At 32.4% G+C, this 59,164-nt stretch overlaps 2 protein-coding genes and 2 non-coding genes across 4 annotated transcripts; 2 read left to right on the plus strand and 2 right to left on the minus strand.

Moving 5' to 3' along the window:
- Positions 1-14,568: 14,568 nt before the first annotated feature.
- TRNAF-GAA (transfer RNA phenylalanine (anticodon GAA)) lies at positions 14,569-14,641 on the minus strand. The gene has a single exon. It is a non-coding gene; the product is annotated as a tRNA-Phe (tRNA).
- A 6,615-nt stretch (positions 14,642-21,256) lies between these two features.
- Positions 21,257-25,467, plus strand: LOC110636351 (linoleate 13S-lipoxygenase 3-1, chloroplastic). Its single transcript, XM_058130278.1, has 10 exons — positions 21,257-21,722; positions 21,852-22,117; positions 22,227-22,464; positions 22,565-22,894; positions 23,183-23,268; positions 23,411-23,518; positions 23,599-23,607; positions 23,831-24,123; positions 24,195-24,461; positions 24,576-25,467. The coding sequence occupies exons 1-10, from the start codon at positions 21,353-21,355 to the stop codon at positions 25,321-25,323; spliced, it is 2,715 nt and encodes a 904-aa protein (XP_057986261.1). The 5' UTR covers positions 21,257-21,352; the 3' UTR covers positions 25,324-25,467.
- An 11,642-nt stretch (positions 25,468-37,109) lies between these two features.
- On the plus strand, positions 37,110-40,733 carry LOC131170340 (spindle assembly checkpoint component MAD1-like). Its single transcript, XM_058129393.1, has 5 exons — positions 37,110-37,566; positions 37,610-38,679; positions 38,883-39,113; positions 40,026-40,332; positions 40,546-40,733. Exons 1-5 carry the CDS (start codon positions 37,110-37,112, stop codon positions 40,731-40,733), a joined length of 2,253 nt encoding a protein of 750 aa, XP_057985376.1.
- A 13,483-nt stretch (positions 40,734-54,216) lies between these two features.
- TRNAF-GAA (transfer RNA phenylalanine (anticodon GAA)) lies at positions 54,217-54,289 on the minus strand. The gene has a single exon. It is a non-coding gene; the product is annotated as a tRNA-Phe (tRNA).
- Positions 54,290-59,164: the final 4,875 nt, after the last annotated feature.

The following is a 59,164-nucleotide window of genomic DNA, read 5'->3' on the forward strand; positions in this document are numbered from 1 at the left end:
ATAACGGTGAAATGTAAAGGCTGTATAGTGGCCAAGGTCCTCATCGATAACGGATCGGCCCTCAATGTATTGCCCAGTGCGACCTTAGCCAGGCTACCGGTTGACCAATTGAATATACGTCAAAGTGCAATGGTGGTAAGAGCCTTTGACGGAACAAGGAGAGAGGTGCTGGGGGACATTGACTTGCCAATCCAGGTCGGTGCATGTACTTTCAATATCACGTTTCAAGTAATGAACATTGAGCCGGCTTACACTATGTTGTTGGGGAGGCCGTGGATCCATTCTGCGAATCTTTGTTCCTTCGACTTTGCACGGAAGATCAAATACATTAAGGGCGGCAAAATCATCACGGTGAGGCGAAGAGGCCATCTGGTCACTAAGCCGCAATCACTCCCTTATGTGGAAGCAATGAGAGTCATTGGAAAGTTCTTTCCAGGCCCTTGAATTGCAAGATACTGGGAAGGAGGGGGCCATGGCTATGGTGGCCAAAGTAATGTCAAGAAGCGGGTATGAAGAGGGTAAAGGCCTAGGCGCCACATTACAAGGGATTGTCGAGCCTATACCGGCCATTCAGAAGATAGGCCGTTGTGGTTTGGGGTATGAGGAGGATGCCCTCGTGGATGGGCGATTCTGGATGAGAAAAATGCTTCGGGATCAGAGATTTGACCAGAAGATGGGAAAGGTGAAAGTAGTCCCGAGAATCACGGAAATCTTCACTAAACCGGTCATTCAACATCCGGCAAGTACAGAAGAATCACCTGATGATCCATCCATAGATGTCATCCAACTGGATTCCTTGTATGAGGCCCTAGTTTCGCCAATGGCTGAAGAGCAGGAGCTTGACAACTGGACAACGGAGGATATCCCTGTACTCAATCTCGAGTAAAGTACCTCTGGTTATCTACACTTGATCACTTTGTCCATGGTGACAAGTGTAATACTGTAAATGGACCTTTTCTTATGGCATTAATATTAATGAATTAATAGCGCATTTTTAATCCAATACTCTTTTTCTTTCCTTTTAATTCCATCCTTATAACATGTTCTATTCTTTATTCCTTCAGGACAATTCATCAATTAACACCTAATAATCCAATAGACTCAGGAATCCCTCTGGTTAATTTTGAAATCCCCATAACTGCCATTACTTCAAGTGATTCTGAGGAAGACCTTACAGAGGAAAGCAATGAAAAAGATGAACCCTCCCTCGTGCCTTGTGAAAATGAAACGCGCACAATAAACTTAGGCACGGAAGAAGTAAAGGGAACTTAAGGTAGTGGAGAGTGAGGAATTGGGAGATATGATCGGTCTGCAAGGAATTTCTCGGCGTGTTCTCTTGGAGCTATGATGACATGGTCGGTTTGGACCCTCGGATAATGCGCACAAAATTCCCTTGATCCGGGGACAATCCCGGTAAAACAAAAGTTAAGGAGAATGAATCCCGACACACTGCTTAAGGTTCGGGATGAAGTCAAGAAACAGTATGACGACGGGTTCTTAGAAGTGGTCAAATACACCCAATGGGTGGCTAACGTCGTCCGTGAATGAAGAAAGACGGAGAGTCGGGGTGTGCGTTGACTACGGGATCTTAATAAAGCTAGTTTGAAAGACGATTTCCCTCTCCCCCACATTGATGTGCTAGTTGACAATGCCGCGGGTTTGGGCAGATGTTCGTGTATTGATGGGGCATCAGGGTACAATCAGATTCCGATGGACAAGGAAGACAAGGATAAAACTGCTTTTATCACCCAATGGGGGGTATTCTGCTATCGGGTCATGCCATTCGGGTTGAAGAATGCCGGGGCTACTTACCCGCGCGCAATGGTCACATTATTCCACGATATGATGCATAAAGAAGTGGAGGTGTATGTGGATGATATGATCATCAAATCCCGGGGAGAGGAGAGCCACGTTCAGGTGATAAGGAGGGTGTTTGAAAGGCTCAGGAAATATCAGTTGAAGCTGAACCCTGCTAAGTGCATATTTGGAGCTAGATCGGGAAAATTGTTGGGATTCATAGTAAGCGAAAAAGGGATAGAAGTGGACCCAGACAAAGTTCGAGCTATTCAAGAAATGCCGTCCCCAAAAACAGAAAGGGAGGTGCGCGATTTTAGGAAAGTTGAACTACATTTGAGGTTTATTTCTAATCTCAGTGCCATAGCTGTGCCTATTTTGAGATTACTCCGGAAGAACTACCCTTCCCAATGGGATTCGGATTGTCAAAAGGCTTTCGAATCAATCTATCAGTATTTGTCAAATCCACGAAGATTGGTCCCACGTGGCAGGAAGGCCTTTAATCCTGTACCTGGCAGTCCAACAGAATTCTATGGGGTGTGTTTTGGGGCAGCATGATAATTCCGGCCGAAAAGAGAGGGCCATTTATTACCTGAGCAAGAAGTTCAATGATTGTGAGTCAAGGTACTCCTTCTTAGAAAAGACTTGCTGTAGCGTTAGCATGAATGACAAATCGCCTCAAGCACTATATGTTGAATCACAAGACATGGCTTATCTCCGGGATGGATCCTATCGATACGTATTTGAAAGCCCATTCGTGCGGGAAGGATAGCCAAGTGGCGGTTATATTCTTCCAATACGACATAGTCTACATGACCCAGCGGTGAAAGGTAGCGTGATTCGACCTCCTAGCGAGAAAACCCTATCCAGATTATGAAGCTCAATTTGAGTTCACGATGAACATATTAATGAGGTAGACGCAAAGAAGACGAGCCAACCGATGTATGGGAAATGTATTTTGATGGAGCGATCAATTTATCGAGAAATGGAATCGAGCTGTACTAGTATCCGGACGGAAAACATTTCCGATAGTGCTAAATTGGGGTTTGTGTACCAACAATGTCGCAGTATGAAGCTTGTGTAATGGGTCTACATGCCGCTATAGAGATGAAAATCAGAAAGTTGGAGGTGTACGGAGACTCGGCTCTGATAATCTATCAAGTCAAGGGAGAATGGCAAACTAAGGATCCCAAGTTGATCCCATATCAGAAGTACTTACTGGAGTTGATCAAGAAATTGAAGAAATCTCTTTCACTCATCCGAGTAGAGACAAGAATCAATTTGCTGATGCCTTAGCTACTCTAGTATTATGGATCAACTCGAAGAAGGGCAGACGTTTCAGACGTTGAAGATTAAGGTAAGGGATGAGCCAGCCTATTGCTTCATGATTGAAGAAGAGCCCGACGGAAAGCCTTGGTATCATGACATCCTAGTCTACTGTAGAACCAGAGAATTCCCGTCAGGGCAAGCAAAATGAAAAGAAGATGATTGAGGTTAGCATTAGGGTACTTTCGGTGGAGAAACCCTATACAAAAGAAGCTCCAAGTGCGAGATGCGTAGATGCAAAAGAAGCAAAGAGAATCCTCTTTGAAACTCATGAGGGAAATTGTGCCACTCACGCCAATGGTCACATGATGTGAAGCAAATCATGCGACGTGGGTATTTTGGACCACAATGGAAAAGGATTGCATCGAGTATTTCCGGAAGTGCCACAAGTGTCGATTCTGTGAGATCCGATAAATGTGCCACCTCACAAGCTGTTCAATCTTGTCTCACCGTGGCCTTTTGCAATGTGGGGCATAGATGTGATTGGTCCCATCAATCCCAAGGCATCCAATGGGCACAGATTCATCCTTGTAGCCATCGACTATTTCTCCAAGTGGGTCGAGGCGACATCCTATGCTCACATCACGCAGAACACGTTTCTCAAATTCTTCAGAAGCAATATCATCTGCCGGCATGGTCTACCGAATGAAATTGTCACTGATAATGCCAAGAACTTGAATGGTCCGAAGATTCAGGAATTATGTGACCAATACAAAATCCGACACCTCAATTCCTCCCCATACCGTCCCCAGATGAATGGAGCGGTGGAAGCTGCAAACAAAAACCTCAAGAGAATAATCCGGAAAATGACGGTCACATATAGGGATTGGCATGATATGCTTCCCTACGCTCTTCACGCATACCGGACTTCCGTAAGAACCTCGACCGGGGCAACTCCATACTCACTGGTCTACGGGATGGAAGCTGTATTGCCTATTGAGGTTGAAATCCCGTCCCTAAGGATTTTGAAGGAATCAGGGATCGATGAGTCAGAATGGATCCAGTCAAGGTTGGATCAGTTGAATTTGCTGGATGAGAAAAGGTTAACAGCAGCATGTCACGGACAATTATACCAGAGAAGAATGGCCAGGGCATTTGATAAAAATGTACGCACACGTGAATTCCAACCCGGGGACCTAGTACTGAAGAAAGTCTTCTTTGAACCAAAGCGACCCGGGGCAAGTGGACACCAACCTATTAGGGACCCTATGTGGTTAAAAAGACATTTTCCGGAGGAGCCTTGATCTTGACCCACATAGACGGTGAAGAATTCCCGAGACCAGTCAATGCCGACACTGTCAAGAGATACTATGCATAAAAAGGGGAAAGGGTGAAAACCCGAAAGGGCATCCAAAAAAAAAAAAAAAAAAAAAAAAAAAACCTTCTCGGGGTGAAAACCCAAAAGGGCGTCCCAAGAACCAAAGTGGAGAAATAAGGAAGAGGGTATGAAACCGCGAATAGAGAAGAGACCGTTAAGGCATGAGACTCCGGAGAACTCGAAATAATGGCAGTTAAAAGACTTCAAAACTAACCATAAGGAATATGTGAGATCTATCTTTGTACCTTTTCCTCTCCTTTGAAAGTCTATTCTTTCTAATAAAGTTATACTTCATTCCTTCTGTTGTTATTTTCCCCATGCTATCCTTTCTCTTTGTTTAATGCGCTATTAATTATTTAAAATTTTTGCCATAATATTTTAATTTTAAAATTTATAACCTCACGTAATTTATTATGATATTTGCATGAAATAGCCTTAAAAAAAAAAAAAAAAAAAAAAAAAAAACTTCTAGAGGTGAAAACCCGAAAGGGCGCACAGTCGAATGGAAGAGAAAGTGAAAACCTGCAAGGGCGCTCTCCGTAGAGTAAGAAGAAAGTCGGGAATGAAAAAGGGGCATCCGAAAGAATGAGATCATAGGTCAGGTCTTGCAACTCCTCCTCCATTAATCATCCGCCTTCGTTATCTTGTTAAGTACACTTCTTCAGGGAAAGAACTTCATGTGTCAGGGTTAGACTCGCCTTGTAAGTTGATTTTAATTTCCTGCAATTCCACCATCAACCTCTGGTTCCTTGATCCAAGTTGATTTTAATTTCCTGCAATTTAAATTTCTGCTATCAACCTCTGGTTCCTTGATCCAAGTTGATTTTAATTTCCTGCAATTCCACCATCAACCTCTGGTTCCTTGATCCAAGTTGATTTTAATTTCTGCAATTTAAATTTACGCTATCAACCTCTGGATCCTTGATCCAAGTTGATTTTAATTTCCTGCAATTCCACCATCAACCTCTGGTTCCTTGATCCAAGTTGATTTTAATTTCCTGCAATTTAAATTTCTGCTATCAACCTCTGGTTCCTTGATCCAAGTTGATTTTAATTTCCTGCAATTCCACCATCAACCTCTGGATCCTTGATCCAAGTTGATTTTAATTTCATGCAATTCCACCATCAACCTCTGGTTCCTTGATCCAAGTTGATTTTAATTTCATGCAATTTACATTTCTGTTATCAACCTCTGGTTCCTTGATCTAAGTTGATTTTAATTTCGCCATTTAAAATTCTATTATCAACCTCTGGTTCCTTGATCCAAGTTGATTTTAATTTCATGCAATTTACATTTCTGTTATCAACCTCTGGTTCCTTGATCTAAGTTGATTTTAATGTCATGCAATTTACATTCCTGTTATCAACCTCTGGTTTCTAGATCCAAGTTGATTTTAATTTTCTAGGTCATTAACTTAGGTGTGCTTTAGTTCACTAATTTCAAATACATAATCGTCCAAAATATGAGTCGGATTCTTTACATAATTCCTATACGTAAATCTTTCCTTTAATAGAAATTATGTAAAGAGGAGCAGCTGTCGACACCATATTTTGGTCGATCCCTAGAATCAATAAAAATTCTTCTTTGAACGACTAATCACGTTTAGGTCCCTCCTTGATAGGAGGTCAAATTTCAGATATATCCTCACAAAGACTTGAATCAATGATAAGTCATAGCATCCCTTAAAACTAAGACGATCTCTCAAATCATTTACCGATCCCTCAAACCCGTTGCCGAATTTCCGGACTCGTCGGGCATATTCCTGATCTCTGTTGATGAATAAAATGAACGGGCACTAGATCTTTTCCTACCAGTTTTATTGCCGACCTCCTTTCCGAAAGTTTAAGAGCTAAAGTTTTGGTTCGATTCCTATCTTAAGAGTTCGAGTAAAATTTTCAGTCAAGTTACATTGACATTTCTTCCCTACCGATCTCATGTTCAAAGTGCTTTCCGATCTCTCATACTTAGATTAATAATCACATTTAGTTTTTGTTTCTTTGTGCTCATACAATCAAATACTCAGACAAACAATGGTTTAAAATTTTCCGATCACAATCATTCATTGAACAAAAGGCATTTCATTTCATGTCATAATTTGTACAAGTTATTCGGCTGGGGGATCACCCCCAGCCTGATCTACATTTGGATCACTCCCTCTCTCCCTCTCACCCTCGGCTTCATCCTCACTGTCTTCATCATTGTCCTCAGGAGCCACATCGGCCATCCAAGAAAAGTCTTCTTCTGGGTAACGCTCTTGGAGTGCGGCCAAGAGATCCTTGTGAGCCTTCACATAGGCCTCGGCTATTCCAGTCACCATCTCCTCATCCCTCTCCTTAAGCTCCTTGTCTTTCTCCTTAAGCTCCTTATCCTTCGCCTCAAGTTCCTCTATAAGTTGAGCGACCTGAGCCAACCGTTGGCGTGAAGCACTGGACTTCCTTAAGAGCACGGTCCCTCTCATCCAAAGCACGATCTGTTCGCCAACCGGTCTTCATGGAGCTTTGCCGTCCCTCGACTTGAGATATATAATCCGGCGGATGAGAGTTGGGATCGGAGGGAATCCACCTCTGATTCTTCTTCCCGATCTCCTTACCCGGTGAATCCTTTCGGATCATGGTCCGGTTCACGGACACTCCACGTTTAAGCTCATGGTCCGAGTCAATATGTCGTCGAGACCATTCAGGATAGCTTTGTCCGATCCTCCGGAAAGAAGATGGTAGACCCGGGACTTTGGCGAAATCGAGTTCTCCTTGATCAGATTATTCCTCAAGCGATCAATCGATACTTGAGCGCCAGAAGAGGTCCTCCCGAAGCTTGAGTAGGCCCCCTTCCTGCTTGGAACAACTGCAAGAGTCGGAGGCTGCTCCTCCGATCTAGGAGGAGATCGGGTAGCTTGGTGGTCGGACCGAAGGTTGGGGAGGATCACTTTGTATCTCCCGGGTTCGTGACCAGGGCGTTTGGAGTCGTTCAACGCTTTATCTCCTTTATCTTAGGAGATCTCTCTCTCCTTCTTCCGTTTCCTTGAACCCTCACCACCCGCCATACTGCACAAAGAAAAGGTTAGTGAGATCACTAAGGTCGTGAGAATTGAGATATAGAAAATACCGATGCCGAGGTTAGAGAGCGGAAGTTCGCGGTCTTGGCCAAGTGAGCAATGATCCAATGGTGCGGCTCGGCCACCGCATCCAAACAAGAATACTTTTAGTGGCAGCCTCACTCTTCAAATCCATCACTATTAGGCTTTCATCTTGGCTCGGGGTGATGTGATTCGAAGCAAAGGTCCCCGTACCACCAGTGCGGGAAGTCCTCAAAATGGCTCGGATCTTTGCTCCTCACAATGAAGAAACGATTCTTCCAATTCTTAAGAGACGAGGGCGATCGGAAAAGAGCCGCAACGAGGCTTCGCTGGAAGAACCGGTGGTCATCGTCCTTTGGCGAGATAGCCGGTGCAACTCGGCGAACACCTTAGCCGTAGGTCCGATTCCCTTAGCTAGGCATAGGCCTCGGAAGGCTACTAAAATCCGCCATGAGTTAGGGTGGATCCGAGCGATGCTCGCCGGTGAAGTTTTAGGACCTCCTTATAGAAGTCATCCAGGGGGAATCGAAGACCGGCCTTTAACTGTTCCTCATACACCATGACTATGTCGTTCTCTTCAAAGGAGTGATCGACACGAACATCGCCATGGCACTTGATCAGTTCATATGAATCAGGACAAATGTTGTATTCTTGAACAAACGATTGCAGATCGGATTCCCGAAGAACCGATGGAAGCTCGTCTATAGGAAGGGTCTCTATCCATCAAGGAGGTGCAAGCCTTGATGGAATGAACCGACCCCGACCTGGAGCAGAGACCCTAGGGGGTTCAGGTTGCGTGCTTGGCCCGACCGCCTCTTCTTCATCAGACGATGACCATGAGAACTGAATGGAAGGAGGGCTCGCCGCTCTCTGACCTTCGGCACCGCTCATTTTCAAGGAAAAAACAAAGAACTTAAACTAAAAGAGGATTAAAGCCCTTACCGGAGTCTGATCGTCGTCGGAGAAACTGGAGAAAATGAGAGAACTTCGAAGTTGTGAGCAGGGGATTGAAAATGGAATGAGAGAACAACTGGCTAACCCTCCCCTATTTATACTAGTCCGAGCATTTAATGCTCGCGAGGTTCTAGGCGGCGCATCGATTGGTGAGACTCGACAGCTGTTCTGACACTTCTCTCAAATTACCGAATGTTCAGAGATCGGTTAATTGGAGATTGGCATAATGAGTTAAACATTTTAAAATAAGGAATCAGTTAAGTGTCATTCAGGTAAAGAATCAGATCGGACAAATATATCAGAGATCGGAAAATAATCAATGCAAAAATAAGATGATAACCGACAAAATAAAGTCTTTATTCTCAAAAGATCGGATTACATCATTTGGGCGATCTCTAGGGATCGGATTACAATAAAGGTCTAGCTACATCATGTGGCCGATCTCTAGAGATCTGATTACATTGGAAAATTACATCATTTGGACGATCTCTAGAGACCGGTGAAAAATCCTATCTGAAGAGGCTGATCTAAGGATCAGTTTATAACTTATCCCAAGGATACTCCCAGGTGATCTAAGGATCAGTTTATAACTAATCCCAAGGATACTCCCAGGTGTTCTAAGGATCAGTTTATAACTGATCCCAAGGATATTGCCGACCGGATGCTTCATCCGCTGTCGGAACACCCAATGTGGATCAGAATCGCTGTCGGAACACTCAATGTGATGAGAAGCCGAATGAACTCAGTTGAGCGACTCGAGATCGGTACAACCGAGGTCCGCAATACAGATTGATCAAATCCAGTTCTCTCACCATCGTCAATTAGGACCATCCAATCACCGGGATCGTAAATTTTCAGTCGAGGAATAGGGAATTCCATCGGAAGAGGATCAAAACCACAGTTGTAGCCGGAACTTTCCGAAGCTAGAACCAAGAAACAAGGAGAAAGAGAAAAATCGAATGAAGGAAATGCCACTATCAACAGGGGTATATATAGGGGAAAATGGGCATTTAATGCTGAGCGGAAAACGAAGCGGACGCTTCGAAAATCGAGATGTAATTAATGCTTGGACCGAATCCAGACTGATCAAGGGATAAAAGAGATCGGGAGATAGGAGATCAGCATGAGAGATCGGAATAGGAGCTAGGGGAGGGATCGGAAGACAAAAAGAATAAGACAAATTCCAATAACCGTCGTCAGAATCAGAGCCGAGGTAGTTAAAGCGTGGCGACGAGATCTCCACCGCACGCCTAAGAATCGCCCGCACGTCGACAGTGCCGGTATGTCATGACATCCTGTACATCCCAATCTCCACCGTTGATCTCACTTGTAAGGATGAATCCGAACCCTTGGATCAAAAGAGAAGATGACAATACCAGCGTTTTCACTCTCCCTCGGATCGTTCGACAAGAGGATTCAAGACCGTCGGATTAAAAGAGGAAAAGGACAAATACTTTGAGAAGCGATCTCGACCATTCGTTTTGATTCTCTTTAATTCTGAACATCCGATCATGTACTTCAAAATCGACCCTCCATCTCCTCAAAATGAATCCCGACCCTTCATGGGGAGCACCGATTCCTATAAATACTGCATGAAAACTGCTCAAGGGGAACAAAAAGATATAGGCAAGAGGCTGCTATTATCGTGGAGGAACTCTGAAACTTCATTCAGTTTGTTACTCTGCTGTTTTGTAGTGATTAAAAGACTTTTGAAACTAGTTTTCAGGAGTGTTTTCTTGAAAAAGATTTTGAATATTGGAACTCTACATTTCCAGTTTGTTCATTATCTGGTCATACTCTCATCATCCACTTTCCTTTCCTCTGTTCAAGCTCAACTTCCTTTCACCTGGTTCTTACGGTTACCTTTTAGCTAAAGTATCTCTCGGTTTCACGCAGACATCAACTCTCAGGTGATCAATCCGCCATCACTTGTTTACCACTTCACGCTTATTTCAATATATTTGGCTCCTCACAGGTAAGAGTTCACACTACTGTTTACGTTTGTTTCCTGCACTTCCTTTGTTCTTCATACATCTGCAACTTTCTTCAAGGGTATTTTGTACAAGAGAACCCAAGAGAAAATATTGTTATAAGAGTTCATGTTACTGTTTTATTAAGCGTCTACGTTTATTTCCCGCATTTTCCTTGTTCTTCTTACATCTAGACCATTTCTGCACAAGCAATCCCAAAGAAAGTCACTCTCAAATCATTTTTTAGTGATCAGTTCATTTTATTGATCTCCGTAATTTCTGAAAACCAGTTTTTTTTTAACTCTTTGTAGTATGTAAATGGTTGGGTAAACGTAGGTAGCTGCAACTTAGAGGTCTCCTTTAAAAAGAGGACCTGAATAACACGTCAGGAAGATAGCCGAACTATTAGGCCGACGTAAACAGCAATTCGACAAAGATGTCATGAAATGGAATAAGACCAAAGTAAACGAAACAGAGTGGATCGGTCATTAATAGATATTGGTAAAATGACTACATGAAAAGGTCAGTGAATCAAGTCTAGTGTTCCCCGTTCAGCCACAGGATATCCATAAACCTTATCCCGGCATTTTGAAGGTCAGAATTCTTAGTTTTAGGTTCTTAAGACCCGTAGCTGTGGTTAAATTTTTAAAGGTCGGAAAAGTCTTTGTCCGAGTCTCATCAAAATAGAAGGGGTCGGAAGAGTCCTTATCCTATCCTTGCCTAAAAGTTTTAAGTCAACTCTTAAAGGAGATCGGAGGAGGGTTCTTATCCGGTCTCCCTTCAAAATTTTAATAAACATTAAATAGGGATCGGAGGAGAGTTCTTATCCGGTCTCAACCTCAAATTTTAATAAACATCTGAAAGAGATCGGAGGAGAGTTCTTATCCGGTCTCATCCTCAAAACTTCAAATAAATAACTTAAAAGAGACCTGAGGAGGAGGTTCTTATCCGGTCTCCTCAAAATTTTAATGAACAAAAAAAGATCGGAGGAGAGTTCTTATCCGATTCTCACACCCGTTCACTAAGGTTGTCTCATTTACTTATGTATCTGGGTGATCCAAATTTAGTGAAAAATCAAACATTCCTTCTACCAAAAGGATTAACATTGCCGCCTAAGCCCTTCTAACTAATTTGTAAAGGACGCAGAATTAAATCTACTTACCCTTATTAAGGGACGAGGTGGGGTGCCTAACACCTTCCCCACCCGTTTACGGACCCCGAACTTAGAATCTCTGTTTTGAAGTGGTTTCATTTTTAATTTAACTTCTCAAATGGTTTTCTTTAGTTTCCCTCAAAACTAAGGTGGCGACTCCTCACTCTTTCCCACTTCGGTGAGTGATCGTCCGGGCGACCGCAAAATCCCGTTGCGACACAAGAGATTACACAGACCAAGATTGCTGAAGTATGGTTACTCTCTACTTTGACACTTAGCCTTAAATTCTTTGATCCTGATTACACTTATTCATTCTGCTAAGATTCCCAAAATTTTATGGATGCGAAGTAACAAGAAGTCATCCAAAATGCTGTCCCTCTAAATCCTCTAAAAAAACAAGGCCCTTGGTAAAAAAAGACAAATGATAATATTAATAGTGCTTAACGTATTCCACGTTTTCTGGTAAGGACCTGTTTTGTCTTAACATCGGCAACTTGTTTTTCACCCATGAAAGTGTTTGTCAATTGTCACCATTTGTCTGGTTTGATTTGGATCTGTTCATAACCCAATTCTAATACCTATATATGACCTTTTTTTTATTCAAAATATTGAGCTAAACCTAACCTTTTTAAAGATATTTGATTGTTTATTCTATTTTCTACCTTAAAAATTGTCATTAATTAGTCTGACTTGTTCAAAATGCGATTCATCCCAAAATAAATAAATAAAATGAAATTGATCTTAGGAATATATGAGCATCTAATCAAATTTGAACACCCCACCTTGTCTATTACCCATCCATCACACTTAAAATTTAATCCTTTAGCACCTTTAGAGTTCCTGAATTTGTTAATATATATGATTTTATTGTAAAAAAAGAAATATAATCTAAATTTAATTTTCAATTTAATTCAAATATTCTATTTAAACCAAACAATACTCCTTTTAATATTTTTTTTCTTATGATCTTCACCTTGTATCAATATCCCTCTTTTACATATATAACGATGGAAGCTCTCTTTTCTTATCAATCAAGGTTTAATTTCATTAGGGAACACTCAAATATTATTTATTTTAAATGCACTAGATTGACGTAGAAAGAATGTGTTTTTATAATTGTAAAAAAAAAAATATAATCTTAATACGTAAAATCTGGCTTGAAAATATTTTGACTGTAAATACCAAAACAAAATATTCCTCATATATATAATGATTTTTTTTTTATGTTTTTTAATAATTTTTTATGTTATTTACATATAAGAATAGAGTCCACTTTCACGAAATAAGAGTGAAATTTCTACTTGAATGGAGTGCAAACAACACATTGATTTAATGCATTACTTGAAGTGGTCTAAATAAAATTATGGCATAGAAATAGACCCAAAACCCACTTAACCTCCAAATAGAAGCATACAAAACACATTGATTCAATCGCACGTAAGGAGATCAGATTCTACATAGAATAATGAAATAAACATTAAGCATACGTGATTAAGATTGTTGCCGTCTGATCTGATGGAGTGCATTGTTGGCATCAAGGTCTGCCTCATCCAAGAAATTGATCAGAAGATAAGCTTGATGTTCAATGATAAGAAAAGGGAAAGTGGGAAACTTTTATTTTTCTTTTTTTTTGCCGTATGAAACTCTACTTCAAAAGTCTATACGAGGAGTTTGATAAAAGTCTATACATGACAACCCATATCTTAGCTTCTACTTATCTTTCTCGTGACAATGAGTTTTAGCTGGCTTTGTGGGTGTTATTATTATTATTATTATTATTATTATTATTATTATTATTATTATTATTATTATCACAATGAGTTCGCGCGTTTTATTAATAAGGGCTTGAAGATTTTTTTTTTAAAAGATATATATTATAATGCTATTAGTATTTAAAGATAAAATTACTAAATACAGTTAATATATACTGACGGTAAGTTTCTCATACTCTTAAACTGGCGTGGTAAGTAGGTTTCAACTATTTGATTGTATAATTATGTCATCCATTTAATATCAAGTCAAGAAGAATGGAAAAAACACAAAATATGTTAATATTTACTCCCTTATTACAAAGAAATCAATAAATAAATTGATATATACAGTCAAATAGATGAAGTTCACCTGCCACGCTAGTTTAATAGCATAAGGAGATTTGTCACGTTAGCATATATTGACGTCATTTAACAATTTTATTCTTAAGTATTAATAGCATAATAACACAGATTAAAAAAAAAAAAAACTTAAACGCTATTAATAAAAGGTGCAAACCACATGGCATTAAAGTGTAATTATATTGGTGATTAACTTACTGCTTGTGGTCCTGGATATAACTTAGCTTCAACCTGTGATCTGATACCTATAGATAAAGATATACATTAACTCAATGTGGGAGCATATGCATCACATTTTGAAGATGGAAAGCTACCAAATATTGAGGTTCAGGGAATAGATGATCCATCGCCATGAGCTGTATCTGTTTGTATTTTTTCATATTGAAAAACGGATGGAAGATTGTACAACTTGTGCAAAAGGAAGGGAGGAAAAAAACTCTGTAAGGTGATTTACATCTGAAAGGTGATTTCCTTTACAGGCAAGTGGAGATCAAGTTTTTGTGACTTAAGACTTCTCTGTATGGAGATGTCAGGATAATCCATTTTCAGAGTCTTGATTCATTGTTATAACAAGTCATTCAAAATACTGGTGGGTCTCAATGAGGGTTCAAGTCAAACTTTAATGGCCATGATCACACTAGTTTCCCTTGACCAGATTTTGAGAAAAGGTGGCGTATATTTTAACTAATTATTTTATACTCTTATCTTTTTTATCAGATAAGGTTTGAATGTTTATATTTAGAACTCGCCAACTCCCAAACATTATTGTCAGATTGGGCCTAATTTCAGGTTCGATTCAAATCTATAAGGCATATGGGCTTGGGGCTTGAAGTTTGATCTAAAAATACAAAAAAAAAAAAAGAATAAATGCGGTGAGCGTGGGTCGAACACGCGACCTTCAGATCTTCAGTCAGACGCTCTCCCAACTGAGCTATCCCCACGCCGTTCTACGTCACAGTTAAAGAATATACTTGAATATTCATTATTGCTGAAGATGGAATCAGCTTAAGAATCATCATCATTGAATTCCAAAGTGTCTGATATTACAATGGCATAGGGCTTCTTTGAGCTTTTAAATATTTTTCAAATAATCACATTATTCTCTAAAATAAAAGTTAATTAAATTTTACAGATGAATATTATATTAATCAATTAAAAAATTTCATAACATTTTATTTATATTATGAAATTTATTATGTTTGGATAATATTATGCAATATGGTTAAAATAAAAAATTATTTTAACCATCATAATTATCACATTACACATATTTAATAGGTTTATAAATTATAAATATTGTTATATATATTTTAGCTTAATTATTTTTATTAATTTAAGATATGATGCACATAATACATTTTAATAAAAAATTTATTTTTAATTATTATATTTTTGAAATAATATACGTATATATATGTTACATTTTAAATTTAAATTTAATATATATAATCATTTAAATATAAAATTTAAAAATTGAAAGATTACATTATTTGATTTTAAAAATATAGAAATTAAATTATTGATTTTGTTGAAATATTTACAATTTAATTATTCCAATTAAAACTTAAAATAACAGTAAATTAATGAGAGACTATTTTATTAATAGAATAAAAATAAAAATTAATTTATTTAATTTCAAAATTACAGAAATTAATTAAAGTATTGATTACGCCAAACCTCAAAAGTTATATTGTAATTTAGCCTAAAAAATAAAAATAAGAAAGACAACTTTTATTTATTAGGTCACATCTCACAATCAAAATACCTAATTAAAGCTAACTACAATTTGTTAAATCTAAATCAATATAATAAATTAAAAATTCATATTTTGATGATCTTTCTTTAATAATTTTTGAACTATTAAAAGAATTTTAATGGGATTATTGATTTTTTTTTTTTTTTGGAATAAAGAGGGAAACAACAAAGCTTAATGGACTATTCTCCTAAGAGTAACCACTCCAGCCAAATCACCCTGGATCAAAGGAAACAGACCCCAAAGGGAGAAGATAAGCAAGTGACCTCCAAAGGAATGGAGTGAGCCTTGTGAGCTAACCAGTCCGCGCAGGAGTTTACCTCCCTGTTTTGTGAAAAAGATGGACGACCCAAACCTCGGCAAGCAGAGACCTAATAGAACTGATGAGGACACTATGATAAGAAGCATTATCAGAGCAACCAAGGATAGCTTGAACTGTGGAGAGATTATCAACTTCCAAAGTAAGAGTCCTTATATTCAAGTTTCTCGCAAGTTGAATGCTGCGAAATATGTCCCGAAGTTCAGCTGATGCTGCCATGAGTTTTAGTAGACTAGTCCGCGTGTCATGTAAGCCTGTAAAATCAAGAAAAATGTAAGGTCGATGGTCCTTTAGGTCAACCACTCCGATACTCAAGTTAAAGCTTTCATTGAGAGAATAGATTAAAACAGTAAGATAATAGCAATTTGGGTGAGAGAGAAAGTCATTGTACCTTATTAATGAATATTATTCATATTTATAGACTTGATTGAAAATAGAAGTTATTTTCATTTCAGAAATTATATTGATATTATGAGATTTTCTCTTGATAATCCAACATGATTTTTCATTGATACTATTATTGTTCAGTATAGCTTTTGCTTAGTTTGTTGAACGAGCAATAATACTTTTGTTTTTGGCTTGTGGATGTCTAGTCTAGTTCAAAACCAAATTATCCTTTTGCTCAGCTCGCTTTTGCTTGGTTTGAGCAGTTTCTCGCTCGGTTTGACTTTCTTATCGAGCGTTGACACTTTTATTGTCATTTTAAATTTTTTGTCTTTAAATACTGACTATTTGACTTGATTTTACTTGGATAGTATCAGTTCACCTGTGAAGGCATTACATGGACCAATCTTACATAGGAAATTCGGAATCCACTGCCCATCAGAGTTGCCAATAATACAACCAGCAGCACCCTGGTTCCTAATATCACTGCCATCGGTGTTTGCATGATATGAATAAATTTCTCAAACTGAAGTTCTAGCTGATAATTACCTATCACGTACAGGAGCATTGAATTAACTAGGCTCTGTTTGGAGTTGAAGTTGAGAAAATTAAAAAATATTAACATGTATACATTTTCTGAAAAGGTATTATTTTAATTAATAAAAAATATTTAATTGCTTTTAGCAGTGAACTAGAAAAAAAAAAAAGTTAATACATGAAAAATATTTATATAAAAAATGTAACACCCCAAAATTTTAAATTTTATTATTTTATGAGTATTATTGATATTTTAATTTTATTTAAATTTTAAGAAATTATTTGAGATTTTTCGGATTTTAAAAATCGGGTTCGATTTTCCAAAAATATAAACTTTGATGATTTTTAAAAATTTATTTAAAGACCACGTGGAAAAATTAAAAATATATTTGGAGTCTACGGATTTTTCTGAGTTTTTTGAAATTTTTTCGGAATTTTTGGACCTCGTTTTCGGTCCCGAGGCAGAGTAAAAATTTAAAATTTTGTATTCCGAATCGAACCGCCGAATCGAACCAGACCGGATCGGACCGGTCGAATCGGACTGGTCTTCTTCTTTTTCTTCCTCCTCCCCGCGCGCGTCCGACCCCTCTCCCATTTTCTCTCTTTTTCTCTCTCCTCCCTCCTCCCCTTGCCGCGACGCCTCCTCCCTTGCCACCTTAGCTCGCCGCGCCACCCCACCGTCCCGGCCCCACCGCCGCCTCGAACGCCGAAACGGGGCGGAACGACAGCGCGCGACCGTTCGTCTTCCTGGCCAAAATCCGGCCGATCCGGCCACCAATCGGACCGGGTCTTGTATCAAAACTTATCTACTCGTCGAGAGCTTTCCATAGACACCAAGAACACCGAAATCCATCGAGCGGTTTGTCCAATTTTTGCCCGGGAAGTTTTAGCACATTTTGACTTTCGGGCTAGATTTCTCACAAACCGTTAATCCCAAGATAAAACCGAGAGTATCAGAGCGCTCCACTCATCGAGAGCTTCGCAGCGACATAAATTTTGAATTTTTCTGACACTATTTTTCAGTGGGCCCCACGAAATTTCGCAGTGTCTTTCCGAGCATTAAATGAGCTTAGAAAATTCTGAAAAATTTATGTACTAACCCCCGTGCTGTGGGCTTCGTGTCGGTATCCTCAATTCGCGGAAATTCGACAGTTGACCGGGTCTGTGAATTTTCGGCACGACAGACCCGTTACCAGAAAAGTCTCCGAATTGGACCGAGGTTTTGGCTACCCCCCCATTGTCAGATGTCCCGAGTGCGTCCTCGGAGTCGGAATCGGCAAAGGTAAACCCGAACCTTGCTTTTTCGTAATTTTCTAGTGCTTAAATAGGATTAAAAATCCGTAAAATATTCGTGGTAGCTCAGAAAATTATGATTCTTTTTGCAATAGCCTAGTAATATTACTAAGGACCGCGGGGCAAAGTTTTAGAATTTTTAGAGCTTGTTTGGGTAGTTTTTGAAAAAATGATCAATTATAAGGACTAAATTGAAATTTTACATATTGTGGTGGATGATTGATTTGATGGGCCCAGGAGGGGCTGTGTGATGAGATTGAATTATGGATATATGGGTTGTGAATATAGAAGTGTGTTTTGAGCCCTTTTGCAGGTTGGGTAGGTCCAAGCTATAGGGGAGACTCTGCTAGATTTTCGGTACGACTTATTAGGACATATTTGGTCTTTTCTTGATTTGTATTGAGTCATTTGTATTAAATAATTATAATGTAATTGTCAGGTGAGCCGGGACAGCCTTCTTCCTCCGCCCAGCCGCCACAGTGACCGTTGTCAAGTCTGTGAGTAAAATATTAATTTTAATTGTAATTTCACTATTATTATATGTTCAAGCATGCCCATGCATCACTTATATGCATATATTTATGTAGTTAAACTCTAGGCACGATTTATGTTGCATTCATAACTGTTAAAGTGCTATGGATGTCTTTGTGGTAATTTGGAGCAGTGTGCGTGCGTTGGCGTGCGTGTGATGTGGTGTGGACTATGGATAGGACGGGTAGACACGGCTTGAGATCTTCGCTGGGACCCGGTCCTTCGGGGTAGACACGGCTTGAGTTCTTCGCTGGGACCCCGATTTGGTTATTAAGCGAAAGTCCGGCTTAAGTTCTTCGCTGGCACCAGGTTAGATTAAGAGAGCTGTATAGGGGATCAGCTCCCATATATTATGATTGATATTAATGGGTGTGTGAGTGCTCCAAATTACCTTTTTGATGTTATGATGCGAAATTATTGCTGGTGTTGCATTTCACTCTACAGGGTGCATTAGTTTTAGATAGTTATAGAGATTATGGTTAAAATTGATATTTTACTCTCTGAGTCGAACGCTCACTCCTGTTCAATATTTTTTTAGGCTACAGTAGGATTTTATTGTGGTTAACCTGCTTTTCTCCTTCGCAGGTTGTTTATCAATATTTGTGTAATTTTATTTACTCGTAGAATTTCCGCATGTGTTATAAGTATTTATTTGATTTTGGTTTGTAATATTATTATCATGTTGGACCTGTAAACATATAATGATATGCATGTTTGATGGACTGGATGAGGGAGCTGAGCTCCCATATGTTTTTATGATGATATGAGTATGTGGAGGGTGAGCTAAGCTCCCCAATTGAGTATTTACTGTGTTTACAGGTCGGGTGAATCAAAAACTCCCCGTTGGTAGGTCCATTTTATGGCCGGACTCTGTCCGGTTGATTTCTTGAAATTGGGCCCAAATGGGCCTTAGAGTTGGGTTAGTGAACAGTTAGGCTTACTACGGGTCTCGGGGGCTTTAGGCTGGCCCAGGTCCTAGTGCCGGTCTGGCCCATAGGTTGGGTCGTGACAAAAAATAAAAAATTTTAAATTCATTTTCAAGTATTAAGACTTTAACATCTAAAAATTTAGTAGGATAAAATTAAGTTAATTTAATCAATATTTTCATGTAAAAAGAAGACCTACGTACTAAACTCAAGCAAGTCATATAAATAAACAATTTATTTTTATATTTATCAAAAGAAGATTCAATAATTAAATTTATGAGAGGTCAATTTAAACTTTTATATGTATATATATAGAATATTTTAATAAAAAAATGAGTAAATAAATGAGAGAAAATTATATTATTGAAAATGGAAAATATAAGGTACAAATTAAAAGGTAGATGAAAAAAAAAAAGAAAATGATAAAGAAGAAAAGAAAATTAGGGAAAAGATAAAGAAATGAGAGACAATGAGAAGAAAATGATAAAAAAGAGAAGAAATGATGAAAAAAAATTAAAAGAAAATGAGAGAAAATGAGAAAAAAGAAAAGAAATGATGAAAGAAGAGAAAAGAAATTGTGAGAAAAGGAAAGAAAATGAGAGAAAATATAAGAAAATGATGAGAGAAGAGAAAAGAAAATGAGAGAAAAAAAAATAAGAAAATGAGAGAAAGAAGGAGAAAAATTGAAATAAAAAAAGAAAAGAGAAAATAATTGAATAAATGAAATGAGAAAATGAATTGCAGTGTTTGGAGATATATATGTGCAATTTAGTAACTAATTACAAATTCATTGCTAATTTTTTTTAAAAAAAGCGAGTTTTTTTTTTCTCTCAATAATTATGATTTCAAAATTTGTTAATAATTTAAACACTCAAATTTTTTTATATTTTGTAAATTACCAATGAATCATAAATCTGTTAGTAAATTATCAATAAATTTGAAATGTGTTTGTATTTTAATCACTCAACTTTTGTTTTAACTCTCAAAATTACTAACGAATTTTTAAATCCTTTGATAAATTACCAATAAATTTGGAAATTCATTGACAAATTATCAATCCATTACTGATCAATTACAAATTAGTTATTAATTTAAAAATTTTATTATTTTATTTCATAAATTAAAAAAAAAATTCGTTAGTAAATTACTAAAATAGAAAAATGGAATTACGTTTTATTGTTAATTTGTTATACAATTCATGTTGTATGGAAGATTGTAATTAAATTTGGTTTTCATGTCAACCAGAAGATTTGGTTTATTAATATTAGAAAAATAAATTAGAGATTATAAAATGAAAAATCTTACTAGAGCTTTGAAATTCTTTCGATATCTAAGGTTGCAATTGCAAAATCTGATATATCATAAATTTAACGAATATTCGTCTAATTATATAATATGTCTTAAATTTATAATAAATTAAATTTGATAAAAATTTTCTATTTTAAATTGCAATATGTCTCAGTCTACATTAATTATTGAGACCTAACCCTAAAAGGTTAAAATCCACATCAACATAAATGAGATTTTAATTGACAGGAAATGAAACTAACTTAATACCAACCCACATGGCCTCTAATGAAACAATAGTATAGCTTTAGATTCAAGGCTACATAAATTAATGACATTGTAACCATATGAGACACGACAAACATAATTGTAAATTTGTGATGAATAATGAATGTCACGTGCAAGAAAAAATAATGAAAAGAAAAATCCTTTTAAATAAAACAAGAAATTCATAATCTTTTGATGTATACACTGATATTTATCAGCAGCTGAAATATTATCTTCCCTATAAATAAACCATCAGCAACCTTCAATCCTCCAAACTCCATTACTGCATATTGCTTTTATATATGAAAGCTGAGGGCATATATATAAACTTTGTAATATTATTGTGTTTGTAAAAATGGCAATAACTATGGAAGGTGTGGGTTCATTCATGGTGATGGACAAACATCGTTCTTTCCCCTCCTTTATTCAACAAAACAAAGTTTCTGCTTTCACCGCCTTTTTATTTCCGTCCTTGGGTAATAATAAGAGAAATCATCAGAAAATGATGAAAAAGCCGAGAACTACTACTGTGGCTGCTCTTATTTTTTATAATCCCATTGTGGAAGCAGTAGCAGAAAAGCCTGTGAAGCTCAAGATCACAGCAGAGGTGACTCTGAGGAATTGCGAGATGGAATACTGGGAGAAAATGCTTCATTTCTTAGATAACACTTACCCTAGCCAGGGAGGTGTTGTCTTCCAGGTCGTTAGCACCCACATTGATCCAAGTATTAAACGTTTATTTTCATCTTGCTTCAAAGAACTCTTCTTCTTCTTCTTCTTTTTTTTTTTTTTTTCGCTAGTTACAATTGCCCTTTCATTTCCATTCATTTGATGATTTTGTTTGTCTTATTAAGCGATAATGCAGGCAAACCTAAGCAGCGAAGCTACATTAGAATGGTCCATAAGCAATAAAACTGAGGCCAAACAAGTCACTTACAAAGTAGAATTTCAGGTAGATTCAAATTTTGGGATTCCAGGAGCTATCACAGTGATTAATAAATATCACAAGGAGTTCTATCTTGAAAGCGTCAACATTGAAGGAGTTGTCCACTTTGCTTGCAATTCTTGGGTTCAACCAGACAAGATTCATCCTGAGAAAAGGATCTTTTTCTTTAACAAGGTAAAATTCTTAATTAATTCTTTCCCTCAAACTAGGCTAAATTAATTAATCATACAAAGTTCTTCAAAAATTTACTTACAATTTTCTTTTAAATTCTTGGATTTGGCAGGCATATTTACCCTGTCAAACACCATTAGGGCTAAAAGAGTTTAGAGAAAGTGAACTTGAGCAGTTAAGAGGTTATGGAAAGGGAGTCAGAAAATTATCAGATAGAATATATGATTATGATGTATACAATGATTTAGGAAATCCTGACAGAGGAATGGAATATTCAAGACCAACTTTAGGAGGTGAGAATTGCCCATATCCAAGACGGTGTCGTACTGGACGTCACCCAAACAACACAGGCTAGTCTTGATAGATAATTTTATTATCATTTGAGTAGTGAATAAAGGTTGAGTTAATTAATAATAAACTGATAAAAAATTGCATTAACGAATGTTGCAGATGTGAGCACAGAATCCCCAGTGAATGAACAAACGCCAATGTATGTGCCACGAGACGAAGCGCTTGACGATTCTAAAACTAAAGCTGTGGCTGCAGGAAAGTTGAAAGGATTGCTCAAAAATTTAATTCCTACACTAAGAAATGCCTCCATGAACAGTGATTCTATCAAGGATTTTTCTGAAATTAATTCTCTGTATAAAAGGAGGACTCCCTTGGGAGTACAGTTACCAATTGAGAATTGGAGCAGGCTTCCACTGCCATCTATGCTCACCAAGATCCCGCAGTCCATAAAAGAAATATACAAATTTGACCCTCCAAATGGCATATCTCGTAAGTAACTAATTAATTTAAGCTTTTTGTAAGCAGATGAACTAGGAAGATTTGATGATCGAATATGCTAATTTTTTCTTAAATGTATTAATAAAATTCATTTGCTGTAAAAAAAAAAAAAAAAAAAAAACTAATTTAAGATTTTCTTTTTTAATAAATGAGACTATGTGAGCATTCAATCAGAATCCAAAATCTTCTCTTTGAAGAATTTTCTTCATAATTTGTTGGAAAAATTAATTCCACGGGACTAACTACATATGATTCTTTTATACTTGTTTTCAGTTTCAGGGGGAGCGTCTTGCTGCTTGCGAGATGATGAGTTTGGTCGTTTAACACTTAGAGGTTTAAACCCTTTAAGCATCGAAAGGCTTAAGGTTAGCTCATTGAATTCTTCAAATGAAGGAAAGCTTAATAAAAAAATAAATAAAAGCATAAGTTTTCATTTTTCGCCATGTTACTTCACATTTCCATACAATAACACATAAAATGCCAGCAATAATGAGCTTCTCTGTCTAGATTTTTCCTCCTGTAAGCAAACTGAATCCCTCCATCTATGGTCCACAAGAATCTTCGCTCAAAGAAGAGCATATCTCAGGCTATCTTAATGGAATGACCGTACAGCAGGTATGATGTTGCTTGATGGACTTGTTACTTGAGAGAGTTACCTTTTATTCACTACTACATAATGCAACTGTAATCATAAGTTAATGGCAGTGATTTGAGAACCATTGCATTTTCCTCCGTTGTTATAACATAAAGTAGTTGTTTGATAACCGTTGCAAAATAGCCGTTGCCTTAAATATAGTCTGCAATAGTGATTTTTGCTTGCTGTCAGTGCCATTCTGTGTTGTTTTGCTTAATCTCATGTTTTTCTTGTACAAGCACACCATTTTCCCAAACTTTACATTGTTAAATTCCATACTTATCAGGCATTAGAAGAAAAAGTTGTTCATTCTGGACTACCATGATATCTACCTTCCATTTCTGAATCGCATAAATGCTCTTGGTGAAAGGAAAGCTCATGCAACCCGTACAATATTTTTCTTGACTCCATTAGGAACATTGAAACCCATTGCCATTGAACTCAGCCTTCCACCTATGGATATGAATTCACCATCTAGGCAGGTTGTTACCCCTCCTGTGGATGATACCACTTATTGGCTCTGGCAACTAGCCAAAGCCCATGTTTGCTCCAATGATGCTGGTGCCCATCAACTAATTCATCACTGGTATGCAAAACCCAATTCCTTTAAACAGAAATGTTGTAATTATCAATTAATTTATGATAATTAAACTGCAGGTTGCGAGTTCATGCATGCATGGAACCATTTATAATAGCTGCACACCGGCAATTAAGTGTGATGCACCCTGTTTACAAGCTTCTTAAGCCTCACATGCGAGATACATTGGCTATAAATGCACAGGCTCGTGCAATTCTGGTCAATGCAAAAGGAATCATCGAGTCCTACTTCACTCCAGAAAAATACTGCATGGAGATTACTCAATCTGCCTATAGAGATTGGTGGAGATTCGACTTGGAGGGCCTTCCTGCTGACCTTATTAGAAGGTAAAATTTTCAATATTCTATATAAGCTGGGCTATAAAAGCTACAAAACTGAAGAATCTTGGCCTTTTATGACTTGCTGAAAGTTAAAGCTGCTTCTGTTGCATTTCCTTTTAGAGGACTGGCAGAGCCTGACCCAACCCAGAAACATGGGTTGAGATTACTTATCGAAGATTATCCATATGCCAACGATGGACTTCTTATATGGTCGGCCCTTGAGACATTGGTTAGAACCTATGTGAACTATTATTATCCAGAGGCAAGTTTAGTCCAATATGATACTGAGCTTCAAGCCTGCTATAATGAGTTCATCAACGTGGGTCATGCTGATGTTTCTCATGCCGATTGGTGGCCCAAACTCTCAACTCCAGAGGACCTCACCTCCTTCCTTACTACCATTCTATGGATTGTAACAGCACAGCACGCAGCATTAAATTTTGGGCAATATCATTATGGTGGGTACATCCCAGTTAGGCCACCCTATATGCGAAGGCTGGTGCCTAATCAAGGAAATGCAAATTTTCTTGCAGACCCACAAGGTTATTTCTTATCTTCATTGCCAAGTCTTCCTGAAACGACATATTTCATGTCTGTGCTTGATATACTTTCCATGCATGCAACGGATGAGCAATATATTGGTGGTAGGAAAGACCTTTCAACATGGGGAGGTGACACTGAGATCATTGAAGCATTCTACAAATTCTCAATGGAGATAAAGAAGATTGAAAAAGAGATTGAAAGGAGAAACGCTGATCCGAAACTTAGCAACCGTTGTGGGCCTGGAATTGCACCTTATGAATTGCTCCTGCCAAGCTCAGGTCCTGGCGTTACGGGCAGAGGGGTACCCAACAGTATATCAATATGAACAATAGAACTTATCTAGAGGAGAAATTATAAGATATATCAGTGATTCCAGTAGGATATATACATATGTGGTGATAAGTCAATTAAAAAAAAAAAACATATATATGTATAAGTACAACTCAGAAATAGCTTCATTGGTTTTCTATAAAGTGCTGGAGACATCTTGAGTTCGAATATCTAATTTACTTAACACATTAATCATTATTCAGTCTCCATTAAATAAAAAAAAGAAAAAACATATATATATATAGATAGAATTTATAAAATTATAACTATGAAATAGTACCTTTTAAAAAATTAATAACTATAATTATTTATATATCAATTTTTTATTGGCTAGTCATTCATGTAGAATGTGTGGATAAAATAACCACTTCCTCGTATAGTTTCTCTATATAAAGTCCTAATTAACCCTCAGCCTAAAGAAATCATACTGTAAACCGACTATTTCAACTAGGAATTTAGTTGGAATGACAACTCATTAAAATATTAATATATACATATTAAGTTTGAAAAAAATTAAAAAAAAATAGTGATAACGTGTTTCTTAAATACTAAGTGAGCGTGAAAAATTCTCACATCATTATTCAATCCATTGTTGCAATTATATAAATGCGAAAGAAGAGAGTGCAATGTGTAATCAGTGTAGATTGTCGTGTACACTGAGTGAATACTCCTTCACTTATTAAAATGTAGATCCTCCATAATATAAAGAGAATAAATTTCATATAAATATAAGTAAAAGTGTATATACACTATATAGATCATATAATTCTCTTAATCAAGGTGTGAGATTAAAAAATTATCGTAAAAAATTTGAATAACGTATGTTGAAATTTTAAAAACAAATTTTAAATCAGGTATATATATATAACCATCATGTAAAGGTCATTGCTATAATCAGCCTTAGAGAGAACTATATATATATATATATATATATATATATATATATATATATATATATATGCACAGCAAATCCCATACCGTTGTGTGAAGGGCATTGCTATAATCAGCCTTTGAGAGAACTATGGTACAATTGAGTTAACTTTTTATTTGTATTTTACACTATAACAATAAAAGCAAATATGTGTCACGTATCACTTTATGTTTAACATTATTATATATATATATATATATATAGATAATGGTTTAAATATAGGTTGTTATAATCTAAATGAAAATTCTTAAAAAAGAAAATTATCATTTAATATTTGAACTTAATTTTTTTATATAAAAAAATAACTTAATTTTTTAAAAGAAATTTAAATTATAAACAACTATATTTTATAAAATGATCATAAATAAAATTAATACATTTAGAACATTAAGAAACACTTTAATTAATATAAATGATTAATTATCAATTAGGGTTGGACTTTTCTATGGGCACTAGGGAATTATTTATTCCATATGCACCATTTCAATGTGGGGAGTGCTCTCTTAAGATGGCCCGATGAGAGTATTTAGTCTCGATGCACGAAAACTACCATTAGTATTCCCATAAAAATTGTGATTTCAAGGCCTGGTGTTCCCAATTCATGGAGCCAAGTTGTGGAGAGACATCCCAATTCAAGGAGCGCAGTTGTGAAGAGACGTAAAATGAAAGAGGGCTATTTTTGTAAAAAAAAAAATTTAAGGGTATTTGATCTAATAGTTTAATGCAACTAGTCAATAGGAATCTAAACGGTTGAATCAATCTCATTGGTTAACTCTTTAAAAACGTGGCCAATGATTAATTGAATACACAGCTACTTTTTTATTAGCTCCAAAAATAAAGTTATTCATAAACTGCTATATTATTTTTGGAAAATATATGGTGTAAAAAAAATGCTTATAAAAATTGTACAAATAAAATGAAATGTCAACTCTATCCTTAAGTCATTAAGACTCTAAATTAATTTAATTTCTACTAAAATTATTTTTCTTTAAAATTCAACCAATCATAATTCTCATTTTCTTTTACCAATTAGCTCTTATCAATCTCTTAGCCAATCATATCCCATTAATTTTTTAACCAATCAATAACTTCTATTAATCTCTTAACCAATCATGGCCTATCAAAAATTTAATTAATTATGTCTAACTACACAAAAAATTCAACCAATCACAATTGATTTATATAGTGTGTTAGAATTGAACCGAATCAGACCAGTTGAATCGATTTAAATGAAAATTAGGCCAATAACTGATTCAGTTCAAGCTTTAATTCATTTATTTAATAAACTAGAGCTGACACATCTAAACCAGACGAGTAACCGTTGAATCTATTAGGTCATAAATCAAGTAGTTACGATCAATTAGATTAATTATTAACTATTAATAATTAGATAATAAATCAAGTAACTATGCTTAATTATAACATAATCAAATGAATAAATAAATCAAGTAACTATTAACAATTAGATCAATTAATCAATTACATGTTAAACAAGTAACTATAATCAATTGATCATAATCAAGTATTATTGAATATTTTATTAATTAATCAAGTATATCATAAATTAAGTACTATAATTAATTAGATCATAATCAAATACAATCGTATATTTTATCAATTAATCAAGTAGATTATAAATCAAACAATTATAACCAATTACATTATAATCAAGTATTATCAGTTATTTGATCAATTAATTAAGTATATCATAATCAATTACATCATAAATCAAGTAACCATTATTAATTACATTATAATCAAGCACTATTGAGTATTTATCAATTAATAAAGTATATCATATTCAATTACCTTATAAATCAAATAGCTATAATCAATTACATCATCATCATGTACTTAATATATTTATTAATTAATCAAGTAGATCATAATCAATTAGATCACAAATCAAGTAATTATGATTAATTAGATTATAAATCAAGTAATTATGATTAATTATGTCATAATCAATTAGATAAGTGTGAGCATTATTCGGTTCAAATCAAAATAACCAACTGAACCAAATTAATTCAGAAATTGATTAAGTTTTTTTAGAAATTCAGGTTCGGTTTAATTTTTATTTATGAATTTTTTGATATATTTGGTTCGGTTTTGAAAACAACATAATATTTTTCTTTTTTTTGCTCTTGTGAAAATTAGATTGCCTAATTAATTAGATTATAAATCAAATAACTATAATCAATCAGACCATAATCGAGTACTATCAATATTTTATCAATTAATCAATTAGATCATAAATCAATTTATTATAATTAATTACATTATAATTAAATATTATCGAGTATTTTATTAATTAATCAAGTAGATCATAAATCAAATAACTCTAATCAATTAGATTGATTAATCAAATAACTATTAACAATTCGATCATAATCAAGCATTAATGAATATTTTATCAATTAATTAAATAGATCATAATTAATTAGATCATAAATTTAGTAACTATGATCAATTACATTATAAGCAATTAATATGGATGAGCGTTATTTGATTTAGATTGAAATAAATGGCTGATCGAACCGAATTAATTTGAAAATTTGATTCTATTTTTGTTGAAATTGAGTTCGGTTCAATTTTTAGTTTTGAATTTTTTGTTTTATTTAGTTTGATTTTGAAGATAGCATAATATTTTTTTTCTTTTTTCCTCCCTCTTGTGAAAATCGGACCGCCTAATTAATTAGATTATAAATCAAGTAATTATACTAAATTATATCATAATCACCTAGATCAATTAACCAAGTAACTATTAATAATTAGATCAATTAATCAAGTAACTATTAATCTATTAGTTCATAAATCAAGTTATTATGATTAATTACACCATAATCAATTAAATTTTAAATCGATTAATTATAATCAATTAGATTATAATAAAGTACTATCAGGTGTTTATTAATTAATCAAGTAGATCATAATCAATTAGATCTAAATCAATTAATTATAATCAATTATATTATAATTAAGTATTATCAGATATTTTATCAATTAATCAAGTATATCACAAATAATTAAATCATAAATCAAGTAAATATGATCAACTACATTATAGTCAATTAAATTGATTAATCAAATAACTATTAACAATTAGATCAAGTACTAATAAGTATTTTATAAATTAATCAAATAGATCATATCCAATTAGTGCATATATCAGCCATGATCAATTACAACATGATCAATTAGATAGTGGTGAGCATTATTTGGTTCAGACTGAAATAATTGATTGATTAGACATAATTAATTTGAAAATTCAGTTTGGTTTTGTAGAAATTTAGTTTGATTTAGTTTTTATTTTTGAATTTTTTGGTTTATACAGTTCGATCTTAGAGATAACATAATATATTTTTTTTCCTTCCCTCTCGTGAAAATCGAACCACTTAATTAATTAGATCATAAATCAAGTAACTATGATAAAATAGATTATAATTAATTAGATCAATTAATCAAGTAATTATTAACAATTAAATGAATTAATCAAGTAACTATTAGTGAAATAAATCATAAATCAAGTAATTATGATTAAAGACATCATAATTAATCAATTAGATAAAAGTGAGCATTATTCAGTTTAGACTGAAACAATCAGCCAGATCGATTTAATGCATAAATTTAGTTTAATTTTTATAGAAATTTGATTCGATTCAATTTTTATTTTGAATTTTTCGGATTATTCGGTTTGATTTTAGAGATAACATAATATTTTCCTTTTTTCTTTCCTCTTCCGAAAATCGGATCGTCTCCCATTGTTATAGAACTTGAAGGATATATGAGATAGAAAATATAAATTTAGTTTGGGAAAAAATTGAAAATGGATACATGAAGAAAACACTTTAGATGGACATGAAGTCGTTTGCTTAAGAATAAGTTATGAAATTAGAGGTTAAGATATGCTATTATTGATTAGAGTAATGGTGAACTCTAATAGGTTAAAAGAATGATGGATTTTGATATGTTAAAAAAATAGTAGATTCTGATAGGTTAGATAAATTGTGGGATAGTCTCTTATTAGTTGAATAATTGGTGAAACATAATTGGTTAGAGAGTTGGTAGTATTTGATTGGATGACTAATAATAGAAGAGAGAGAAATTGTAAATTTTAAAATTCAAATTACAAAGGGCTAAATAGACATTGCACATCAAAAAAATATTACGAATTTACTGAATTACCCCAATTTATATATTTTTATACTCAGATTTTTGTATACCTAGTCAAGTCCATTATTTTTTTATTGATCGACAAAAATAACCTTAATATTAAAAGCATACTGATAAAAGGTTCTTTGATCGAGTTGAGGTTTTTTTAATTCCTCCAACAAAGTCCTTTAGTTAAGAGCTCATTCAGTCAGACAGCTTTCCTCAAATCTTGAGTTCAGATTTCAGCCCTTAGTTCGGAGTAGCAATTTGTGTATAATTTAGTAATCGGACTAGCAATTAGCGTGCATGCACTTTACGGTGCTAAGTGACATATAATAACTTAAATTAAAAAAATATATATATTATATATAAAAATTATATATATATTTTTTAATTTCTCAATTTTTTTTTTACAAAATTTTTATAACATTAAAAGATAAAATGATTTATTTAATATTATTATTAAAAATATTAATAAAATATTTTTTAAATATACTAATTATAGAGTATTAATTTAAAATTAAATTTATATATATTTTTTTATTTATTCTTAAGTTATTGAATTAAATTTTTTCAGATTATTTGTTATTTATTTATCCATTTTAACAATAAAATGATATACCCATACTAGTCATTTACATATCAACAATAATTGTTAGACATAATTTTATTAAACATTTAATATAAACAAGCTGCAATCAACTTACAAGTATTAGCTAACAACAACCATTATCATTTATCAGCTGTACTAATAAGTAAACTAAACAATTCCTAGTTTAAAGCTAATACAAACTGCTGTAATTTGATATCATATGTTTTATATAAGCTATCAATTAATTTTTTAGAGGTTTACCGATCATTATGATTTACCTATTGAATCCTATCAATTATTAATTGCATTCAATAGTTGAATTAAACACCCTCTAAAAAAATTGGGAATTAGGGTCAATTTGCTCCCTATACTTATTGGGGAGGTTCAATTTAGCCCATTTTTAACTTTTAGTCTAATTTAACCCTCAAATTTTGATTTATGCTCAAATTAGCCCAATTAATTTATATGTGCTATTTTTTAATATTTAATTATTTTTTAATATTAAAATATAATTTTTATATTGTATAATTATTTAAATAAAAAATAAAAATATTATTTTTATTATTCAATATTATTAATTAAACTGAAAATATAAAAAAATATCTTTATATTTTCATATAATTAATTAAAATTAAGAATTATTACTATAATTAATTTTAATTAATTAAATGAAAAAAATGATTTTTTTTGTTTCATGCTTTTAATGTAAAATTAAAAAATTATAATTAAATAAAACTAAAACTATAAAAATATTATTTTTTCCATATTATTAATTATAAATAATATAAAAAATAATATTTTTATATTTTTAATTTTATTTAATTATATTAATAATATGGAAAAATAATATTTTTATATTTTTATTTAAATAATTATACAATATAAAAATAATATTTTAATATTAAAAAATAATTAATATTAAAAATTAGCACATATTAATTAATTGGGCTAAAATTTGTGAGTTAAATTGGACCAAAAATTAAAAATGAGCTAAATTGAATCTCCCCTAATAAGTATAGAAGGCAAATTGACCCTTATTCCAAAAAAATTATTAATAACGTAATATTTACTTTGTGTTATGGAATTGGTTTAGCTATTAGATACCGTTAATAGCTGATAAATATTTCAACAGTTAAATTAAGATAATCTAAAAAAATTTATATTGATTATTTATATTCGAATATATATAACTAAATTAATAAATAATTAATTTTCATGACAGATTTACATGATTATGTAGATGTGCCCTCCATGACTCAAAGATACCAGTGAATGCCAAATAAGGGTCCAAAATTTTGAAGGGCGTGATTAGAAAATAATCAAAGTTTATTTTCTTAAACAGTGGATTTCATTACGTTAAAGACTTTAAATAAACAAAAAAATTATATATGATCAGGGAATAAAGGTCTCACGTTGATACAATTAGGAAAAATCATGTAGAAGAAAATGAAATCAAATTAGCTAGTGAACTTCTAAGAATATTCATTATTTAGTACTTAAAATGAATTCTCATCAAGCTCGATTTGGGAAAAACAAAATTAATAAAACAAATAAAAACATGATCTTGAAATAGACATTAGCGGGAAAAATTCACTGCTGACCGCAAAAGAAAAATATCCAAAAAAAAAAAAAGCTTATATTAGACTTAAATGATTATATTAATGAGGACTAATTTATTTGATTTTTCTTTACTTTTAGATATAAGAAATAAAGAGATATTGCATTTGGGTATTTTTATTTATATATTTTAAGATTATTTAATTTTAGTCTAAAAAATAAAAAAATATTATATCTCGTACAGTTCATCAATTGTTATTCAATGCATTATATCCCTATTAATTAAAAATATTTAAATGATTATAATAAAAAAATAAAGAGTACTTAAAATATAAGATATTATAAAATAAATAATTAATTAAATGTCATAATCAAAACTACATTTGGTTTAATAATTTCCAGTCCACACTATGGACAAGAAATTTTGAATTATTGGACGGTGGCCATTCCTAACCCTGTTGGCTAACCACAAATATTTAATGCAATTTTAATTTTTCCCTCAGCTTGTATTAAAAGAAAAATGGGTACTCATGGCAAATGTTTAATATGACAATTAATTGAATGACATCTTACACAATAATTCATTTTCTGTTCGAATCAATTTATAAATATTAAAATCAAATTTTTTAAAATTAATTTAATACATTTAAAATAATTGTTTTTATGATATCTTCATAAAATTAAATTATATTCAATAAAAAAAAGACTTATTTTTATTGGAGTAAATACAAATAATTATTCATGATAAGATGAAAATTTCAACCTCCATGATTCCTTTCAAATTATCAACAAAATAAGCTTCTAGACCGCCATCGAACAAGAAATGAGCATTGATCAATGACGTCGTATCGCGACGTGGCCTTTAGCATCGCCATCTAACGGCGGTTAAGGAGTCAAGAATGTTCGACCAAAACGGAGTTAAAAGATTGCTCACTATCTTAATTAGAAAGTTACAAGCTTTCTCATTACTCTTTTTACATATTAAATATTACAGAAATAGCAATGTACTATGTTCAATTTTTTTTAGTATATATATTTTTTTAATTAAAAAAAAAACTTTCTAGATATAACGTTAATTACTCACTAGTCTCAGGGACCCCGTTAAACGGTTTCATTACCTTCTAATTTAACCCCCCATAAGGAGATATACTATCGAGCCATTGTGGGTTTACAAAGATTCACAAGTACGGATTACCTGCAGTCAATTCATTCTGTCCATTTCAAACGGAAACAATATTTAGTCTCAACGTAAGTGCGGGGAGTCGAAAAGTCAGATGCCTCTAACTCTCAAGGTTTATCAATAAGTCACCACACTCGGTGGTGTACAATTTTTTTATATATTTTTTTTGTCAAATTTTTTTATATTGAAAGGAGAAATTGTCACATTAAATAAATAGAGATATAGAACTTCAGGCTCAAAGCTCGCTAGTCGCCTAAACTGCATTTTCAACCCCAGACCTAGAAGGAGACAAGTCATAAATGTCATGACCCGAATCCACAGGCTGGACTGGCATTAGGACTTAAGCCAGCATAAAGCTCCCGAGACCCGTAGTAAGCCTTACTAATCCTAAATCCATATCAGGGTACAAAACTGAGGCCTATTATCCAAATAAAAGAAAAGAAAATATTATATTATATTTTTGTTAGGGTCAACCCAACCCAACCTCCAAAATCCTACACATTTCTACAAGGTTATTGAGTGTAATAGATCAATCAAGGAATGTGCACTTACTTGGTCAATGGTCTAGGACCTTCTATATCTTATTATTTTTTTAACTAAACAAGAATGTGGTTACAATCATTCCTGAACCAGAAATTCTAGCAAACCTACTCCATTTAGTTTTGATTATATCTCTTTAGTTGCTAGTTAGCTAGGTATCATTTATAGGTAAGCATAAAGAACAGACAAGAGGATTAATTATAAAACATTATTATAGTAGGTACACATACAATCTTATAATTATAATAATAAAAATAAAAAAATATATAATATTTAAGTGGTTTAATCATACGTAAAGTTCATGTTCACAAGTCAGATACAAGATTAAAATTTCTACTATGCTGAAAAGATCAAAAGATATAAAAACTCAGAATCTTTAAACTCTAACTCCAATATGTTTTCTGAATTTTTTATAATTTCGTGCCTTTTGCTATCACTTACAAAATATTCTAAATGAAATATAACTTGAAATTTTCGAGTCAGATTACAAATTGAGTCCATAAAAATATGTTTAAAATTCAAACCATGTAAATAACAAATATTTTGAATTTAAGCAAACTTTTTCATTATATCAAGAAGTTTTAATTTTAATAATTAGATATTTTGACTTCTATAGTTTTCGATTATATCGTTGATAGTTATCTCAATTGATTATATTACTAAAGGCATGGTAATAAATCATCTATTGGTAGGAAAAAAATATATGCTTGCAAATTTTTAATATATAATAATAATTGAGTAAAAAATAAAATAATTTCATCAAATAATAAATTCTTACTATATATAATCATAAATATATAATTGTAATCAATGAATTTTCATTTTTTAAAAGTATTACATTTAATAAAAGAATTTTTTTTAATATAAGTAATCAAACAATAATTTAATAAGTAACAACTAAGTTCTTGTTGGATTTTACAATTGAGTTTCATAATTTTTATATATATATATTTTTATTTTTATGTGATTTGAATTTTAGATATATTTTCATAGACTGAATTATGATTCGATTTGAAAGTTTCATACTACGATATGATTTGAAAGTTTCATGCTATGATTCGATTAAAATAAAAAGCATGGACCAGTATAAATATTGTAATATTTTACCATTTATGATAAATTGTGAGATATTCGAGAAATGTACTAGGATTCGAGTTTGAGAGTTCTAAATAATTTATTTCACTATTTTTTACTGTAGTAAAATTTTTTTTCTCTCGTCTTGTTTGTGGACGTAGATCTTACAGTAAAATAATGTAAATCTTGTGTTATTTTTTTTTTATATTATATGGTTGTGTGATTTTGTATGTGTCTAAGATTTACCTGCTTACTATAACACTTTTTAATAATGTAGGCTCTGTAAGCTATAATGAGCTTGATTTTGATGATAACTTAATGAAATATACATTAACCCTTTGTGCATAAGTATTTGAAGTAATTTTATAGGTCATGAAATGCAAAGACACTGATGGAAGGACTATTCTATTGACATGGCTGATATAAAAGGAGTTTATCATCTTGTATAATACAATACGAATCAAAGTCTATGAAGAAATATGATAGAAATTAAGTTCTTAGGTCCATTGTACAATATTGGAGAATTTATGCCATTTGAGACCTAAAATCAATTTTGTTTTTAGATTTAAGAGTTTAGAAAGTGTTTTTATATCATTTCTAAGGTTTTTGAATGGTCAAAATAATTTTTACAACCTTTCTTCAAAAACTCAAAATTTCAATTTTTAAGTCAGGCAGTAGCGAAATTAGTTAACGTTGTGAAAATTAGTTAACTAGTTTTGATGTCTAAAATTCTCTGTCTTACAAAACTAGTTAACTGGTGAAAATTTTAGTTAACTATTTTTATGATCTGACCTGACTCAACTCTGCTGCACGACTTTCTAAGTAATAATGGCTAGTTTTTTGAAAATTAAAGAGTCGTTAGACACACTCTCCAGCAGACGTTTTTGGCAATGAAAAGCACCTATAAAAGGCATCATTTACTACAATTCTAACTAATGAAAGTGCTCTTATTCATAGTGAATTTATTGTGGTTTTTAAAGCTTTCATTCAATTACTCTTGAGCTTGAGTAGCAAATCTTCTCTCTCAATCTTCTAGCATTAAATTCTGTATCTGAGAGTTATTGAGAGTGATTTCTTCTACACCAAAACCTATTTAAGGTTGTGTAAGTGTGAGGACACACTTGTGTAAGGTTTTCAAGCACCTTGTGAAGCTTGTGGGAGGTTTTCAAGCACCTTGTGAAGCTTGTGGTCTTTTATGGGAAGCAAAGACATTGTAAAGGTTCTCAAGCATCTGGGAAGCTTGCTGATATTGTAAAGGCTTTGAATCTTGCCTGTTGAAAAGATCAAATAGTGGAATGACTCTCAAAGTGGGACTTTGGGAAGAGTTGATGTAGGCTAAGAGAGGCGAACCACTATAAACATTGTGTTTGATTCTCTTCTTCCCTTAACTCTTTAATTTTCAGCACTTTGATTTTCTGATTATATATTGAATGTGTTGAGAATTTATTTATTGAGCTAATATTGCAAACTCTGAATTTTATGTGAGAAAATACACTTGATATTAAGTAATTATTTTGTGTATGAACTAGTATTTGTGCATAACTTGATTGATTACTTAAATTACACCCTAGGAACAGAGTTTTACACATACATAGAAGTGCAAAGCCTCAATTTTTCATTAAGTCTAGAGCAGGGCTGAAAAATTATCTAAAGTGTCCAATTCACCCCCTCTTGGTCACTTTCTTTGGGACAACAAATTGGTATCAGAGCTTGTCTCTCTTGCTTGAGGTTTAAACACCTTAGAGAGATCCTATAATGGCTGGCACATCTAACACAGCTGGTATCCCTGCATCTTTAGCTGAAGGACACTCTATCACTAGACCACCTTTGTTTAATGGTTCTAATTATTCTTTTTGGAAAGTAAGGATGAGAAACTTTATTCAATCTGTTGATATTGAAGCATGGCAAAGAATTGTTAAAGGTCCTGAAATTCCATTAAAATTGCATGCTGATGGTTATAGAGGAAAAGTAGAAGATGAATATAATGAACTTGATTGGAAGAAAGTTTCTTTAAATGCTAAAGCTTTAAACATTCTTCATTGTGCACTTGATGCAACTGAGTATAATCGTATTTCAGGTTGTACATCTGCAAAAGAAGTGTGGGATAAACTTGAAGTCACATATGAAGGGACTAATCAAGTGAAGGAATCAAAAGCAAATAGGCTTGTTCGGGAATATGAACTATTTGAGATGAAACCTGGAGAAACAATTTGTAAATGAGTACAAGATTTCTTGATCCGTGAATGTTCTCAAAGCTCTTGAAAAAGAATTCACTGAAGAAGAGTTAGTCAAGAAAGTCTTGAGGTCACTACCTAAATCATGGGAAACAAAAGTTACAGTGATCTTTGACACCAAAGATTTCTCCAAGTTCACTTATGATGAGCTTATTGGTTCTCTTATTGCTCATGAAATGCTTTATGACAAGAGCAAGAGCAATGTAGATGATGAAAAGAAAAAGAGAGGAATTGCCTTAAAGTCAAGCCAAGATGATGAATTAAGGAAAACTATAGCTTTTAAGGCTGCCTCAAGTGACAGCTCCAATAGTTCAAGTGAGGAAGATGATCTTGCCATGATTACAAGAAGATTCAAGAAAGCATTCAAAAAGGGAGGTTCGAGATATAAGAAATTCCTAAAGAAGTATTCTCCCAAAGGTGAAACAAGCAAGGATCAAAGTGAGATTAAATGCTTTGAATGCAACAAACCTGGTCACATCAAGCTAAATTGTCATAAACTGAAAAGGAAGAATTCAAAGGACAAGAGCAAGAAAGCCTTGGTTGCTGGTTGGATGGATAGTGATGATTCCTCAAGTGATAACTCTAGTGATAAGGAGGTTGCACACATTTGTCTCATAGCTCTAGAAGAGGATAAACTAGAAAGTTCCCAACAAAGAGAAATCAACACTGAGGTAAATAATTCTGACTCTCTTAGTATTGAGGATTATGAAGAAGCATTTGCCAAATTATATGAAGAATACAAAGTTTATAAGAAAAAAAGTTCTGCTTTAAATAAAGAAATTGCTTCCTTAAGAGCTGAAAATGATTCTATGAGCATTATTGTACAAGAAAATAAGTTTTATAAAAATCAAATGCTCTTGTTTGATGAGCTGAATAAGGAGTTAGAAGATTCAAAAATTGCTTGTGAAAAACTCATTGAGAAAAACAGGATTTTAGAAACTATGGTGAAATCTTTGACAAATGATTTAGCTAAATTCACAAATGGCACACAAATTCTTGATACATTACTTGGTTCTCAAAGATTATCAAATCAAAAATCTGGTCTTGGTTATGATGGATTCATGCACTATGGAAAATACAAAAATTTCTTTGTAAAAGTTTCATCTCATTCATTATCAAATGTCATTTGTTTTTATTGTAACCAAAATGGTCATATGGTTAGTCATTGTCCCATAAGGAAAGGTTCCTCAAAAGTAAAAAGGATATGGGTTCCTAAAGGAACAATTCCTAATGTCTCTAACCCTTAAGGACCCAAACTTGCTTGGGTACCTAAGAAATAGTCAATAAATTTCAGGTATGTCTTAGAAGCAAGCAAGAGTGTGAACAATGGTATGTTGATAGTGCTTGTTCAAGACACATGACTGGAGACAAAGAAAAATTCTCAAACCTTACCTTGAAAAGTGGTGGACATGTGAGATTTGGTGACAAAGGCAAAGCTTACATCATTGAAAGTGGCTCTATTGGGAAAAATCCAAGCATAAAGGATGTCGCATTAGTTGAAGGTTTGAAATTCAATCTTCTTAGTGTAAGTCAACTATGTGATAAAGGTTACAAAGTTATTTTTAATTCTACACATTGTGAGATTAGAAGTTTGCATAATGATCATACATTATTCATTGCACCTAGAAGTGAAAATGTATATTTGCTTGATTTAAATATTATTGAAAATGGAAATGAAAGATGTCTTGTATCTCTTGAAGAAGATAGTTGGTTGTGGCATAGAAGAATTGGTCATGCTAGTATGCATGTGATTTCAAAACTTTTAAGATATGACCTTGTTAAAGGTTTGCCAAAAATTAACTTTGAAAAAGACCATGTTTGCAAGCCTTGTTCTCTTGGGAAACAAGCCAAAGTTTCTTTCAAATCAAAAAATGTTGTTTCAACATCTAGACCCCTTGAGTTATTACATCTTGATTTGTTTGGTCCTATTACACCTATTAGTCTTGGTGGTAAAGCGTATACTTTGGTCATAGTAGATGATTACACTAGGTATACATGGACATATTTTCTTGCACATAAGGATGAAACTTTTAGTGTATTTATATCTTTTTGTAAGAAAGTACAAAGTGAAAAAGGCTTATCCATTTCCTCCATTAGAAGTGATCATGGGAGAGAGTTTGAAAACCAATCTTTTGATGAATTTTATTCAAACAATGGCATTTTTTCATAACTTTTCAGCTCCTAGAACCCCACAACAAAATGGAGTTGTAGAAAGGAAAAATAGAACTTTACAAGAAATGGCAAGAACAATGCTTAGTGAACATAGTCTTCCAAAATATTTTTGGGCAGAAGCCATAAACCTTTGCTATATATCTTGAATAGAGCAATGATTAGGCCAATCTTAAAGAAAACCTCTTATGAATTATGGAAAGGGAAGAAGCCTAATATTTCTTACTTTCATGCATTTGGTTGTAAGTGTTATATTTTGAACAATAAGAAAGATAACCTCAAAAAGTTTGATGTAAAATCAGATGAAGGTATTTTACTAGGATATTCAATGCATAGCAAAGCTTATAGAGTCTTTAATAGGAGAACTTTGTTAGTTGAGGAAACCATTCATGTTATATTTGATGAAACTAACAACTTCTTGGAAAGAAAGATTGTCTGTGATGATGATGAACTAGGTAAAATTTTTGGAAGAAAAAAGGATGAGACTCAAAAGCAACAAAGTCAACCTATTGAGCCCCAAAGTACAATTGTGAATGATGTTGACAATAAAGATGCTAATGAGAAAGATCAAGAAGGTGATCAAGAAGTATTGCCCAATATTGAAGAACTCCAAATTGATGAACCACATCATGATGACCTACTTCAAGAATGGAGATATCACAAAGATCATCCCATGGAGGACATAATTGATAGCCCTTCACAAAAGATGATGACAAGAGCTCAACTTTGAAAATACTTTGGTAACGTTGCATTTGTTTCTCAACTTGAACCAAAGTCTTATAATGAAGCTCAAAGTGATGAGAGTTGGATTATTGCTATGCAAGAAGAACTCAATCAATTTGAGAGAAATAAAGTATGGAAACTTGTTCCTAGACCTAGAAATCATTCTATCATTGGCACCAAGTGGGTTTTTAGGAACAAAATGGATGATAAAAGACATGTCATTAGAAATAAGGCTAGATTAGTAGCTCAATGATATAATCAAGAGGAAGGTATTGATTTTGATGAGACTTTTTCTCCAATTGCTAGAATTGAAGCCATTAGAATGTTATGTGCATTTACATGTTATAAAAATTTTATGCTCTATCAAATGGATGTTAAGAGTGCGTTCTTGAGTGGTTATATTGATGAAGAAGTTTATGTTGAACAACCACCAGGTTTTGAAAACTATGAATTTCCTAATCATGTTTATAAACTCACTAAGGCTTTATATGGATTGAAGCAAGCCCCTAGAGCTTGGTATGAGAGGCTTAGTAAGTTTCTTTTAGATAATGGTTTTCAAAGAGGAAAAGTAGACAACACACTCTTCACAAAAACACATAAACATGATATACTTATCATTCAAATTTATGTTGATGACATTATTTTTGGTGCTACTAATGCTTCTCTATGCAAAAGCTTCTTTAAGATGATGCAAAATGAATTTGAGATGAGCATGATGGGTGAACTTACCTTTTTCCTTGGACTACAAATTAAGCAACTCAATGGTGGCATCTTCATTAATCAATCCAAGTACATCAAAGATATGCTAAAAAAATTCAAGATAGATGATTTGAAGAGTATTGGAACTCCTATGAGCTCCACCATCACGTTGGAAAAGGATGAAAAAGGTAAAGATGTTGATCAAAAGCTATTTAGAGGCATGATTGGCTCACTTTTATATTTAACTGCATCTAGACCTGGCATTCATTTTAGTGTGTGTTAGTGTGCTCGGTTTCAATCATGTCCTAAGGAATCTCATCTAATTGCTGTTAAAAGAATTTTCAAATACCTCATTGGCACACACTCAATTGGTTTATGGTATCCTAAATGTGACACATTTGATCTAGTTGGATATAGTGATTCTGACTTTGCTGGAAGTAGATTGGATAGAAAGAGTACTTCGGGTACTTGCTAATTCCTAGGTCATGCCTTAGTGTCTTGGCATAGTAAGAAACAAACTTCTGTAGCTCTTTCTACTACTGAAGCAGAATACATTGCTACAGGAAGTTGTGTTGCTCAAATTCTATGGATAAAGCAACAATTAGAAGATTTTGGTATAAAGGTTGATAATGTTCCTATAAGGTGTGATAATACTAGTGCAATTAACCTAACTAAAAATCCAGTCCAACACTCTAGATCAAAGCACATAGAAATTAGACATCACTTTATTAGAGATCATGTTCAAAACGGTGACATTAAGTTAGAATTTGTTCCTACAGAACAACAACTTGCAGATATTTTTACAAAACCATTAAATGAGGAAAACTTTTGTAGAATTAGAAGATAACTTGGCATAAGTGAAGCTATTGAATGATATTTATTGCATTTAATATGAATTTGGTGCATAAATTGGTTAAATATGTTGTTAGTACTATATTCTGCGTACATGTGTTTTTAGTTAACTACTTTCTCACTGCAGTTGTCTAGTTTTGTACCTGTATAATATTTAGCCAACTGGGTTTCAAAATTAGTTAACTAATTTTTGCCTCTGTGTACATTTGACAAAACGCGCCTAATTTAAAATTACTTTCTTTCTAACGGGTATTTTCGCTTTCTTTGTAATCTATTTTGACAAATATACCCCTGACCATAGTTATGCTCTTTTTATGTCTTTAAAGGGTAAAATTGGGTTTTGGCAAAAAGGGATTCCCGGTTCTCCATGAAAATCTATACACAATTTCAAAATTCGAAATTTTTTTGTGTAACTGCTGCATATCACTTCAATCAATCTAAAACTCCCTCATTTCTTTGCTGCAAGTTGATTCTCCACTCTCTTAGAAACCCCAAATTACTCTCAAAACCAGAAATCCCCAATTTTCTTTCTCAAAATCCCTAAACGGTAAAATCCCGTTCTTCCTTAAGCCGCTACTTCTCACTGAAATTTTTCAAGGATCGATGGCAAGTGTAAAACAAGTGACTACCAAACTTCGAAAATTCATGGGTGATGCCATGAAAGCTACTACCAGTTCCGAAAAGGAGAGAGAAGAAGGAACTGAAGTTGAGAACAGTAATGGCGAAACAGAGACAGTGGCAGAACGAGCAAGAAAAAGAAAGGGAAAGGGCATTGCTGGGTCAGAGCCTTTTGCGAAAAAGAAGAAAATGGAAAAGGCCCCTGCTTCGAAACCTCTTGTGTAATAAAATATTTTCGAACCAAGGTACATTAAATGGGATTCATTTTCTGACTTGCCTTATGAATTTGAAGAATTATTTATTTTTCAAGGTTGGATGGAATTTTCTGAGTTGAATGAATATTATTATCCTTATTTGATTCAAGAATTTTATGGAAGTATGAAAGAAGTTGTTAACGGAGAAAGTTTTAGTGTGAGAGTTAAGAAGAAAAGTTAGATTGTTGATGTTGAATTCTTAGCCTCTGTTTTAAACCTACCAAATGATGGAAATAGGATTGGAACCTTCAAAGATTCTAGGAAGCTTGAAGGATATGATGAGAAGGCATTTCAATTATCAATTTTTTCCGGAGGGTACACCTGAAAATGAAATGACCAACATCAGTTTAGTGCCTCAAAATTTTAGGATTCTACAATTCTTCATTCGATATTTGCTCAATCTTAGAAGTGGTAGTCACTCATATGCAAATAGCCTTGATTTATGCATTATGTGGCACTTGGTTAACAAAATCAGATTTAATTTGCCATTTCTGATTTTTAAAGTGATTGCTAAGTCTAGTAAGCATAGAAGGTTGCAATATGCTATGCCTTTGACTCTTATATTTCAAGCTATGGGAGTTGATTTGAGCAAAGAAAAGAAGTTTAGCAATCCTATCCCCATTAAGGAGATATTTAAGGCTGATAATGGTAGGAAAATGAGTAAGAAAGAAGACAAAAAGCAAGAAGAAAAGACTGAGATTGAGATTGAATCTGAATCAGAATCAAATTCTGAAACAGAATCGGACATCCCACTAAGCGAGTTGAAAGAGACAAGTTCTAAGATAGATGAAGGGGAAAGCTCTAAGAAGAAAGATAAAATGAAGCTGAAAATGTCAGATTTTGTGAAAATCAGTAAAGCAAATCTGGACATGATGAAGGAAATAAAAGAAATGAGTGGACTGACCTTGAGTATTTTAGAAAAATCTCATGAATTGCAGAAGGGAATTATGGCTGAGCACAATGCAAAGATGGATATGTTGATTAATAGATTGGATAGACAAGAGTGGTTCATGAAGAAGATGGCTCAAATGCTGTTTGGTGAATCTTTTAGAAAGTTTGGAGATTTTGGAAGCTACACACAGGGTACTGCTGGTCCTAGCGATGCAAAGGCTGTTGAACCAAGTGGAGTAAAAATTTCTAAAGTGGAAGAAGAAGCAGAGGAGCATGTAGAAGCTGCTGTAAAGGTACAAGAAGAAAGTAAGCTAGCTGAGGTTGAAGAAGTAGAGAAAAATGATGAGAAGGAAAAATCTGCAGAAGAGGCATAAGAAGCAGAACAAGAACCTGCCAAAGAGATATCAAGAGAATCCTCCTCATCTCATACTACAAGCAACAACAGCAGTGACAATGGAAAAAGTGAAGGCAAAAATGGTTCAAGACAAGAAGAGGAGAAGGAAGAGCAGTCACAAGACCCATCCTCTGAACAACCAAACATTGTTCCTACTGCCTCTCAACCAGTACCTAAATCAATTTTACCCATGCAATACGGACCTAGAAGAACCAAAACACAAGCCAGAAAATCAGTTCTACCCATTCCTCCAAAAATCCAAGTACCCATACCTGAAAAAGAACCCCCAAAGAAGAAGCAACAAGCCAAACTTGTTGATCCCACTCACCTTAGGAGAAGTGGCAGAATTCTTAGTAGCAAAGAAAAATCTTGAGATTTTTTGAAATATGCTTTATGACTTTCAAAGTTGTGTTTTTTTGTTTTTTAAACAGGGGAGAAAATAGGAGAAAGCCTATCCTTTTGTTGATGTCAAAAAGGGGGAGAAATTAGGAGAAGATAGGAAAATATTTTAACTGACAGAATGATTTTAGTTAACTGGGTACATTTTAAGTTAACTAATTTTGTTCAGTGGTTATATGGTTTATATTCTGATATAGATATTTTGGACTTATTTTGGAAAGTTATTGAAGATATGATGATGTTCCTTTATGATTGACTTATGGTTGATATATCTTATGTATGATGATTGAATTGATCTTGGATGAATTAATCTTGAAAATTGCTTAACATGTTATTATCTTCAAAATGCTTTGAATATCAGATTTAGGGGGAGCTATTTTGTAGCTTCTCAACATTCTTGCATTTTGAATGATTGTGTGCATACATATAGGGGGAGCTTGTCTAAAAGCAAGTTCTTGCATACATGACATATGTAGATAGTTATACAATTGAATTTTTATGATCTTCATAGATTCATTAAGTTTTGACATCATCAAAAAGGGGGAGATTGTAGGCCCTGTAAGCTATAATGAGCTTGATTTTGATTATAACAAAACTTAATGAAATATACATTAACCCTTTGTGCATAAGTATTTGAAGTAATTTTATAGGTCATGAAATGCAAAGACACTGATGGAAGGACTATTCTATTGACATGGCTGATATAAAAGGAGTTTATCATCTTGTATAACACAAGACGAATCAAAGTCCATGAAGAAATAGGATAGAAAATAAGTTCTAGGTCCATTGTACAAGATTGGAGAATTTATGCCATTTGAGACCTAAAATCAATTTTGTTTTTAGATTTAAGAGTTTAGAAAGTGTTTTTATATTATTTCTAAGGTTTTTGAATGGTCAAAATAATTTTTACAACTTTTCTTCAAAAACTCAAAATTTTAATTTTTAAGTCAGGCAGTAGCAAAATTAGTTAACCCGTTGCGAAAATTAGTTAACTAGTTTTGATGTCTAAAATTCTCTGTCTTACAAAACTAGTTAACTGGTGAAAATTTTAGTTAACTATTTTTATGATCTGACCTGACTCAACTCTACTGCACGACTTTCTAAGTAATAACGGCTAGTTTTTTGAAAATTAAAGAGCCGTTAGACACACTCTCCAGCAGACGTTTTTGGCAATGAAAAGCACCTATAAAAGGCATCATTTACTACAATTCTAACTAATGAAAGTGCACTTATTCATAGTGAATTTATTGTGGTTTTTAAAGCTTTCATTCAATTACTCTTGAGCTTGAGTGGCAAATCTTCTCTCTCAATCTTCTAGCATTAAATTCTGTATCTGAGAGTTATTGAGAGTGATTTCTTTTACACCAAAACCTATTTAAGGTTGTGTAAGTGTGAGGACACACTTGTGTAAGGTTTTCAAGCACCTTGTGAAGCTTGTGGGAGGTTTTCAAGCACCTTGTGAAGCTTGTGGTCTTTTGTGGGAAGCAAAGACATTGTAAAGGTCCTCAAGCACCTGGAAAGCTTGTTGATATTGTAAAGGCTTTGAATCTTGCCTGTTGAAAAGATCAAATAGTGGAATGACTCTCAAAGTGGGACTTTGGGAAGAGTGGATGTAGGCTAAGAGAGCCGAACCACTATAAACATTGTGTTTGATTCTCTTCTTCCCTTAACTCTTTAATTTTCAGCACTTTGATTTTCTGATTATATATTGAATGTATTGAGAATTTGTTTATTGAGCTAATATTGCAAACTCTGAACGCTTGATATTAAGTAATTATTTTGTGTATGAACTAGTATTTGTGCATAACTTGATTGATTACTTAAATTACACCCTAGGAATAGAGTTATACACATGCATAGAAGTGCAAAGCCTCAATTTTTCATTAAGTCTAGAGCAAGGGTTGAAAAATTGTCTAAAGTGTCCAATTCACCCCTCTCTTGGTCACTTTCTTTGGGACAACAAATAAAACAATAGAATATGAATTATATGTAAAAAAAAAAAAAAAAACCCTTATAAAATTAAAGTTATCCACTAATTTGGTTAAAAAAATAAAAAAAGAAAAAGAAATAAAACCAATAGCTAGAAAATGAGAAAAAAAAGACCAAAAAAGAAAAAATTGTGATTTTATAAATATGATACGAGATGAAAAGAAGTGAAAAATTAGGGAAAAAAAAAGAGTTAAGGAAAAAAAATTATGTCTTTTAGAATTTTTAGTGGATAGGTTTTAATTTTTTTAAGTTTTATTATTTATTTTAAAAGATTAAAAATAAAAAAATTTTAAGATGAAATATCTCACAAGTTTAAATTTATTAAATTTAATAATATTTAAATAATTTTAACGCGTCAAAAAATTATTTTAATAAAATCATATAAATAATTTTATGCATAATATATATGAAAAAGTTTTTTCAAAAGAATTAACGAGTCAATTAATTTCATTCAACAACCAATGAAAACAGTACATAATTAGTAATTTTTTATATTTAAATTAAAAAATAACAAAAAAGAAAACATTATTTTGAGCATAAATATATATTTAAATAAATTTCTGATCCATAAATATGGATTTGCTCCTCTTTTTTATATACTTAAAATCTATTAATTGTTAGTCTCTTTCACCTTTGCTTGCATTGATAGCCAAACCTCCAAAATCCTTAGATTTCTACAAGGCTATCGCATGGAATGGATCATTCTAGGCAGGTGCATTTGCTTGGTCAATGCTTCTATAAATATCTGAATTAATTTTTTTATTTTTTTAATTTTTTTCACCTAAACAATATTATTAGCTGTGTATAAGCAAAGGTAGAGAAAATACAGAATTCTACTTAGAAATATATAATAATCTTAATTACTTAAGACTTTAATTATATGGGGGGAGATATATAATTAAATACAACAATTGTAACAAAGGGAATTTATCTGCTGACTGGTTAGCTGATTTCGCCAGCTCCCTTTCTTAAATTTTCACCAGTTCCTTTAAGCTCCTCTTTTAAGCATTCTTCCATGGCTTCATCATGATTTTTCTGAAATTTCTATAAATATGTAAAATTTATGTATTTAATAAATAAATTCTACTTATATCTTGTATTATAGGTTTATGATAGATTCAATTTAGATAAGAAAATTTTATATTTATCATTATTTAAAATTTTTCAAATAAAAACTGCAATTATGATGAGTTTAAGAAAATCTCCTATTATTTTTATATTATTTAAAATGAAAAATATTTAATTAAAAAACAATTCGAAGAAAAAAAAATAAAATTCAAACATCTAATTTTTAAAATTAATAAGTAAAGAAAAAGAAACACTTTTAATTTGGCAAGTAAATGTTAATAATTATAATAATCTCTTACTTTTATATATATATATACACACACACACACATTATCTCTCATTCCATATATATAATAACAAATATAATGCCAGAAATGTGAAAGTGGTGCCATTGAATGTATATGTTATTATATGATGCTGCTTTTGATACTTTTTATGATATGAATATATTCTATATCTTGCCTACTTTATCATCATTATATCCAATTTCCCCTATTCTCTAATCTTATGATGCTATTTTAGATCTTTTTTTTCTCTCCCACCTCTATTATTTTTATCTATATGGCTACCCCTTTCTATATCATGCATTTAAAAAAAAAAAAAAAAAAAAAAAAAAAAAAAAAAAAACATTCTTTTGTGATGAAATAATCAAAGTTTAGTCAACTTAATACTGCAAAGTTTAACATATCTGTTGAACATTGTTGACTTGGATCAAGTAATAAATTTCTTTAGTTGTGCTTTTAATTATTATTATTATTATTATTATTATTATTATTATTATTATTATTATATATAGTTAGTAAGATTACATTATTTTGAGTTGATCAATTCATTAGACGGGAAATTTTTATCTGTTATAAACTCAAAAGAGAGACAAATGTATGAAAATTAAATATTTAATAAATAAATTTTATTATATATTTTGTGTTTTAAATTTATAATGAATTAGATATTAAAAAAAAATCTTAATAAGCATAGATATCAAATGTGTACATAGAAAAAGAATGAAAAAAAAAAAACTTTTAGTATGAACGGAAAAATTATGAAGGAACTATCACCAATCACCGCTAAATGATAAATATAAGAACTGAGTTAAACATCCACCTCTGTGCAATAAATAATTATCAACCCAAAGGAAAAATAATCAATTGTACCTCTCTTGAATCTAAGTCACAAGAGATTACACAGACCAAGACTGCTAAAGTATGGTTACTCTCTGAATTAAATTTTACTTTGACACTTAGCCTTAAATCCTTTGATCCTGATTACACTTACTCATTCTGCTAAGATTCCCAAAATTTTATGGATGCGAAATAACAAGAAGTCATCCAAAATGCTGTCCTTATAAATCCTTAACAAAAAACAAGGCCCTTGGTAAAAAAAGACAAATGATAATATTAATAGTGCTTAACGTATTCCACGTTTTCTGGTAGGTACCTGTTTTGTCTTAACATCGGCAACTTGTTTTTCACCCATGAAAGTGTTTGTCAATTGTCACCATTTGTCTGGTTTGATTTGGATCTGTTCATAACCCAATTCTAATACCTATATATGACCCATTTTTTATTCAAAATATTGAGCTAAACCTAACCTTTTTAAAGATATTTGATTTGTTTATTCTATTTTCTACCTTAAAAATTGTCATTAATTAGTCTGACTTGTTCAAAATGAGATTCATCCCAAAATAAATAAAATAAAATAAAATAAAATTGATCTTAGGAATATATGAGCATCTAATCAAACTTGAACACCCCACCTTGTCTATTACCCATCCATCACACTTAAAATTTAATCCTTTAACACGTTTAGGGTTCCTGAATTTGTTAATATATATAATTTTATTGTAAAAAAGAAATTTAATCTAAATTTAATTTTCAATTTAATTTTCAATTTAATTCAAATATTCTATTTAAACCAAACAATACTCCTTTTAATATATTTGTTCTTATGATTTTCACCTTGTATCAATATCTCTCTTTTACATATATAACGATGGAAGCTCTCCTTCCTTATTAATCATGATTTAATTCCATTAGGGAACACCCAAATATTATTAATTTAAATGCACTAGGTTGATGTAAAAGAATATGCTTTTACAATCGTTAAAAAAAAAATAATTTTAATATGTAAAAACTGACTTGAAAATATTTTGACTGTAAATATCAAAACAAAATATTTCTCATATATATAATGAATTTTTTTATGTTTTTTAATAATTTTTTATATTATTTACATATAAGAATTGTAACACCCCTAATTTTTAAATTTATTATTTTGTGTGTAAATATTAATATTTTATTTTATTTAAATTTTGGAAAATTATTTGAGATTTTTTGGGTTTTAGAAATCGGGTTTGATTTTCTGAAAATATAAAACTTTGATGATTTTTAAAAATTAATTTAAAGACCACGTGGCAAAACTAAAAATATATTTGGATTCTAAGAATTTTTTTTTTAGTTTTTTAGAATTTTTTTGAAATTTTTGAACCTCGTTTTTTGTCCCAAGGCAGAGTAAAAATTCAATTTCGGGTACCCTGAATCAAACCGATCGAATCGAATCGGACCGGCCTCTTTCTTCATTTTCTTTCTTCCCCACGCGCGTCTCGTCTCTCTTCCTCTCTCTCCTGTTTTCTCTCTCCTCCCTCCTCCTCAAGCTAGCCAGCCATCGCCCCAGCCTCCCCAACTCACCGGCGCCCCTTCAGCAACCATCCCCCTTGCCCGCCGCCACCTGGAACGTCGAGAAAAAGCACGCGAAGTCACGTGACGTGCAGCATGACGCCTCACCCTCCCGGCCAAAATCTGGCCTATCTGGCCACTGTTTGGGCTGGGTCTTGTGTCAAACACCATCTACACTTCGAGAGCTTTCCATAGACACCAAGATCACAAAAATCCATAGAGCGGTTTGTCTAATTTTTGCCCGGGAAGTTTTAGCCCATTTTGACTTTTGGGCTAGATTTCTAGCAAACCATGAATCCCAGAAAATCGAGAGTACCAGAGCGCTCCACTAGTCGAGAGCTTCGCGGCAATATAAATTTCAAAAATTTTCGACACCGTTTTTCGGTGGGTCCCACGAAACTTTGCAGTATTTTTCCGAGCACTAAATGAGCTTAGAAAATTTCGTAAAAATTATGTACTAATCCCCGTGTTGTGGGCTTCGTATAGGTACCTTCAATTCGAGGAAATTCAACAGTTGCCTAGGTCTGTGAATTTTCGGCCAGACAGACAGGCTATGAAAAAGTCTTAGAATTAGGTCGAGATTTTGGCTACCCCATCATTGTTAGATGTCCCGAGCACGTCCCAGGAGTCGAAATTTGCATAGGTAAACCCGAACCTTGCTTTTTCATAATTTTCTAGTGCTTGAATGGGATTAAAAATCTATGAAATATTTGTGGTAGCTCAGAAAATTATGATTCCTTTTGCATTAGATTAGTAATATTGCTAAGAACTGCGGGGCAAAGTTTTAGAATTTTTAGAGCTCATTTGAATAGTTTTTGCAAAAATGGTCAATTATAAGGACTAAACTGTAATTTTACATATTGTGATTGATGACTGTTTGGATGGGCCCAGGAGGGGCTGTGTGATGTGATTGAGTTGTTGATGTATAGTTTGTGGATATAGAAGTGCGTTTTAAACCCATTTGCAGGTTAGGAAGGTCCTAGATATAGGGGAGACTCTGCAGGATTTTCGGCATGACTTAGGATATCTTTGGTCTTTTTCTTAGTTTGTATTGAGTCAAATTTAGTAAATGATTGTAATAAAATTGTCAGGTGAGCCAGCACAGCCTTCCTCCTCCGCCCAGCCGCCACAGTGACTATGGTTAAGTCAGTGAGTAAAATATTAATTTTAATTGTAATTTCGATATTATTATATGCTTCAGCATGCCCATGCATCACTTATATGTATGTATCTATGTAGTTAAACACTAGGCACATTTTACATTGCATTTATAAATGTTGAAGTGCCATGGATGTTGTTTGTGGCAATTTGGAGCAGTGTGTGTGCGTTGGCGTGCGTGTAGTATAGTGTTGGATATAGACAGGACAGATAGATACGGCTTGAGATCTTCGTTGGGACTTGATCCTTCGGGATAGACATGGCTTGAGTTCTTTGCTGGGACCCCGTATTGGTTTATTAAGCGAAAGTCCGACTGAGTTCTTCGCTGGCAAAGATTGGATTAAGAGGGCTGTATAGGGGATCAGCTCCCATATATTTATGGTTTGACATTACCGGGTGTGTGAGTGTTCCAAATTACCTTTTTGTTGTTATGATGTAAAAATATTAACGATGTTGCATTTCACTTTACAGGGTGCTTTAGTTTTAGATAACTATAGAGATTATGGTTAAAATTGATATTTTACTCTCTGAGTCGAACGCTCACTCGTGTTCAATATTTTTTCAGGCTACAGGACGATCATTGTTGTGGTTAACCTGCTTTTCTCCTTCGCAGGTCGTCTATTCATGTTTATATAATTCTGTTAACTACTAGAATTTTCGCATGTGTTAGAAATATTTATTTGATTTGGGTCTGTAATATAATTGTCATGTTGGGCCTGTAAACTTATTAAATGCATGTATGGTTGGATTGGATGAGGGAGTCAAGCTCCCATTTATTTTATGACATTTGATTATGTGGAGGGTGAGCTAAGCTCCCCAAAAAATTATATATTGTATTTACAGGTCGGATGAGTAAAAACTCCCCGTTAAATGGTCTATTCTATGGTCGGACTCTGTCTGGTTGAATTCTTGAAATTGAGCCCAAATGGGCCTTAGAGTTGGGTTGAGGAATAGTTAGACTTACTATGGGCCTCGGGGGCTTTAGGCTGACCCAGGTCTTAGTGCCGGTCCGGCCCATAGGTTGGGTCGTGACAAGAATAGAGTCCACTTTCACGAAATAAGAGTAAAATTTCTACTTGAATGGAGTGCAAACTCCACATTGATTTAATGCATTACTTGAAGTGGTCTAAATAAAATTATGGCATAGAAATAGACCCAAAACCCACTTAACCTCCAAATAGAAGCATACAAAACACCTTGATTCAATCGCACGTAAGGAGATCAGATTCTACATAGAATAATGAAATAAACATTAAGCATACGTGATTAAGATTGTTGCCGTCTGATCTGATGGAGTGCATTGTTGGCATCAAGGTCTGCCTCATCCAAGAAATTGATCAGAAGATAAGCTTGATGTTCAATGATAAGAAAAGGGAAAGTGGGAAACTTTTTTTTTTTTCTTTTTTTTTGCCGTATGAAACTCTACTTCAAAAGTCTATACCAAGAGTTTGATAAAAGTCTATGCATGACAACCCAAATCTTAGCTTCTACTTATCTTTCTTGTGACAATGAGTTTTAGCTGGCTTTGTGGGTGTTATTATTATTATTATTTATTATTATTATTATTATCACAATGAGTTTGCGCGTTTTATTAATAAGGGCTTGAAGATTTTTTTTTAAAAGATATATATTATAATGCTATTAGTATTTAAAGATAAAATTACTAAATAGAGTTAATATATACTGACGGTAAGCTTTCGTACTTTTAAACTGGTGTGATAAGTAGATCTCAACTATTTGACTGTATAATTATGTCATCCATTTAATACCAAGTCAAGGAGAATGGAAAAAGCACAAAATATGTTAATATTTACTCCGCTATTACAAGGAAATCAATAAATAAATTGGTATATACAGCGAAATAGATGAAGTTCACCGGCCACGCTAGTTTAATAGCACAAGGAGATTTGTCACATTAGCATATATTGATGTCATTAAACAATTTTATTCTTAAGTATTAATAGCATAATAACACAAATTTATAAAAAAATAAATAAATAAATAACTTAAACGCTATTGATAAAAGGTGCAAACCACGTGGTATTGAAGTGTAATTATATTGGTGATTAACTTACTGCTTGTGGTCCTGGATATAACTTAGCTTCAACCTATGATCTGATACCTATAGATAGAGACATACATCATGTGGGAGCATATGCATCACATTTTGAAGATGGAAAGCTACCAAATATTCAGGTTCAGGGAATAGATGATCCATCGCCATGAGCTGTATCTGTTTGTATTTTTTCATATTGAAAAACGGATGGAAGATTGTACAACTTGTGCAAAAGGAAGGGAGGAAAAAAACTCTGTAAGGTGATTTACATCTGAAAGGTGATTTCCTTTACAGGCAAGTGGAGATCAAGTTTTTGTGACTTAAGACTTCTCTGTATGGAGATGTCAGGATAATCCATTTTCAGAGTCTTGATTCATTGTTATAACAAGTCATTCAAAATACTGGTGGGTCTCAATGAGGGTTCAAGTCAAACTTTAATGGCCATTGATCACACTAGTTTCCCTTGACCAGATTTTGAGAAAAGGTGGCGTATATTTTAACTAATTATTTTATACTCTTATCTTTTTTATCAGATAAGGTTTGAATGTTTATATTTAGAAATCGCCAACTCCCAAACATTATTGTCAGATTGGGCCTAATTTCAGGTTCGATTCAAATCTATAAGGCATATGGGCTTGGGGCTTGAAGTTTGATCCAAAAATACAAAAAATGAAATGCATAAATGCGGTGAGCGTGGATCGAACACGCGACCTTCAGATCTTCAGTCTGACGCTCTCCCAACTGAGCTATCCCCGCGCCAATGTCTTTCACAGTTAAAGAATTTACTTGGATATATAGTATTGCTGAAGATGAATCAGCTTAAGAATCATCATCATTGAATTCCAAAGTGTCTGATATTACAATGGCATAGGGCTTCTTTGAGCTTTTAAATATTTTTCAAATAATCACATTATTCTCTAAAATAAAAGTTAATTAAATTTTACAGATGAATATTATATTAATCAATTAATAAATTTCATAACATTTTATTTATATTATGAAATTTATTATGTTTGGATAATATTATGCAATATGGTTAAAATAAAAAATTATTTTAACCATCATAATTATCACATTACACATATTTAATGGATTTATAAATTATAAATATTTTTATATATATTTTAGCTTAATTATTTTTATTAATTTAAGATATGATGCATATAATACATTTTAATAAAAAATTTATTTTTAATTATTATATTTTTGAAATAATATACGTCTATGTATATGTTACATTTTAAATTTAAATTTAATATATATAATCATTTAAATATAAAATTTAAAAATTGAAAGATTACATTATTTGATTTTAAAAATATAGAAATTAAATTATTGATTTTGTTGAAATATTTACAATTTAATTATTCCAATTAAAACTTAAAATAACAGTAAATTAATGAGAGACTATTTTATTAATAGAATAAAAATAAAAATTAATTTATTTAATTTCAAAATTACAGAAATTAATTAAAGTATTGATGACGCCAAACCTCAAAAGTTATATTGTAATTTAGCCTAAAAAATAAAAATAAGAAAGACAACTTTTATTTATTAGGTCACATCTCACAATCAAAATACCTAATTAAAGCTAACTGCAATTTGTTAAATCTAAATCAATATAATAAATTAAAAATTCATATTTTGATGATCTTTCTTTAATAATTTTTGAACTATTAAAAGAATTTTAATGGGATTATTGATTTTTTTTTTTTTTTTTGGAATAAAGAGGGAAACAACAAAGCTTAATGGACTATTCTCCTAAGAGTAACCACTCCAGCCAAATTACCCTGGATCAAAGGAAACAGACCCCAAAGGGAGAAGATAAGCAAGTGACCTCCAAAGGAATGGAGTGAGCCTTGTGAGCTAACCAGTCCGCGCAGGAGTTTACCTCCCTGTTATGTGAAAAAGATGGACGACCCAAACCTCGGCAAGCAGAGACCTAATAGACTTGATGAGGACACTATGATAAGAAGCATCATCAGAGCAACCAAGGATAGCTTGAACAATGGAGAGATTATCAACTTCCAAAGTATCCTTATATTCAAGTTTCTCGCAAGTTGAATGCTGCGAAAAATGTCCCGAAGTTCAGCTGATGCTGCCATGAGTTTTAGTAGACTAGTCTGCGTGCCACGTAAGCCTCTAAAATCAAGAAAAATGTAAGGTCGATGATGCTTCAACCACTCTGATACTCAAGTTAAAGCCTTTATTAAGAGAATAGATTGAAACAGTAAGGCAATAGCAATTTGGATGAGAGAGAAAATCATCGTACCTGATTAATGACTATTATTCATATTTATAGACTTGATTGAAAATAGAAGTTATTTTGATTTTAGAAATTATGTTGATATTATGAGATTTTCTCTTGATAATCCAGCATGATTTTTTATTGATGCTATTATTGTTCAGTATAGCTTTTACTTAGTTTGTTGATTGAGCAATAGTACTTTTGTTTTTGGCTTGTGGATGTCTAGTCTAGTTCAAGATCAAATTATCCTTTTGCTCGGCTCGCTTTTGCTTGATTTGAGCAATTTTTCGCTCGATTTGACTTTCTTATCGAGCGTTGACACTTTGACTGTCATTTTAAATTTTTTGTCTTTAAATACTGACTATTTGACTTGATTTTACTTGGATAGTATCAGTTCACCTGTGAAGACATTACATGGACCAATCTTACATATGAAACTCGGAATCCACTGCCCATCAGAGTTGCGAATAATACAACCAGCAGCACCCTGGTTCCTAATATCACTGCCATCGGTGTTTGCATGATATGAATAAATTTCTCAAACTGAAGTTCTAGCTGATAATTACCTAACACGTACAGGAGCATTAAATTTACTAGGCTCTGTTTGGAGTTGAAGTTGAGAAAATTAAAAAATATTAACATGTATACATTTTCTGAAAAGGTATTATTTTAAATAATAAAAAATATTTAACTGCTTTTAGCAGTGAACTAGAAAAAAAAAAAAGTTAATACATGAAAAATATTTATATTATAAATAAAAATTTTTAAATTCATTTTCAAGTATTAAGACTTTAACATCTAAAAATTTAGTAGGATAAAATTAAGTTAATTTAATCAATATTTTCATGTAAAAAGAAGACCTACGTACTAAACTCAAGCAAGTCATATAAATAAACAATTTATTTTTTTATTTATCAAAAGAATATTCAATAATTAAATTTATGAGGGGTTAATTTAAACTTTTATATGTATATATATAGAATATTTTAATAAAAAAATTAGTAAATAAATGAGGGAAAATTATATTATTGAAAATGGAAAATATAAGGTACAAATTAAAAGGTAGATGAAAAAAAAAAAGAAAATGATAAAGAAGATAAAGAAATGAGAGACAATGAGAAGAAAATGATAAAAAAGAGAAGAAATGATGAAAAAAAATTAAAAGAAAATGAGAAAAAAGAAAAGAAATGATGAAAGAAGAGAAAAGAAATTGTGAGAAAAGGAAAGAAAATGAGAGGAAATATAAGAAAATGATGAGAGAAGAGAAAAGAAAATGAGAGAAAAAAAAAAAAGAAAATGAGAGAAAGAAGAAGAAAATTTGAAATTAAAAAAAAAAAGAGAAAATGATTGAATGAATGAAATGAGAAAATAAATTGCAGTGCTTGTAGATATATATGTGCAATTTAGTAGCTAATTACAAATTCATTGCTATTTTTTTTTTAAAGCGAGTTTTTTTTTCTCTCAATAATTATGATTTCAAAATTTGTTAATAATTTAAACACTCAAATTTTTTTATATTTTGTAAATTACCAATGAATCATAAATCTGTTAGTAAATTATCAATAAATTTGAAATGTGTTTTGTATTTTAATCACTCAACTTTTGTTTTAACTCTCAAAATTACTAACGAATTTTTAAATCCTTTGATAAATTACCAATAAATTTGGAAATTCATTGACAAATTATCAATCCATTACTAATCAATTACAAATTAGTTGTTAATTTAAAAATTTTATTATTTTATTTCATAAATTAAAAAAAAATCGTTAGTAAATTACTAAAATAGAAAAATGGAATTACGTTTTATTGTTAATTTGTTATACAATTCATGTTGTATAAGATTGCAATTGCAAAATCTGATATATCATAAATTTAATGAATATTCATCTAATTATATAATATGTCTTAAATTTATAATAAATTAAATTTAATAAAAAATTATATATTTTAAATTGCAATTTGTCTTAGTCTATATTAATTATTGAGACCTAACCCTAAAAGGTTAAAATCCACATCAACATAAATGAGATTTTAATTGACAGGAAATGAAACTAACTTAATACCAACCCACATGGCCTTTAATGAAACAATAGTATAGCTTTAGATTCAAGGCTACATAAATTAATGACATTGTAACCAACCTATCTAAGCACCATTAACTACATTTTCTTAGTGTTTAGCATTACATTCGGAGGTCGACGACTGTTTTTTTTCTGAATAAAAGTATCATATTAGATACTGTTAAAAAAAAAGGTTTAAAAAAATTATTTTATTATTTTAATATTCTTATGACTAAATTTATCAAATTTAATTTCAAATTATTTTTTAATACTCTCCAACTAGTATATCTAAAAATGTGATATTATCAATAGTAATTTCAATAATAATATCAAATAGGCCTTTAATCTTAATTAAAATAAAGGATAAATATTATACACACTTAAATTTATGAGCATTTTCATAAAAATCACTAAATTTTAATTTTTTTTTCATAAAATTTATTGAACTTTAAATTAATTTCATAATATCAAAAATTAAAAGTTTTCAAATTAACATATTGATCTGATAACTATTTTATAAATAAAATTATTTTATTTTATTAATTTAAAAAAAATAAGATATATAAAACATATTCAGTTATCCCTCTTGCCGTTAAATCCCTCTCCTTTTTACATTTCTTCTCTACTAGCAACTATTAATTATGTAATTTTATTTATAAAATAATTAATAGATTAACATATTAACTTGAAAACTTTTAATTTCCAGTCATAGTAATTTTTATGAAATCAAATTAAAATTTAATAAATTTTATAAAATAAATTAAAATTTAATAATTTTTATAAAAATATTAATAAAATTAAATGATTGCATATAATAATTCCCTAAAACTAAATCAACAAATGCATGTATAAGAATTTATAATCTCCAAACTGATTAAAACACAACTATTAATAAGTACTACTGAAAAAGAATATCTCTCTTTTTCATGTTATTTAAACACATTTAATCCATAATTATCATGATGTTAATTAATTAATGAAAATGGAAGTTTATTTGTTCACTTTAGGCTTCAGTAGTTCACCAATCAACCCAATTTGGAAGGCCCACTTCAAATGGGCCTAAGGAATAAGAAGGTAAAACTAGCTAATTATTAATAATTTACGATGAATAAAATCATTTTTAAAATCGTAAGATTTTAATTTTTAATTATAATTAAAATTAAGCAAATAAAATATTAACTTATATTTCTTTTAAAAAAATTAGTTTTGCTACACAATTTGTTATTATTCTTGTAATGAAAAAAAAAAGAAAAGAAAATATAGAAATTAATTTTTTTTATATTTTTTTTTAGAGATAGATAAATATACGACTCAGTAATAAAA

The sequence above is a fragment of the Hevea brasiliensis genome, chromosome 11 (assembly GCF_030052815.1).
Source record: "Hevea brasiliensis isolate MT/VB/25A 57/8 chromosome 11, ASM3005281v1, whole genome shotgun sequence".
Taxonomy (NCBI): domain Eukaryota; kingdom Viridiplantae; phylum Streptophyta; class Magnoliopsida; order Malpighiales; family Euphorbiaceae; genus Hevea; species Hevea brasiliensis.

Bases quoted from the DNA above. Each gene is read 5' to 3' on its own strand.
- LOC131170340 (XM_058129393.1), top strand. From the start codon at position 37,110: ATGGCTGGCACATCTAACACAGCTGGTATCCCTGCATCTTTAGCTGAA. The intron at 37,567-37,609 runs GTAAATGAGTAC...ATGTTCTCAAAG, and splicing joins GAAACCTGGAGAAACAATTT to CTCTTGAAAAAGAATTCACT. The intron at 40,333-40,545 runs GTGATCAAGAAG...CTTATAATGAAG, and splicing joins TAATGAGAAAGATCAAGAAG to CTCAAAGTGATGAGAGTTGG.
- LOC110636351 (XM_058130278.1), top strand. From the start codon at position 21,353: ATGGCAATAACTATGGAAGGTGTGGGTTCATTCATGGTGATGGACAAA. The intron at 22,895-23,182 runs GTAAGTAACTAA...TTTCAGTTTCAG, and splicing joins CCCTCCAAATGGCATATCTC to GGGGAGCGTCTTGCTGCTTG. The intron at 24,124-24,194 runs GTATGCAAAACC...ATTAAACTGCAG, and splicing joins CATCAACTAATTCATCACTG to GTTGCGAGTTCATGCATGCA.